The sequence below is a fragment of the Cannabis sativa genome, chromosome 7 (assembly GCF_029168945.1).
Source record: "Cannabis sativa cultivar Pink pepper isolate KNU-18-1 chromosome 7, ASM2916894v1, whole genome shotgun sequence".
Lineage (NCBI taxonomy): Eukaryota > Viridiplantae > Streptophyta > Magnoliopsida > Rosales > Cannabaceae > Cannabis > Cannabis sativa.
The window spans coordinates 5,295,963-5,368,051 of record NC_083607.1 but is presented as its reverse complement, the minus strand read 5'-3'; the positions used below and the strand labels follow the sequence as shown (position 1 = coordinate 5,368,051).

Below are 72,089 nucleotides of genomic sequence, written 5' to 3'. Positions count from 1 at the left end.
ATTAAATTTTTTATTCTTTAAAAAAAAATAGTTTACAAATACCAATAAAAAAATGACACGTGAATAATGACTTAATATTTACCTACAGAGTTTGTTGACAGTGAGAACTCGTCAACCAACTTGTGGCCAGAAAATCAACTTATGCTTCTAGATCGGAAATGAGATGAAGAAAAAGATGAAATGTAAACTCAAATTGCTATCTTGAAATGAAGAGAATGATCGAGAAATATCTATTGCTCTCAATATGGCGTTACAAGAAGTATGATTTTCTAACTCCCTCTTACATCTGAGATGGGAGATATTTATAGGCTTTAATGGCTTGTACAAAGTGGTCCCATGGGGACAAAACGTCGCTTTCCTGTTGCAAGTTGTAGGTGTTGGAGGTAGTTTGACTCCTCGTACTCTTGTCTGATGTCAAGTGGTCCCCAGTTGCAAGGGACTTGTCCCCGGTTGCATGTTGCAGGTTCCAGGAGAGTGGTTGCAGCGTACCCTTGGTTGGGTTCTCAGATCTTGTAGGTTCGTTATCGCCGCTACCCGTACTTCCTTGGTTGTAGAATTCTCACAAGGCGTGGTTGCATGCTTTCTCTATGCACGCTTTATCGTTGTAAGTTCACCTCTCACTTTATATCATAATCCTCGGAACACACTTACACAACACACATAACGACTCGCATGCAAAACCCCCCAATAAGCTCGTGTGTGAACCCCCAACACTCAACACACACACGTCTCACCCCCTTACACACACAGCTTGATGCGAGCCCCCATGCTCATACACACGTTTCCCCTTTCCCTACACACACGCGGCTGGCATGTGAGCCCCCCATGGGCTTGCATGTGAGCCCCCATGCACTCGCACCAACACACACACGACATCTCTTCCCCCCACACACACGGCTCGCATGCGAGCCCCCATGAACTTGCACCAACACACACACACACACACACACACACACACACACGTAGCACAACACTCACACACTCACGGCTCGCTTGCGAGCCCCATACTTACACTAACACACCCTCGCACATGGCGCTCATCCACACATGTACAACCTCTCCTTCTTACGCTCATGCTTTTGTCATTGGATCATTATGAGACCAATCATCGAATTGCACGGGTGCATCCCAAGAATTATGAGTATCGATGGCGGCATTGCAAAATACATACTGAGTAGGTAAGCTCACTGAATGTGCTTTTGTTAATCGCTTCGAGATTAGTTAACTAACCTCAGAAATTATCAGTGCTAATTTTTGGGGTTAACACTTGTCCCCCAGTTTCCATGAATTTCTAGAAAGTGTTCTTGTCGACTGAGTGAGTTGGAGAATCTGCCTTACCGAAGTGTGAGACCCTCTTGGTTTTCTTCGAGGAAATGCCCCCTTTGCATTGGAGGGTTCCTTTTTTTACTAAGTGACCTCATCCCCCATTCGTTCGAGCAACAATATTACTTGACTTTGGCTGAACAACTTTGAGGGTCACTCTTTGGCCTAACAACTTTCGTAACTGGCATTGGCCGAGCAACTCTAGATATCACTCTTTGGCCAAGCAATTTTTGGAATTGGCGTTGGTCGAGGGACTCTGAAGATCACTCTTTGGCCACGCCATTTTTGTAACTGCCGTTGGCCAAGAGACTCTGGGGGTCCCTCTTTAGCCAAGCCATTTTTCCACTGTGGTAAGCGGGCATCCATTTGAGGGAGTATGGCTCTTTGAGCAGTCTCAACCTCTTATCATTTCTTCATCCTTGTACTCGGATGGGAGTGGGCTTATTGTACTTGACTGTGTCCCCTCTTGATTTATAAGTGTTTACTTACGTTTGAGAGGCGTCCCTCTCGTTTTAGAATTATGCCATGAGAATCTTCCAAGAGCTCTTTGGGCTCGGCAACTTTTGTGAGGAGAGGTGTATTTCTTTCATCAAGCAAGGGTAGATAATCCTTACCGACATAATTTTTTTTTTGCCTTTCCAAGTACGTAGTGTGGCCCATGGTCCCGCACCCTTGGACTTTGTGTAACACACACATTTTTATTATGCACATACCTTCCTCGTTCATTGTTATCATTATCATTTAATGAAAGAGGAGGGATATTGCCTTTCCATTCTGCAACAAGATGTGGTTGACTAATCCTAATGTAATATTCCTTATCAACAATAGTATTTCTTCAAGTTTGTCACGTTCCATGCCCTCAATTTCATTGTGTCATCCATGCGGGCTAACTTGTAGGTCCCGGGTGGGATGACTGCCAATCTGATAGGTGCCTTCCCAATTGGCCCCCCAAACTCCTGCCCTCAGATCCCTAGTATTTGGGAAGACCTTACTTAGCATCAAGTCTTTGGTGATACACTGCTAATCTCATCTGGGCTGCATCCCTCCTTTCCTCCAAGAGATCCAAGTTTTTTTCCATTGCTTTTTGATTGGCCTCTTCGTTGATATTCTTTACACGAAATGAGTTAAGACTCATCTCGATGGGAAGTACAGCTTCACACTCGTACACCAAGGAGAAAGGAGTTTCGACCGTGGTGGAGCGTGGCGTAGTCCTATATGACCAAAGTACATTTGGAAGTTCTTCCACCCATCTTCCTTGAAGCTTTTCCAACTTTGTTTTGAGGCTCTTCTTAATTATCTTATTTGCTACCTCAAATTGCCCATTGGCCCGTAGGTGTACCACCGCCAAGAATTCCCTCTCAATGCGTCTCTTACCGCAGTAAGAACTCAATAAATCTCCTCAAATTGGGTCCCGTTAGTGGTGATCTTGTAAGGCACTCCAAATCACATAACAGGAATTTATTGATGAAGGACATCACTTGTTTAGCGGTGATGCTAACCAATGACACAACCTCTACCCATTTTGTGTAATAGTCTATTGCCACCACCGTGTATTTTACTCTAGCTTTACCTGTCGGTAAGGCCCCAATCAAGTCAATTCTCCACATGGAAAAAGGCCATGCGCTGGTCATGCTCGTGAGTTTGGCCAGAGGGCGCCTACTGTAGCTAACATGCCTTTGGCATTTATCACATTTTTTTACCAATGTCGTCGCATCTTTCTCCAAGCTAGGCTAGTAGTATCCCGGCTTCAACACCTTCCTTGACATCAAATAACCCCCTACATGGTTGTCGTATTCTCCTTCATGTATCTCGGATAACACTTGTTGCGCTTCACTTTCTCTTATACAACGCATGAGTGGGATGGAGTAACCTCTTTTGTACAGATATCCATCAATGAAGATATACCAAGAGGCCTTATACTGGATTCTTCGTGCCTCCTTCTTATCTATGGAAAACTTCCTTTCTCAGATGTACTCAATGTACGACGTCATCCAAGATGGTTCTTTCTCTTCCTCTTGTGACACTAGATCACACTCGATAGCTGGTTGGGCTAAGAACTCCACTGGTACAGACTCTAGGACATTGACCTCTCGGGTTGACGTAAGTTTAGCTAGGGTGTCCACATTGACGTTGCTCTCCCTTAGGATTTATTCAATCGTGAAATGTTGTAGCTGCTCCAGGGAACTCCTAACCTTGGCCAAGTATGCCACCATCCTTGGTCCTGTTGCTTGGTATTCTCCCCTCACTTGGGAAACCACCAACTGCAAGTCGCTGAAAATTTGCAGCCGCGTGACCTTTAATTCCTTTGCGAGTCTCAATCTGGCTAATATTGCTTCATAATCAACCTCGTTGGTGGAGGCCTTAAAGCCGAACTTTATTGCACAATGCATTTTGATTCCTTCAAGGGCTATCATTACAGCTGTAATGACTGTATGTTAGAATATGAATTAGTAAAGGCAATTATTGTTATGTATTGACATTTTTATAATTATTTACGATTTTATTATTTTATGGGTCCCATTATTAGAAATAGGCATTAGAGTTATAATTTCTCAATTCTGGAGATTTTATTAAACTCTAAGAGTACTATCTATGTTAAATATGAATTATGTAATTTTAATGATTTTTCCTCGGCGACGATGGAAAATACGATGGATGGTCGTTAGAGTCACATGGATAAGATTAGAACCTATTTCTTAGCAGGACAAACTTACGAGATATTTAGAATACCAAGTTTGGGCGGGATTATGACTTTTGACCATTTTACCCCTAGGCTTACAATTGCTTAACTTAGGAGGTTTAAGGGCAATTTAAGTATATTATATTTGATGATAGGGTGGCGTTCCCTAAGGGTGGTAACTGGCCACTTATTTTCTCAGTTGAAAGTAATGCTTTTTTTTAGGAATTAATTAATTAGAAAGAGATTTAGAAAAGAAAATCAAAATTTTAAGAAATTCATTCCCCTTTCTCTCTCTCTTTGCTCAACCCCTCAAACCAGCAGAAGCCAACTCTAATCTTCATCATTTTTCTAGAATTCAACAAAAAACCAAAGTTTTACCAAGTGGAGGTAAATCCTAGAACTTAATTTTTAGTTGTTCAAGCTTTATGTTTAGTTTGATTATGTGAATTTGAGGATTATTGGTCGTTAAGGTTAGAATGGTTTGTGAATGAACAAGTTTGAGTTTTCTAAGTTCTTTTTGAGTTAGAATTGAGTTCTTGCAGTAGGTTATGGTGGTTTGCGTGGTGAATGAACAAGTTTGAGTTTGAAAACTCAAACTTGGGTCATTAATGGCATGTTTAGATTTTGTGTATGTTTCTTGTTGTTATTGCTTGGGAAACATTGTTTGAGGTTGGTACAGGTGTTTTGGAAGGTTTGGCGTGGTTTGGACACGAATTGGACAAGTTTTGAACTTGTTTGGGTTACCTGGTGCAAACTGGTTGACTAGTTTTACAGATCATGTAAAACTGATTAACCGAATTAGGGGCAGGTTTCCCGGATTATTTGATTTGTCAACTCGTGTTTTATTCAGAGTCTTAATTGGTTATTTCTTTGATAATTAGGGTATTGTTATAACTATTACTAATAGTAGAACCCTTAGTAGGGAGTTTAGGTTTTCCAAATTAGGGTTTTGACGTGTCATTTACACGTTTATGTAAATGTGACTAGGGCATCCATCCAGCACGAGGTTTTCCGTTCAAGTCGGCCAACTCACTTGAATTGGGAAACGAGGTAAGACTAGCATAGAACGTATTATCTATGCATGTTGTGTATGTGATTTGTATATGTTTTGGGCTAATATCATAGCGACACAATCATTGTGTTAGTTCGGCAGTACAGGCACACTACTGGTTAAGAGTGATATTCAACCCCAAAAAGTATTAATTGGTGCTATCATAGTGGTACGAACATAGTACTGGTTCAACAGTACAGGCATAGTACTAATTAAGAGTGATATTATGGCTAATTGTCCTTTTGAGTACTATTGATGTTATCATAGCGGTACGAACATAGTGTCGGGCCCGCAATGCGATTATAGTGTTGGTAGTGGATGATATCATGGTCAATAGTACCAAATGTTAAGAACGTTCTTACCCATCTAATAAGCCTTTTGGATAGGTGTATGGGCACCTAAACACAAGTCAGTAATGTATTATTTGTGATATGCTTTTCTTACTGAGTTTATTGACTCACAGTTGCTACTTTCATGTGTAGGTAAAGAAAAGGCGAAGACTGAACAGGAGTGAGTTCCAAGTTTGGATGGTGATTGTACATGTCGGGACGGTACGACCTGGAGTGTTCGATCTCGGGATATCTTGGGCAGTATTTTGTAGTCGCTGTGCGACAAATTATAAAAGTATTTTGATAGTGTTGTAAAAGTTCAAATATGGGATTGCGGTTTATATAAATAAATATATATTTATAAAGTTTAATAATTTTAATTAAAGTTTTAATTTGACATGATTCTCGAGAAAAACTCTTTGATTATCAAATTCGCCAGGTTTGTCTACCAAAGATCGTCAAGACATGTATAATCATCGTCAGAGAAAAGCTCGACTCACGGTTCAGTAAGCCTTTATTTGTTTAGTAATTTATGTGATTAGAAAAGCATGTTAGGAAGCATAATAGTTTATAATTATTTATTTGAATGCGTTGCCTTAAAATCCATAAGCGCGGTATAGAGTGTATGTGATCATTGTCTAATCCACCTAACTTATGGGTTCGAGGCTAAGTCCTATTAAATGGACGCCCAACGAAATACAAGGAGTAAGGGTAACAGAGTTGAGATTGGAGGCGATCGGGGAGGTCAAAATCCCCTGAATCCCCATGGACACAGCAGAGGACGTGGAAGGTTTCAGTGTCATTTCTAGTGTCCTACTCATGTCCTATATTCCACTTTGGAATACCAGCAATTTAACTCATATTGTCATTTCTCTAATTTGTCTACCCCGTTAAATGGGTTACCACTAAATAACATACATGCACAGTCCATTTAGATTTCTTGATGTCTCTAACTGAATGTACAATGTTTAATATCAATATCAATTGAAACAATAATTGTAATATTTCCCATAAAATTCTAATTTGAGTCAGCTGAAGGACCGATACCCAAGTTCCCTTGAGTCATAATCAGCACTTAAGTAGGACTCGTACACTTTTCTCCTTTAACATCAGTCTTTCTTAACTACGGGTAGGTTCTTTTTAGATGACCCACCACCCCCACAATAAAACAAGATCTGGCTTTACATTGGTTCAAATGGTGTCTTTTTGCATCTTGAACATTCAAGATAAGGTCACCATTTCTTATTTTCATCTTGACCGCTATCTTAACCACCTTGGAACATTTTTGTCATGCCCCATAATCGGTGGTTCATTTAGTTTTCGCTTCTTGATCTACTAGTAAGTTGACTTCATATATTCCACCACATCTAGTGGTACAACAGGAAGTGTCAGTAGTATAAGAACAGACACAAGATGAGCCTATTGTTCTTTCAGATCTCGAATCTATTTTCCCTTGTTGTCAAATCATATCATGTATAACAAAATTTACATGTTTCCAGCATTATGGCAATAAAGAATTCTCTTCCATACCGTTTGCCCTAAGCCCAGATAGCTCGCTAATCAAACTATTTGATTGCCCTTACTGCATAGCTTATCACACATTTAGTCCACATCTTCTAACCATTTAAAACTCAGACGGATATCATATCAATATGCATATACCATACACATATTCTTTACAAAATTATCACTATGCTACTTATCCAACATACCTTATAATAGCCTAGGCAGGTTATCCAATAGCAAATAATATAAATACTTACTATACCATGAGTCGACCTATCCTCGCAGCACATGTACATATTCGACCAGTCTTCAGGCCCTTTAAAACCATGACTGTTGCTGATACCAAGTTGGAACACCCTAATCTATAGGGACAGCGCGTGTGTAATTTTATAAACTAGTTTAATATTAATAGATTAATTAATTATAAAAAAATCGTGATAATATTAAAAACTTGACTAAAATAAAACACTAAAAACGGACATTATAACAGCATAAAAAGTGTGTTCCAGGGATCCCTATTACAAAAAGTTTTGCTAAAGAAATATATACGACAACCATTTAAATACAAAATCAAAATACACAGCAGATACAACCAGCCTAAAATAACTACTGGCAACTCGGCATGCAGGGTGATGAGGTCAATATGTACATTGTTGGAGAAGACTGTCACCTCATGGTTGATCTAGTTTTTCTTTGCCTTTACCTGCAACACATAGCACCCGTAAGTCACAATACTCAACAAGAAAAGTAATAATAATAATCATATATTTTATTATTCGAATATTGTCATTTATACACAATAAAAATCAAACCATCACACATTATTCATAAGATGAAATCTAAATCACTGCTGGCATCTACCACGAATAAACATCAGTATACAGATATTTGATAATATAAAACTATTATACCAATAATAAAATTTATATTCATTATATCATATAAATTATTTATATGTTACCTCATAAAGTAACAATCTCATAACATCATGTTGCCTAATCAGGCAAGTCGATGCTTAAATAGGATAATCATGTATCGAAGTGCCTAATCAGGCAAGTCTGTGCCATAGCCTGGCACCCATATATTGTATAACTGCATCACCTAATCAAATGAGCCTGTGACAAAAACCTGCACTCGTATATCATATAATTGCATCACCTAATCAAGTGACCTCGTACCACAAATTGGCACCAATATATCGCATCGCCTAATCAGACGAGCCCGTACCTACACTCGGTACTTATCATATGTCACTAACGCCCGTATCTACACGTCACTAGGAGGAAACCCTACAATAGTTTCATTCTATGTCATAACCTGGCAATTTTCATATCACTGATGTCGTATCTACACGTCGCCAGGAGTAATCGCCTAATCAGACGAACTCGTACCTACGCCCGGTACTTATCATATGTCACTGACGCCCGTATCTACACGTCGCCAGGAGGAAACCCTACAACAGTTTCATTCTATGCCATAACCTGTCAATTTTCATATCATTGACGTCGTATCTACACGTCTGTAGAGGAAATCCTACAACAATTTCATTCTATGCCATAACCTAGCAATTTTCATATCATTGATGTCTGTACCTACGCCGCTAGGAGTATCGCATCACCTAATCAGGTGAGTTTGTACCTATGCTTGATACTCATATGTTACTGACGCCCGTACCTATGCTCGATATGTTGCTTATAAAATCACATCACCTAATTAGGTGAGCCCGTACTTACGCTCGGTATTCATCATATGTCACTCACGCCCGTACCTACGCCCAGTACGTCGCCAAGTAAAATTGCATCACCTAATCAGGTGAGCCCATATTTATATCCATAGTATCATCCCATTATCATTGCTTAACTAATCAATCTTGTCATTATATAACAATATTAAGTGTATTACCATACAATGTACTACACAATACAATATAATTTTCTTACCTTTAATCCAGGTTCATACATGTTAGCCAACCCAAGTGGGTACTATCGCTGATGGTCTAGGCCCTATGTCACAATAACGGTAAACCAATACGTATTTATCCCAAAACACTGCAGAATATTCACATAAGACAATCTAGGGTTCTCTACCAAATTCCGCAGTATAAATACACTAAAATAAAACTTATATTTTGGCTCTAAAACATACACCATATTGTAGAGCTCGTTGCAAGCTTCAAAACGGTATATAGAACATCCAAAACGGACACTCGAGTGAAAAGTTATGACAAAAATATGATTTCTGATCTCCTAAGAATTTTTTTAAAACTATGAAACACGAAAATTTCTATTTTCGCACTCACCAAAACACTACCAAAACTTATCCTAATCACTCCAAACTTCACAGGGAACATATATACCATAAATATTACCATCCTTACATAATAGAAATTAAAATCGAGCCCTTAATTGAAAAATACCATTAATATTCGAACAAAGCTTTAAAAAGTTCAAAACTCATTTCTAACCCAAAATCGCCTCAATTTCAGCAAGAAGACATCGAAACTAGTCCCATGACTACCCGAGAACAATCCTATAAGGTCAGAACCTTCATAACTATTCTAATTCACAAAATCCCTATACGAAACCAATTATTTTTAAACTTAAAATGAAATTAAAACATACATTAAGCTTTCCTACTTCAAGGATTTGCTATCCTGTACCGAAACTTAGATCACTAGATTTCAGGTTAAAAATCGAAGAAAATGAATCGAAGAGAATGAGAATTTTTGTTCGTTCGTTTCGCTTATGTTTACTGTAACTTATAATATATGTATTAACGATAACTTTTTATATGTATAATAATATTATAATAATAATAATTAATAATAATATTAATAAAAAATTTATTCTTAATAGTTATCTATTATTTCTTAGCCACTAGAAATCTCTAATTCTAGAGTATTTGGTCAACTTCGAGTACCCTAAAATACTCCAGTATTTCTAAAATCAACTTATCCTTTCAATATTTCTAACTAAAACCGTTGTGATATTTTTGGCCTCTAATCAGGTCTCCAGGGCGCCGAACTTGAAAATATTTTTATTTCATAAATACTCATATTTTATCCACATATTTTAAATAAATCTCCATAATTAACAAATTATGCTTATTTATCTACTTATCGGATCTTCAAGATCGCCGAACCTGAAAATATTTTATTCTACATATAGCTCATATTACATTCACACATGCTATATAAATCTCCGTAATATATAAATTACGTTTATTTGCTCACTTATAGCAATTTAAATTTTAAGCTGAAATAGACTAGTAGAACCAAATCCTACTTATTATCTTATTAACCCATAATATAAATATAAACCCTAATTATTTATCATTAGGCTTATCAAAATATTACAGTGTGGTTCGGCTGGGTCACGAAGAAGTAGGAGCTGCCTCCGCGATTTTTGTTAGCACTGTATTTTTGAAAATAGAAAATATTATTTTTTTTTTGTTTTTTTTTAATGAAATATCAACTTCATTTAATTAAGGCATTCAGAAAACAAGATATCCCTCAAATCGGGCCAGATATATTGCTCTAAGATGCAACCACAAGGAATAAATAGAGAGTGCCTTGCAATAGCATGGGCAACTCGATTTGCTGATTGTTTTACAAAGCGTAACTTAACATCCTTTAAAAAAGATAATAACAAACGACAATCCTCTATAACAATACCAAAAGTAGAAGACCTCTTTTGGTTGCTTCTTATTGCTTGCACAGATAAAAGACTGTCAAACTCAAGCTCAATATTATTCCATGCCTTGTTCTTTATCCAACTGAGGGCTTCCTTGATCCCCAAAGTTTCAACCACTTTAGCAGGATAAGTACCATTTCAGTGGCATGTTTTGGCCTCTAAGAACTTGCCAAAATGATCCCTCTCCACTAAGCCATAGCCATAAGAGTTGTCTTGTTGATAGAGCGCCGCATCTACATTAATCTTGAGGTTGTTTGTTGCAGGTGGTGTCCATAGCTCAGCCCCTTCATCACTATTGTTGAATGATAGTGTTAAAAGAGCGCTTTTATCTTGAGCTTTCCTCCAATGTTCAAGAGTAATTGAAGAAGTGGCCAAAACTTCTTTGACAGTAGAATTATATTTATTCCAGACAACTTTATTTCGTGCTTTCCACAGAGCCCAGCAGAGAGTTGTAGCACGACAAATAAAATCAATGTCACTGGTATTCTGTAGCAGCTCAAACTAGTAACTAAACGTGAAAGAGGTGTCAACCATAACAGCCCGACCAAAACCAGCCCAACAAGCTTTAACAAAGTCGCAAGTCAGCAGAGCATGAGCGGTTGTTTCTGATGTAGTATGGCAGATGGGACAATGTGAAGAAATTGGTACATGTTTCGTGACAAGGTTCACACAGGTTGCGAGAGAACCTGCTATAGCATGCCACAAAAAATTCAAGACTTTGGGAGGTATCTTCAAATGCCAAAACTTACGCCAAAAACCAGAATTGCTTGGCCGTGGCCCGACTGGTTTTTGGTTCTACGGAAGGTGATAAGCACTGTTCAAAGTAAAGTTCCCATTGTGATCTGCTGTCCAAGACCAACAGTCGAGTCTAGCAGTAGAACTATGTGGGATGTCAAGAATTACATCTGCTTCTTGGGGAGAAAACAGATCACGGACTACTTCAGTATCCCAACATAACATGTTTGGTTTAAATATGGAGCTTACAGTATGAGTATTAAGACCAGGATGAGGAGATAAGACATATTTATTACTTGTTGATGGTAGCCAAGGAGAACCCAGAATTTTAGTATTAGTACCATCACCAATAACCCAAGTAGCCCCAAGCCGAACCAAGTCCTTAGCACCCCAGATACTACGCCACACAAAGCTTGGATTATGTCCAAGATCGGATGAAATGAAATCAGAATTAGGGAAATACTTTGCTTTGTAGACTCTACCAGCAAGAGATTCAAGCTTACACAATAATCTCCAACCTTGTTTGGCAAGCATGGCAAGATTAAAGTCATGGAGATGCCTAAAACCCATTCCACCTTCTTCTTTTGGAGTTGCTAAACGATCCCACGACATCCAGATAATACCTCACCCTTTATTGGAGTTTGTCTTCCACCAGAAACTAGCCATCAATTTTTCAATCTCATTACAAGTTCCAATCGAGAGAAGATAGACACTCATAGCATATGTGGGCAAAGATTGTATGACTGTTTTGAGTAAAATTTCCTTCCCAACACGAGACAGGAACTTACCATCCCAGCTGTTGATTCGAGAAATGACTTTATTTTTAAGAAAGCCAAGCACAGCATTCTTGTTGCGACCTATAATATTCGGAAGGCCTAGATAAAGACTGCCTTCAAGAGCTTCAGACATGTGGAGTGAGGAACAAACCTGATTACGAATGGTAGTATCAGTATTGGGACTGAAGAAGATCGAAGACTTTGAGTAATTGACTTTCAGGCCAGATGCATTTTCAAAGAGATGCATGAGATTGGAAATGCTATCAGCAGCACCTCGTGTGGCTTGACAAAACAAGTAGCTGTCGTCCGCAAAGAACATATGTGTTATAGAAGGTGCACGTTGAGCAACACGACATCCTTGAATAAGTCTATTGGCTTCAAATTTCTAGATAAAAGCTAAGAGGCCTTCGACACATATAATGAAGAGATAAGTAGAAAGTGGATCTCCTTGATGTATGCCTCTGGATGGGGAAATAGAATCAAGCACATGCCCATTATGAACAACTTTGTAGCGAACCGTAGAGACACAGCCCATAATGAGGTCAATCCATTTGCTAGCAAAGCCCATACGATTCATAACCGCTCTAAGAAAGCTCCATTCAACCCGATCGTAGGCTTTGCTCATGTCGAGTTTAAGAGCCATGAAGCCTTTTTTACCTCTTCTTTTCCGTTTCAAGTAGTACATGACTTCAAAAGCTACCATAACATTGTCTGAGATAAGACGGCCAAGAATAAAAGTACTTTAGGTTTCAGAGATAACACAGCCAATCAGATCCCTCATGCGGTTCGCCAAAACTTTCGAGATGATCTTATAGAGAACATTACACGATGATATTGGCCTAAGATCACCCATAACAGCAAAGTTTTTCTTCTTTGGGATCAATACAAGATTGGTGTCATTAAGTCCATCAGGCATAACTTAATAAACCCTTTTGTCAATGTAAAAACTTAATGACATTAATCTTGTATTGACTACGTGAAAATATTTACCTTAGAAAGGAAAAATATAGAAAAAATCCTTAATTGGCCTAAGATCACCTTAATTGCCTATTATAGGAAAATTCTTATGTTTATGTCATGAAACAAGTTGAAGTTGCTTATATGGGAAATTAATTTCAACGGGATTAATCTAAGTAGAGATAATAATTTTTTAAATGAGAAAGTTTTGTTTATGTATTTATTTATTTAGTAATAAGCAACAAAAAATACTTTTTGAGCACTAATTATTAAAAAAATAAATAAAGAATTCATACTTAGGGCAACTTTACTGATATTTTCACGTAGTCTTTTTTTATATTTTTGATAAAATATTTATTATCCTATTATTAAGAGAGACTCACCCCTTAAAACTGGCGTTTAGTAATACCTTTGTTTTTAATTTTTTAATCACAAAATAAAAATAAAATTTTTGTTTTTGAAAACAAAAATACGTTCTGTAACCACTTTTGTTTTTTAATTTTAAAAACAAAAAATAAAAGTCATGTGCTCTGTAAAGTTCATTTTTATTTTTATTTTTATTTTTTATGATTTTATTTAAGTTGCGTCTGGGTTCGGGGTCGGATTCGAGTTCGGGTCAGAGATTGAGTTCAGCGCCAAGGTCGTAGGGGGGATTTGGGTCCGGGTCTGGTCGGAGTTCAATATATTAATTGAGAAAAAAAAAAAACTACTTAAAAAAATATTGAAAGTGACTTTTTTTGTTTTCAAAATTTTGATTCTCAATTAAAAAATTGAAAATTGAAAACAGTTTTATAGAACATGTTTTTTAAAAATACTTTTACTTTTCTAATTTTAAAAATATAATACTGATTAAAAAAGTGTTACGCCATTTAAATTTTTCCCCTTCTATGTTTTCAAATTAAAATAAAAGTACAAAATAAAAAATAAAAGAGTGAGGACAATACCCTAATATTCTTTTTTCTTGGAATCGACTAAAAATTTTAGTTAAAAGATATGTGTATTGATCATATAAATTTACCTAAAAACGACTAAAGGAAATAAATTAATTTAAATATTATTATTATTATTATTATTTTTGATCAATCAATCATGTACTTCATTACTCCAAAAACTCATTTACAACCTATTGGCCCCTTCAAAGGAAGACCCAAATTTTATCTATACAATACAATGTGATTACAACTCTTCCTTGTGTATTATATATTACATTCACAGCTGCAACTATATAAAAAAAATCAGTCAGCTTCAGCTTCTATAGAACCAGTCGGCCTCAAACTAAACCAGACGGCAGCAGCTGAAAAAGAAAAGAAATCAGCTGCTATAGGAGAGCAAACCAGTCGGCATCAGCTGTTTTGTGCTTCTTTGGCCAATTACACAACACTCTATTCTTTACATCTTCCTTTATAGCATGGACTACAACATCTTGTGCTATTCTCCTTGAATTCCATAGCAAATCATTGCGATTTTTTCAAACATGGTACACCAGAGCAGCCACTGCAGTAGTGATTACTGCCTTTCGAAACCTGCTCATTTTCGCTCTTTCCAGCCACCTGCACAATCTGCTCAAGTCTATTGTTTCAACTCTCCATCCTAGCCAAGCTTTAACTTAAGAGAGACAAATAGTAGAGAAAGGACAAGAGAAGAAAAGGTGCGATGATCCATACAGAACAAGAAATAGTCTTCTCCAATGATGTTATGTTTGAACAACCTTTCTCTAGTTTTAAGTCTATCTTGGATTGTAATCCACAAGCAAAAGCTATGCCTAGGGATGTTGAGTCTATTCCATACCTCATGACTCCAATTCACTTTACTTTGTGAGGGGCAAAGAGATTTGTAGCCATTTGATATACTGTATTTGGTGCTTATGAATTGCTGAATGTCCATAACACCTTTGATTTGTGTTTTAATCGAGTTCAATTTCCTCCAATACCAGCTAGCCTGAGGTGGAGCTTGATAAGTCCACCAATCCTCTCCTTTAATGTATACACAGTGTATCCATTTAATCCACATGTTATCTTCTTTGTTTGCAAATGCCCATACATATTTTGTCATTGCAGTAATGTTCCATTCTGCTATTCTTTTCAAACCGATCCCTCCAGCTGCTTTTGGTTGGCACACATGGTCCCAAGCAATTGGACCCGACCCTTGTGAAACCTGATTTCCTTTCCATAAGTATGCTCGACAGATGGCTTCAATATCCCTTATAGTTCGCTTTGGAAGCACTATAACTTGGCTCCAATATGAATGAATTGACATGAGAACTGAGTTAACCAGAACTACTCTCCCTGCCAAAGACAAGTTTCTAGTACTCCATATTTTAATTCTGGTTGTCATCTTATCTACTAGAACCTTACATTCCTTTCCTGAAATTCGTTTCGCACAAATAGGATACCTAAGTATTTGAAAGGTACCTCTTTTTTGGTGAAACCCGAGCAATCAAGAATGTGTTGCATTTCAGAGTCCTCCATGCCACAGCAGTATATTGCAGATTTATTAGGATTCGAATGCAGCCCAGATGAACATGAAAACAATTTAAGCCCCTGTAACATATAGTAAATACTCTTATAATCGCCAAGACAAAATAGTATAACATCATCTGCAAACATCAGGTGATTCAGTTTGAGTTCAGCACATCTATCATGGAACTTGAACTCTTGTTTAGCTCCAATCTTCATCATTATTCTTGAAAGATATTCCATACCAAGAACAAAAAGCAGAGGTGACATTGGATCTCCATGTCTTAATCCCCGTTTCCCTTCAAAATATCCATGTAAAGAACCATTGAACATAAGTAAAAACCTGGGAGTTCGAACACATATCATGATCAGCTTGATAAATTTCGCAGGGAACTGAAATGCATAAAGAATTTCTTCCAAAAAGTCCCAATCAAGAGTATCATACGCCTTCTGAAGATCAAGTTTAATCATACAGCTAGCCTTGGCATTTGTCCTTCCATAGTGTCTGATCAAATCCTGGCAAATCATGATGTTATGGGCAATAAACCTCCCAAAAATGAATCCACCTTGGTTTTGCGCAATCAGATCAGAAAGTATTGCTTTCAACCTTGAACAAATAAGTTTAGTGGCGGTTTTATAAATGACATTACAGCATGCAATAAGACAGAAGTCACTTACTGTATTAGGGCACTTACATTTAGGAATAAGTGTTAAAACAATAGTATTTTATATCACATATTTTATACCACTTACTGTATTATTATTATTATTATTATTATTATTATTATTATTATTATTATTATTATTATTATTATTATTATTATTATTTTATTATTTTATATCACATATTTTTGGTGTGTTATTTAATTTAAAACATAATATATAAGACAATATATTAAATTTTAAATTTTAAGACATGGTGACTATCTATATCAATTTGTTTTACAAATTATCTAGGCTCTTTAATCCTCTTAAAATGGTGACTATCTATATTTTATATACTAATTTAATTTAGATGGTTTAATCACAAATAATTTCTTTTTCTTTTTTTTTTTTTTTTTGTTCACTACCTTCATATTAGAAATAACTCTTTCATCTATATATTTTGTATTAGTCTTGAATTTGAATTGGATACTCATTATAAGAGTTTCTTAAATTTACTTTTGATACTATGTTGAAATGTGAAACCGTAATTTAAAAAGAATAATAAAAAATATAGTGAAAAATATAAGTTTCCATCTCATACTAGTTAATTAAAATGAAATAGTTCATATAACTTTAAAGATAATGTACAATTTCCAAACATAAAAACACAAATAAATAAAAGATAGGCCTATATATAAATAATATATATATAGGGTAAGATTATGGTAGGACCTAGCAAAAGTTTCCTACCGATAGGGTATTTTTTTTAACCATTATTTTTAGATCATGTGATTATTATGATATCAGATGTATACTTTTACGATAAGACTGCTTGTATACAATTAAAACTTTATACATTATAATAATATATATATATATAATGATATATTTATTTTAAAAAATAAAATAATATTAATAATTTATGAAAAATTATTAATTTTTAATTTAAATGTTATTATTTTTTTAAAATTTAGTTTAATTTTTTTATATAGGTATATATTTTCAAAAAATAATTTTAGTTACTAACTTTGCTATTAATATAATATTTATCAATATAAAATATCAAACTTTATTTTTCTCTCCTAATTGAAGGCTATGCTCAATTTTTATTCTCCCTTTCTCTCTCTTCTATTGTCTCTTAATCTCTCTCTTTCTCTCTCTAAGGCAACAATTACTTTACACCATATTTTAAAAAATTAAGTAAAGTGGATTGAAACCCCGTGAAGACAATAAAAATAAGTAAGTTTAAATCTTTTCAAACTCCATTTAATTATTTTAATTTTGTTATTTGAGTTTTTAGAATTTATTTACTGAATGTGTATCACATTATTATAGTTATTTAAGACATTCTGCAAAATTTTAAGAAATTTAGAAAAGTTTAATACACCGAAAACATGGTTTAAATAGTGTGTTGCGCGAGTGACTATTTTATTTTATACGCGTATAAAAGAGACTGTTTGAATATTACGTACCTTTTATATTGTAAATTATTCTGAATTTCTCAAAATTTTGTAAGATATCTTAAATAGTTATACATACACGAATATGAAAAAAAGTTAGACTAAATTATTCTGGATACCGAAACAAGAAGAGGGTATATCAATACATCTATTTTAAGGGAGTGCATTGTAGAATCACCCAATATCATATATTTCTAGAGTTTAATTCAAGATTATAATTAGCAATTACAAATATAAAATACCAATGTAAAATAGATAAATGGATTATTTTCGTATAATATTTTATATTAGACTTTAATTTAATTATTTGTGACATAAATATTGAAAATTTAATTATGGGTTACACATTATTTTTGATAGTAATAATAGTAGTTAAGTTATATTTCTAAACTTCTGTTGGTACTTGGCTATAAAATGTTAAATCATTATCCACATGTCATTTTTTTATTAGTATATTTAAATTAATTTTTAAATGAAAAATATAAATTTAATAACTTGAACTAATCAAGGACTGTGACGTGGCTATTAACTTGACACTTAATGGTCAGGTATTTATAGAAATTTTAGAAATATAACTTAAGTATTATTATTATTAAAATTAAACTTAAATATTTATGCAACAAATTACTCATTTTATAAATGGTAAAAGTATAACGATTTTACGGAATTTTAAATATTTTTACAATTTTTTTAATTTTATTTACAGAAAATACGATTTTTTTTTATGTTATATACGTAAAAAAATATAATTTTGTTTATAAAAAATAGCGTGTTATATACTTATTAAGAGAAGCTAAAATTCAAATATCAACCCCACTTGTACAGTTCCTGCGCCAATGTCTAAGGCGTATGCTTGCTGAGTCCTTAAGTGACTCAATCAATTAAACAATATATAAAGATTGATTTCAGCGGAAAAAAAAAATGTATAAAGTTTCAAATAAATAATCCTCTACACTTTTTCAACAAAAGTTATATACATCTTTTTTTTTCTAATTACAGATTAGTTAAAAAAACTACTTTATAGCATAAGTACAATATACTATGTCCTACGCTAGAAATACACTATATATTAATGTGTAAGTATTTTTCATGTGGTTGAATTAAAACCAATGCCATGGACTTGAAATTAAGTGGTGTACACGTATACTATGACTACTTTCCAATGAAAAATAAAAAAGAAAAAAAAAATATAGACTATATATATAGTTAAATGAATTAGAGCATGAAGAAAAATAATTGTAATAATGATTCGATCAGTTTGTGTGGTCCATTTGGCAGACAATTGTAGGAACAGAACACAGAGATGACCATTTTGTGAGCACATTTTTCCATCTTATGCTTCACTTCCAACCTTTATTTTCCACACTTTAATTATATTATATCAATTAGCTAACTAGGTGGATATATGTGTTACGGAACCTTATAGTTTTTGATATATATATATTGAAAATTCTAAAGTCTATAGTTTTTTAATATTGAAATATATACATAATATACATATATATACTTGCAGATAACGATCAAAATATGATATAACTAAGTTGAAAAACAATAATTTGGCATGACATGGATTGTGACAAAATAGGTATATATATATATATCGTATGATTTGGTAAAAGATTTTGGCAGTATATACGTACATACATATGTCATGTTTGACATGCACAATATAAATAGACATATACTGGCCTCTTCTTCTTGTGTCATGGTAAAAATTGTCTTTATTAACATCCAACCTATTACAATCTCTTCAACGGATTAAAAAAGGTTTGATCCTTTAAAAGTTAGTTATTGTAAGTAGTGTCTATCTATGTGATAAGGTTTTTAGGGTGGTTATTGATTACCTAAGTAAAAGAGATTAAGATATCAAATTTCTATAACTGACACCTAATTTCTGATAAAGATGAATCCAAAAAATAAATCAAAATGAGATTAAGTTTGTAGAATTATTAATAAAAAGAAATTATACTTTTTAAAAAGTATATGCATATAATTTATAGAGGAGTTACTTTAATTTTATCTAATTAATTGTAGATAAATAATTTTAGATCTTTAATTTATTTTTTAGAAATTACTGATTAAATTATTTTAAATTTTTTGTTAAATAACAAATAAAATCCGATTAAAATAGAACATAATAATACAATAAAATGGAGGTATTATAATCAAATTGGTTATATTTTTTGCACACATTTATGTTAGAAAATGACTTTAAGTTAGTTATATTTAGTCATATTTAGAAAATTTTGATTGATTGTGCTCAAAAATATAAAAGACCCAATTAGTAAATTTTACAAATGTAGAGTTTAAAATAATATTTACTCATATTATTATTACATTTTATAGTAGTTTCTTTTTGTATTTTTTATAAAAATGCATATAGTAACTCACATAGTAAAGCAAGTAACGGAGTAACTTAAATTACAACCAAAATTCATATAACAACTCACATAAAAATTATTAGAGCAATTCAAACCGTAAATTTAAAACAAAAAGTTAAAAAATAGTATATAAAATAATTTTTCTATAATTAAAACAGTTATAGTAAACAATAAATATAAAATTAATGTATAATATAAATTATTGTATATAAGTTATAAATATTTATATATGTTGTATAAATATATATATATGAGTGGGGAAGGAGAATAGTTGACGTGAGGCAGTTGCCTCACCATGGCTAAAGTAGCTCCATCAATGGTCCGGAGATCATCAAAAGGACGGAAAGAATAAGGAAGAAATTTGTACCAAGTGATTTTTCTTATTTAAAGAAAAAAATAAAAAATAAACACAAATAAATATATATAAATAATACTATTATTTATAGATTGTGAGTTGCAATTGCATGATATTTATATATACGAACTTGATAAGTGCTGTAGCTCTAGCTGCGCCTAACAAAACAATAATATATGGATCAGTCGACATTAAAATTTATTATGTTAATAACTTAATTTATACTAATTTAGCACATTAATTATATAATATTTGTTATAACTCAAATTTGTGATTATTATTGGTGTCGTGATCAGTTAGTCTATTCGTAATAATGTAATTATTTAATTAATACAGTTGCGTTGTTTGTAGTGGTAAGGACACTTGAAATATTAGATATATAGCTACCTAGCTAGCTAGGTTGCACGAATGTTAATTCTAACTGGTTAATCAATTAAGTTTGATCCTTATATATATATATATATATATATATATATATATATATAAATATATCACGCAGATGCACAATATATATTTATGAGCATTACTATTAGGCACTAGTGGTACCTAACACTTTCTCGATATGTTATGTTGCGATTGGCTAGCGGTACTGTCTAAAAGCTATTATATTAAATTATATAAGACTCGATACTTAGTTGGACCAATAGCGATATTGACACATAAGAGGGTACTATACATCACTGGTACCTTTTAGCATTTCTCTATATTTATATAGCTTTGTAAAGGACCACTATTAATATTGAGATGACATTAACAAAAGATTGAGCTACTTTCGAACCACACAGATATGATATTATATGCGTATATTTAGTAATAGAACTACTCAATTAATGGACAACACTATCTTTTAAACGTAAAATATAGTATTGTAAGAACTACTACTAACATCTATTATCATTAAATTAACATTGAAAATAAAAGAATTAAAAATTTGCGTTTGAACTAGAATTACAAATCCAAAACCCACAACCACTTTAGAGTCACTTTAGATATTGGAGATGAACCAAATATTTGAGCATAGGTCAACTCTATATCCTCATAGTCAAAAGTTCTGTCACATTGACATTAAACTCACCCATAACTCCCACATCCCAAGAGATACAAACCACTCCTTCACCATTACAAATAACCCTTCCCCAAGTCCCACAAATCTCCTTCCCGCCACCACTGATGCGTTAGTCAACATGGAAAACCCACCCACACCACCGATAGCGTCCACCTACCCGTCTGTCCCAAATCCCCATTGTGCCCACCGCACTTCAATACTACCCTTCTATGCTCCAACAACTCTTTTAGATGGTTTTCAGCTAGCTTTGAAATAATATCAAGTCTTGATTGTACACCACCGAACAAGACAAAGTTCCTATAAAACCATAACCACCAAAGCACCATACTAACCTTTTCGAAAATCTCCTAGGAGAGCTCCTTAAACAAAAGAATTGATACAACAGAAATTCGAATAAATCCACTTAGTAATCACAACAAAAAATTAAAAATAAAACCACTCAGGCCCTAACGGGATTCCTCGCCTAAAACTTGCAATAAATCGATTCTCAATTCTCATACAAGAGAAATTAAAACAAACTAAAGCTAAGTTGTCACTTACCCCTAAGCTCATCAGCTCAAGCCAAAGTTTATAAAAGGGGGTTCCAAACTTTTTCCAAGAAAATTGAATCGTTCTGAGCCAGAGTTGTAGAGTGTAGAGATAGAAGCAGTGTTTCAGAGGTAGGTCGTAGCATGCCTCCCTAATGCATATGGTTACATTTTTTGGAGATGTCCCCAACTACCCCCAAGTGACTGAAGGGTGTAGGTCTTGAGTCACTTGTTGTGTTTTCTCAAGCTAAGTTAACACCTTATATGCATGTAATGTTATCAGCTTATTACCTTGTCAAAAAATATTACCTTGGTCAAATGACCTACAAGTCTTTTCCAAAATACTAAAGATGAAATTAAATGCTGAACTCCTAACTATTGATAGTATTTTCAGAGGTGATCAACATTCCAAGCTCTTGGGATTTGGAATCTGGGATCCATCCATTTGATTGAGGCAATAAGTTCTGACGCATACTTCATCTTAAATTTCGTAAGGTCCCTCCTAGTTGGGGCCCAACACCCCCACTCTGGGATCTTGTGATGCGGGGAAGACTCGTCTTAGTACCGAGTCTCCAACCATGAACTTTCTGTCAATCACCTTTGAGTTGAAGTATTTAATTGGCCACCTTCCTCAATTTGGTACGATGTTAGGCGCATTTGAGACTCTTCCCTAAGTTCTTCGATAAAGTCAAGAGACTCTTGAAGAAAGGATTAGTTGGTGGTCAGATCATAAGTGGTCCTTCTGTGAGTTGCATAATGTGTTCCACTGGGAGCATGACCTCGCATCCGTAAACCATTGAGAAGGGTGAATGTCTTGTAGATGTCCATGTCGTAGTTAAATGGGCCCACAATACTCATGGAAATTCCTCTTGCCAACTGTTCTTGCAAACATGTAATTTCTTCTTGAGAGTAGTCTTGAGGATTTTTATTACAACCTCTACTTGTCCATAGGCCCGAGGTCTTGCCACGGCAGAAAAACTAAGAAATCCCATGCTTTTCGCAAAACTCCGTAAAGTAATCAGTATCGAACTATTTCTCGTTATTCGAGACTATTTTGTGGGGCAATTTGTACCGGCAAATGATATTCTTAATCACAAAGTCTAAGGCCTTATTTGCAGTGATTGAGTTCATTGGCTCAGCCTCTTTCCACTAAGTGAAATAGTCTACAGCTACTATGGCATACTTGACCCCACCTTTCCCAGTTGGAAGGGATCCGATAAGGTCAATCCCACACACTACAAATTGCCACAGACTAGTCATCAAAGTGATTTTCATTTGGTGGAGATCTAGGGATATTTATAAATCTCTGGCAGGCATCGCACTTCTAGACATAATCTGGGCATTCCATTTCCATAGTGGGCCAAAAATATCCGTGTCTTAGTATCTTTTTAGATAAGTTGTTACCCCCAGTGTGGTCTCCACAAAATCCTTCATGAATACCTTGCATTATTGCTTGGGCTTCAGCTTCAGCCACACACCAGAGGTAAGACATGGATAATCCTCTATGATATAACCTGTCGCTAATCATAACATATCGCGGGACTTGATACTACAACTTTTTGGAAGCAGCTATATCATGTGGTAGCTCTCCGAATGTTAAATACTTGACCAAGGGATCCATCCAATTTGGTCCTTGATTGATCGTCTGGACGTCTGGCTTGGCCGTGATACTAGGCTCCAAGAGATAGTCGAAGGGGACTACCCCTAGTTCTTTCATTTCTTTGTCGGATGCCAGCTTGGCCAAGCAGCCAACTTGGGCATTCGTTTCCCTTAGTATCTGTTCAATTTTACACCCCTTGAATTCTTGGAATAGTTCCCAAACAGTTGAGACATAGGAAGCCATACGTTCTCCGCGAGCCTGATATTCACCTTTTACTTGATTGACTATCAGCTTGGAGTTGCTGAATATTTCAATGTGTGTGGCGCCCAGCACCTCGGAAAGTCTCAACCTAGCTAGTAAGGCTTCATACTCTACTTCATTGTTAGACGCGTTGAGCATGAACTGTAATGCACTTTAGAGCCTTAAGCCTTTTGGGGATATCAGTATGACTCCGGCTGACCCGTTCTCATTGGCAGCACCATCCACGTATACTTTCCAAACAGGCAAGGTTACTTTTACAGCGATAGAATCCTCATTAGTCTCGTTGCATTCCATAATAAAGATTGTTATGGCTTGTCCTTTGATTGAGACGTGAGGAACATAATGAATGTTAAACTGAGTTAACTCCATGGCCCATTTGAGGAGTCAATCAGAGGATTCAGGGTTCTGAAGTACTTACCAGAGTGGGTGGTTAGTGTACACTTTGATGCCATAAGCTTGGGAGTATGGTCCCAACTTTTGAGAGGCAATGAGTAGGCAGTAATCCAATTTATCAATTTGTGGGTATCATATCTCGGCTCCCACCATCCTTTTGTTGATGTAGTAAACATGGTGTTAGAATTTTTCTTCCTCCCGAACCAAGGCTGCGTTTATTGTGTGTTTTGAAACTGTCAAGTACAAATATAAATCTTCACCCTCGACTAACTTAGATAAATTTAGAGCTTTAGACATGTGCTCTTTAAGGCTTATAAATGTAGTTTCACATTCATCTGTCCATTCAAATTTTTGACACTTTCTTAGATTGTTGAAAAACGGGACGCACTTTTTGGCTGACTTGGATATGAAGTGACTCAGGGTTGTCACTTTCCCCGTGAGGCTTTGTACATCTTTGTGCTTCGTTGGAGATGGTATACCCAGCAAAGCTTGTATCTTTTTAGAATTGGCCTCTATCCCTCGCTGACTGACAATGAATCCCAAAAACTTTTTAGATTTCACCCTAAAAGTACACTTTTCGGGTTCAGCTTCATCCCGTATTTTTGCACTACTGTAAAACACTCCTTGAGGTTAGTTTCATGATTCTTGGCGGTCTTGGATTCAACCAACATGTTGTCTACATAGACCTCCATGTTGTGACCCAGAAAGTTTCGAAACATTTAGTTTACTACTCGTTGGTATGTTGCTCCAGCATTCTTTAGATCAAATGGCATGACCAAGTAGCAATATACCCTTTTGTCAATGTAAAAACTTATGTATTCCTCTACGATATGCATTTTGATCTGGTTGTACCCAGAATAGGCATCCATGACAGATAACAACTTGTGGTTAGATGTCGCATCAACCATCTGGTTAATTCTAGGTAGAGGGATGCAATTCTTAGGACACGCTTTGTTCAAACCAGTGAAGTCTATGAAAATTCTCCAGGTCCTATTGGGCTTTAGGACAAGGACTGGGTTTTCTAACCATGTCGAGTAATATACATCCTAGATGAAAATGTTTGCTAACATCTTCACCACTCCTTTCTTTGAAGCTTCTACCTTTAAGGGGTCTAAGGAACGTCTTTTCTGTTGCACGGTTGGCATTTCTGGATTCATATGCAATACATGAAAATTTTCATTTGGGTCAATGCCTATCATATCCTCGTGAAACCAGGTAAAGATGTCCAGAGATTCCCTGAGAGTGCCTCCGATCTCCTCCCTAACTTTGGTGTCAAGGTTTCTTCCTATGTGAATGACTTTGGTTGGATACTGATTGGAAATTTTAATTTCTTCTGTTTCTTCCATGGGCTCCGATACCTTCTTTGTCCCCACAGGCGGATCCAGCTTATCCTCTTCATATTGTTGGTCACCATCCTTTCCATAATCGAATACCAAAACTGATAGATTTGTAGCTACAATGTAGCACTTTTTGGCATCGGCTTGGTTTCCACAGACAGTTCTCACTCCTTCGGACTGGGTTGGAAACTTGAGACATAAGGGTCAGATCGAGGTCACGACCCAAATTTCACCAAGTTCAATCGTCCCAAGATGGCATTATATGAGTTGGGCAATCAATAACGATGAAAGTACAATACTTGAAGGTGCTTTGTAGGGTGTCTGGACACAACGTGATGAGTAATCGAATTTTCCCCATTAGGATCAAGGAATCTTTGTTGAATCCCGTAAGTCGTGAACCACTGGGGGACATGTCCTAATTTGTGAGGTCTATGGCTAGGAATGCATCTTTGAATAGTATGTTTGTTAAACTCCCATTATTTATCAAGATGTGGGCCACTATTTTGTTTGTCGTGGGCACTTCAATGACCAGAGGATCGTGATGGGAAGTGCACTCATTTGGCGTCTTCTTAGGTAAAGGTGATGGGTTGATCCATGAGCCTTGGCCTTTGGGCAAGTAGTTGGGTAACTTTCCATACTTCTTCACAATTATCCAACTCTTGTGCAAGCCATGTCAACTCATTACGGGTCGTTCCTTCGACGTGGGGTCCTCTGGATATTTTTGCCACTCTCCCATTAGGTCGAGGGGGATGTCTGGGTGGTACGCCTAGTTGCACCGGGGTTTTGTGCTGGCAAGGGTATTTGAGCTCTAAGAGCTTAAGGTATACCTCTCTGAGGTATTTGACCCCCAGTGTGTCTTTCTTGCATACGTGGAAACTGTTGGGATTTATGCCCTAAAAGCAAGTAATTAATTGAAAATATTTTAGAGAATATATGGCATACAATTATAAGAGTATAATTATAAAATATCAAAAAATTCCTTATTCATATGGGGAAGGTATAATCTTGTAAGGATATACAAGAGAATTAAAATTATACGATATGAATAGAATAAGTTGGTAGTGTATTAAAGTAATGGGAATATTTAATATGGAATTGCTAAGTACAGTTTTCTATACACTATACTTCTAGTGTGTGTGATCATGACTCGGATCACATATGTAGATGGACATGTAGTAAAGGTACTGTGTATAATTTGATTATGCGTGACTAGACCAATGTGTAATAAACATCTTTCATTAATATGTCGTTTAACATGAAAGAGTTATTCATATCACAGTGATGATCATTAGTAGATCAGCCTGAATTCTGAGTATACATGAGCTTTTATTTGTGCTCATTGAGTTCTTTGATTCACTTGTTAAAGTTGCTCAGAGAAGATGATTCTTTCAACATCTATTTTGGGAACTTAATAACATGAGTGGCTGTGAACATGTTATACAATAGTGGAACCAAGCTTTCCTAACGGATCGAATATTAGTTTTCTTATAGTGTTAATTCTGGAAGTACTAACAGTTGGATCTAAATCTATAATAAGTTATAGATTAACTGTTCAAATTGAACTAATGGTACATAAGAAAGGAAGAGATAATTAGAAGGGTAAAATAGTTTTTTGGTCAACTTTAATAATGAACTAATGATTGGAGGGCAAATTGCTTATACTGATTATATCAATAGACTACAATTAAGAATTATGTAAATATAATTCTATATTGTCCAAGAGTGTATTTCTATATTTATAGTAGAGTAAATTATAGAATGAATAAACCGGATTATTTTATTAATGAGATTGATAATAATCAAGGATTATTGGAGCTTCGAAATATAGGTCCATGGTCCCCGAGTCACCTTTATACAACACTGTACTGTGGAAAGTTTTATTTAATAAATGAATTACAAGTGAAAATTAATTTCTATGTCAAATAAATTTTTAAGGGCAAGATACTAATTTGTGAAATTATTATTTTGATTAATTATGACAATTGTGAATTGTATAACTAATAGTATTTAATTATTTAGTTTTATTAGATAAAATTATATTAATTAGTCAAATATAATATTATTATTAAATAATATTAAAGAGAGAAATATATTATTTTAGAGAAAATAATATTTATTTTAATTCTTGTAAAATAAGAAATTAATGATAATTAATCAATTAATATTTCTTGGCAGAATAAATAACAAATCTTAAATATGGCAAAATTGAGAAAACTAAGCTAGTCATAAAACACAAAAAATTGTCAAAACAATCCAAAAAGAGACCAATCAGGAATGTTCCAATTAAATTGTCCACAATTAAAAAAAATGTTGCTTAGAGAGTGTAGGGAGCATTGCTATTAGACACCAGTGGTGCCTAGCATCTCTTGACATGTCTTGCGATTAGCTAGCGATACTCTCTAAAAGTTATTACATTAAATTATATGAGACCTGATACTTAATTGGACCAATAGCGATATTGACACATAGAAGGTTGTAGGCACCACTGGTACCTTTTAGCATTTCTCGGCGGGTCAGAAAGATGCTTAGCCAAGGCATACTTGAATTCAGCTAGCCCCACTTAAGTCTGCTAGGGGCCAGATCACTCCCTCAAGTCATGATAAGCACAATTTCTGATAGGCTAATTTGGATTTTTACCCCCTGAACTTTGACATGTACTAAATTATGTCCCCTGAACTTTTTAGGCCGTTAAAAATTCCCCTGAACTATTATAATTGTTAGATTTAAGGACTTTTGTCTAATTTTACTAAAGAAAGTCTGACATGGATGAAAATTTAGGGGCACAATTTGGTACATCTTAAAGTTCAGAGGGTATGATATAGTCAATATTAAAGTTCGGGAGGCATAATTTAGTACATGGACAATTGCCACATTAGCAAAATTGAATAAAAATGAACATAAATTTTTAAATCTAACAATTTCAATAGTTCAGAGAGATTTTTAACGACTTGAAAAGTTCAGGGGGCATGATTTAGTACATGTCAAAGTTCAGAGAGCAAAAATCATAATTGGTCTTTCTGATATTCCAACACTATAGTATAGCAGAGAAAGCATGCATACTAACATAAAAGACTCAACAACAACATCATTATCCTCAAGAAAATCTAAATTTAGGATCCTCTCAACCAACCAATTCACAACCAAGGGCCTCCAAACCGAACTTGTCTAACCAAAGAGCATTGGAAAAAGAGTTCTCATTAGCTTTGCAAATGCTGGCTTCTAAATTTATATATCAATATGATGTATAAACATGTAACTGATATACTTATGCAAAGCAAGTCAACACACCTAGAAAAATTTTTCTCTCTCTGGAACTTTCTAGTGGGTTGTATCCCGTTGCAGTTTCTCCTGGTTCCCTTCCAGCTTGATCTCTCCCTCGTGGTGTTTTACCTGTTTTGCTTAATCTTCTCTTTTGTAATTTCTTTCTCTTCCTTCATTTATTGTGATTTAACTTCTTCTTTAAGCTTTTCTGTCCATTAGCCCTCTAATTAATTACTCTGCAGTCATCCTTTCGCATCCCTTCTTCTCTCTTCATTTACTTTCAAATGAAAATCTTCAGGGAATCATATTCCAGGAGTTTTTCTCCTTGGATTTTCTACTCTCTCTCTTCTCATATCCCATCTCCATTAATAGAAGTCGTCATTTTGGCTCTTTCAAGGAGGAGGACGATGATTGCACCTAAGGATCTTGGATTTGGTCTAGGATTTCTGCAGAATAGGATGATGATCACTGAAGTTTTCTTCTCTCATAAGACTTCAACATGCATGTATTTCTCCCATTCTAGCTATTTAAGGGTGTGGGTTCTTTGGCGTTCTTTACTCCTCTACTTGATTTTATTTTCTTTGTCTGAGTATTATTAGGAACTTTACTTGTCTTTCTTCTTCTGGGAAATGGAGGGTATTACTGAAAATATGGCTCATGTGTTATCTCTTACTGAAAAAGAAGTTGTGGTTCATGAGCACTTGGATGATGTGGGAGGGGATGTACAAATTGGGAAAACTTTCTGTCTTGTCTTTCGAGTCTTTACTACCCGAACCATTAAAATCGAGTGGTTTGAAGAGGCTACGAGAAATGCTTGGATCACTCGTGCTCCCATTACTTTCTCTAAATATGGTAATGGGATGTTTATGGTTGAGTTTGGTTGTGAAGGTGATATGAGGAGAGTGATTAAAGGCCAGCCGTGGAATTTTGACCATTGTTTGGTCACTAGTGCTAACCCTGCTGGCCTTGACACTCTTCTCCCTAACCAGCTCAGGTACTCTCCATTTTGGATTCAAGTTCACTCCATTCCTTTTGGCATGAAGTCTTATAAGCTTGCCAAAATGATTGGGGATGAAGTTGGGGATTTCCTTGAGGTTGATAAAATCACAATTCTCAAAGTTTCTGGTTTGTTCCTTCATGTCCGAGTCTTGCTTGACGTTTCTAAACCCATCCTTAGAGGTATTCTAGTTGATTTTAGGAATATCCACAAGGAAAAATGGCTAAACTTCAAGTATGAAAATCTGCCTAATATTTACTTTCACTGTGGTATGTTTGATCACACTCTTACTAAATGTGTCTCGTATCTTAAAAAGTGTGATGAGTATGCTTATCCACCTCCACTGCACTATAAATTCCTCTAAAAGCCCCTGTTAAATCAAATTTTAAGCGCAATTTGTTTGATCTTTCTAACTCTTTCCCTCTGGAGGAGCTGCCACTTTCTCATGGTCAAGTCGACCAAAGTCTTACTGCTGCTGTTAGTCAATTCCTTACCACTCAGGACGTGGGTGCTGGATCATCCTCTTCTCGTGCTGCTTTTAGGAGGGATGAGGCTATTTCTCATGGATTCATTGCTAATAGCCCCATCTCTTCTCCTAAGCTCTCTGCTTTTGAGAGAACTATTTCTACTCCTGCCTTTAACTCTGGCCTTAGTTGTGATATTCCTGTTGGTGTCTGCTGTGATGCCACTCAAGTTGCTTCTCCAACTACTGCTACTGCTGTGCACACAACTGCTGACATTAGTCCTGAAAATGTTCAGAGCATTGCCAGGACTACTGAGAAATCTAAAGGTAAAGCCATTGTTGGTGCGAAGCGCTCTGCCTTTATTCCTCACTCTGTCATGGTGGGGGATTCTCTCAGAAACATTCTCAAGAGAGCTCGTGCTAGTCCTATTATCAATGATGCCTCAACTGCTGCTGATTCCTCCTTTGAACAGGCGGGTGTTGCGGAGCAACCCCGCCCAGAAAAATGATACTTATGAGTTGGAATGCTCGTGGGTTAGGGAGTTCCCGGGCATTCCGTAATCTCTCCCTTGTTGTAAATAATCATAAGCCTAGTTTTCTTTTTGTTATGGAGTCTAAGTTGTTAGCTGGACATTGTGATATTTTTAGAACTAAACTCTCTTTTGATAATGCTTTTGAAGTACCTAGGAATGGTCTTGGTGGTGGTCTTTTGTTGTTTTGGAAAAAAGATGTTAATGTTACTATTTTGAACTACTCCTCTAATCATATTGATTGTATTGTCACCTTTGAGGATAATATAACTAATCATATTTCATGTTACTATGGCTCACCTTATGTTCATGATAAACTTCATACTTGGGTACTTTTGGATAGGCTTTTTGATAATGCTCCTCAACTTCCCTGGCTTGTTCTAGGGGATTTTAATGATTATCTTTCCATTAATGATAGAAGTAGTAGTTCTTCCTTACCTCATTATGCTATGGTTAACTTCCAAGCTTTTGTTAATAAGTATTCTTTAGCACCGGTTCACTTTGTTGGTAATAAATTTACTTGGAAGTATGGTTCCACTTATGAACGTTTGGATTGGGGAATTGCTAATGATAAGTGGTTTCATCATTATCCCCAGGCCATTCTTCATCACCTCAATTTTTATGGCTCGGATCATAGGGTGTTAAAATTAGTCCTTTCTGATGATAGTATGCATAAAGTGAAAAATAAGAGGTTTCTTTTTGAAAATCATTGGCTTACTGAACCCACCTTTTTTACTACTGTTAATAATTCCTGGAGTTGTTCAAACTCTGGCTCTAATAATCATCCTTTGTCAAATTTTCTTAGTAAGCAGAGCAGTTGTATCCAGGCTATCCGAACTTGGAATCAATCTTTTAATAGTTTAGCTAATAGGATTAATAAAATTGATAGGCAACTTTGTTGGGAATTATTTTACCAGGATCTTAGATCTACTCACAAGTATGTTGTTTAAACACCCTAAATATGAACTTTCTAAAACGATAAATTAAACACATATAAAGTTAAGAAAACCTTACATTGATGCAGCGGAATTAATGTCTCCTTCCACTCAGATCTCTAACCCTTGAATCCTTTCTGTAGCAGAGTATAATCAAGATCTGAGCCCGAATGCCCTTCTTCTTCAAGTTTTGATCCTTCACAGTCTTCCAATCTATGATTGAGTTACTGCTTGTTGTGTGTGGGCACTTACTCTTTCACTAGGGTCGAAAAAGATGAAGGAGAAAAGAGGAGAGAGGATTTCGGCCAAGGAATAGAAAGTGGGGAAGGCTCAGTTTTCTGAAGAGAGAAATTTCTGTCAGAAAGATGATCTGAAAACTTGTGTTTTGACTGAGCCATCACTTTCTATTTATAGGCAACTACTAGGTCTAGGTTTAGAATTATTTGGCATTAAAATAATGAAAATATTAATTTGAAAAACTTCATCTAAGTGGCCGGCCATATGGTGTTTAATGGGCCTCACTTGATTTTGCAGTTTTATCAAATTTTATCTCTATTTTCTCAAAAATGCCAATTTTCCAATTCTAACCTTTTAAATGCCAAAACTAATTATTTAATAACTAAAATAGATTATTAAATAATATTGTCATTTAATTTAATTATTAATTAGACATATAAAGTCTATTAATAAATAAATAAACCTAGAAACTCTTTTCTTTACAATTTCACCCCTGCTTAGTGAAAATTCATAAAATTAGACATAGTCTAACTTTAGAATTATAATTGATCAATCACGAATCAATTAATGAGTCTTACAAGCAGAATGTTCTCAACTAGAATGGGGACCATGGATCTATATGCTGAGCTTCCAATAAGTGAACCAAATTTACCAAGTAAATTCCTACTTATTAATTCTTCGTTGAATCCACTCTTAGAACTTAGAATTGCACTCTCAGACTTATATAGAGCATATTGTATGTTTCACGATATCAATATACTATCTCATTTAACCATTGTTATAATCTTATTGTGATTTAAAGATCCTCTATATAGATGATTTACATCGAGATGGGATTTCTTTACCGTTCTCACCCCTCAATGTATTTTGCCCCTTAAAACACTTAGCTACCTGTAAGTGGTGTTTAGTGATCTAATAATTAGTCAGTTAAACAAGAGCTCATCCATTTACTTCTATTTGCTAAGCTCGAAGGGAATCATCACTTGACTTCTATACACCAGTAGAAGCTATAGATTCCATATTTATGTTCAGCACTCCCACTCAATCATACTATCATGTTCCCAAAATATACGTATCACCCTGACCCAAAAGTAGGCTTAACTAATAAATCTAAGAACATGAATAGCACTCCTGAGTTGAGCCTAAGCATATCAGGATTTAGATTCTTTTAATCGTAAGATCAACTACTGATATTGACTTGGAAAGATATGTATAACGGTAAGTTTGTAATATCTTAACTTAGTTGCAATATCGGTCCAGTCCAATGTATACTCCATACATTCGAAACTAGTATACTTTACTAATGTCCTGGAAAGAACATAACACTTACTCCAAGTGTAAGTACACATCATCGCTGATTATCACATTAGTGTAAATCCAATAACACTGATGAAACAGGGACCAAAACTTTTGATTCATATGATCACAATCACATTCCACTGTGTTGATGATACTGTAATTGTGAATAAACATATGATCTGGATTTAACTGATTTTGTGTGTATGAATGTAATAAACATATTTAACATATTAAACCATTAGCATGTAAAATTCATGCAAACATCAATCACTTCAAATTTCTTATATTGATAACTAATCAAATTGTAAAGAGTTTTATTTAGGGCATAAAATCCAACAAGCTTAATGACATCTTTTCTTCCCTTCCTACTTCTAATGAGAACCTGTCCGAGGCTTCTAAACTTCAGTCGCAGCTTGATAGCCTTCTTTATAAACAAGAGATCTTTTGGAAGCAAAGATCTAAAGTCCATTGGCTTCGGGCTGGTGACAAAAACACCAAATTTTTTCATCACAAAGCCTCATCTCGGAAAAGAACCAATTTCATTAGAAAGCTCACTCTTGATGATGGTAGTACTATTTCTAATCAAGCTGCCATTGAAACTGAAATCTGTCGTTTTTTCTCAACCCTTTTCCATTCTCAGGGCAGTAGCAGGGATGCTACTAATTTACTTTTATCTGCTATTAATTCTCGGCTAACTGCTCATCAGTTCACCCTGCTTGATGCTCCTTTCACTGCTGAGGAAGTCAAGTTGGCTTTATTTCATCTTTCTAGAGATAAAGCACCTGGTTCTGATGGACTTAATGCCTACTTTTACCAAAAAAAAACTGGAATACTTTAGGAGAGGATTTGTGCACAGCGATTCTCGACATTCTTAATAATAATGCCAGTATGGCTTCTATTAATAAGACTCTCATTGTACTTATCCCCAAAAAATCTAATGCTTCCTCCCTTAAAGATTTCAGACCTATTAGTCTTTGCACAACTTTGTATAAAATTGTTGTGAAGACTATTGCTAATAGGATTAAGCCCATTATAGAGGATATTATTTCTCCTACTCAGAGTGCGTTTTTATCTGACCGCCTCATTTTTGACAACATTCTTATTGCTCAGGAAATTAGTCATGCCATTAACCATAGGAAGTCGGGTAAAATTGGGTGGGTGGGCCTTAAATTGGACATGGAAAAAGCCTTTGACCGTGTGGAGTGGGGTTTTCTCATGGCTATTCTTAAACATCTCAATTTTCCCAATAAAATTATTAGCTTTATTCACCAATGTCTTTCTTCTGTTTCTACTCGGTTTAGTGTTAATGGCAACATTTCTAATGAAATCTTTCCTTCTCGTGGTCTGAGGCAAGGAGATTCCCTTTCTCCCTATCTATTTCTTTTGTGTTCTGAAGGGCTTGCTGCTGCTCTTTGCATCCAGGAGCAACTTGGGAGTTTTAATGGTATTTCTATAGCCAGATCTGCTCCTGCAATTTTGCATTTACTCTTTGCTGATGATACTCTTCTTTTTGCTAAAGCTACTCAATCATCTTGCAATGCTCTTCAAGCTGCTCTTCAACTCTACAACCAGGCTACTAGACAACGTGTTAACTTTGGTAAATCATCTATCTTGTTTTCCCCAAATACCCCCTCTCATGTCTCGGATTATTTTTACAGTAATCTTGGGCTTGCTAATAGACCTTTCATATCTAAGTATTTTGGGGTCCCTCAATGTTTTAGTAGGTCTAAGAAAGGCAGCTTTAACTTCATTCTTGATTGTGTCAGTTCTAATTTAAAGGTTTGGAGCCATAAATTTTTTTCTAAAGCAGGGAAAGAAGTCCTTTTAAAGGCTGTTATTCAGGCAATACCTTCCTATGTCATGTCCTGTTATAAACTTCCTACTTCTATTTGTCAAAAAATTGAGAAACTTATGGCTCAGTTTTGGTGGGGTTCTTTTGGGAAAAACTCAAAACTCATTGGAAATCCTGGTCTACGCTTTGCAACTCAAAATTTTTTGGGGGGTTGGGTTTTCCTTCCTTAATTCATCATAACCAGGCTTTGTCGGCTAAACAAGCTTGGAGAGTTTTTACCACACCTGATTCCCTTGCTTCTCAAATCCTTAAAGCTAGATATTTTCGACATTCTTCTTTTTTAGAAGCAAGTAAAAGTCATTCCCCCTCTTTTTCTTGGAATAGTTTGCTCTGGGACAGGGATCTTCTTAAGATGGGCTCATTTGGAAAGTTGGGAGTGGTCACTCTATCCGTACCATTCAGGATTCTTGGGTTCCAAATCTTAGGATCCTTAGGTATAAGGTTAATTGTCTTCCTCCTTCTGATAAAGTTAGTTTTTTCATGAGTTCTAATGGTACATGGGATATAAATAAGTTATCAAATTACTTTGATAATGACACTATGGCTAATATTCTCCAAGTCCCTATTGGAGGTCATGATAAAGCTGACTGTCTTATTTGGAAAGGAGATCCTTCTGGCCTTCTTACTGTCAAATCTGCATATCACTTTGTAAATACTTCTTCTTTGCCTCCTTGCTCTTCTAATACTAGTTTCTATAATAGCTGGTGGAAATTTTTCTAGAATCTATGTATTCCTCCCAAAATTAAAAACTTTGGTTGGAGAACTTTTTATCACATTTTGCCTACAGCCTATAATCTTCAAAGAAAGAAAATTGTTCCTTCCCCTTCTTGCTCTTCTTGTAGTTGTCCTATAGAAACTGTAACTCACGCTCTACTAGACTGTTCCAGGGCGAGACAGGTTTGGAAACTTTCCCCTTTATATCATTTTTACCTTATGCATATATGTTATCTGGATATACTGATCTAAATAATGATGATTTTTCTTTATTGTTGTGTACTTTATGGTCTATTTGGGAACCTAAAAATAAAAAGCTTTTCAGAAATATTCATTCAGATGCTGCAGATTTAGTGCAATGGGCCAGTAGCTATTTGCTTCAATACAGGGATGCACAGGCTAGGAAAATTGATGATGTACCAGCTTTCCACTTGCGCACGACCACAGCGGTAACTCAAGCCAAGGAAGGATCTTACCAATTGTACACAGATGCAGCAGCCATTAATGACAAGAACAGTAAGATTGGGCTTGGAGCAGTGGATATGGATTGGAATGGACAGGTGATAGCTGGAGTTTCTTTGCCTTTGTCAGCTAAGGTTCCACCCATCATGGCTGAGGCTATGGCTCTGAGATCGGGTCTAAGCTGGTGCTGCAGTGTAAGATTCCTACTTTCTACTATTTTTACATATTCTCAGCAGCTGGCCAACAAGATTCATAGTCACAAGAAGGAACTTTCTGCACTTGCGAATGTCATAGTGGATATTAAGAATTCCTTGTCACATTTCCCCGATGTTTTTTTTGCTATACTGCAAGAGATAACAATACCCATGCACATCATATGGCAAAGGAAGCTTTAGGGCTTGATGAGGAATTAGTTTGGAAAGATTTTTGTCCAAACTTAAACATTGTAACTTGATCTTCTTTCATATTTGTTGAGTTACAATCGTCAAAAAAAAAAAAATAAATAAATAAAATGTAGCTGATATTTTTAAATGTTATTTACAAATCTAGTAAAAGTTTATTTCACAAAAACTTTCCAAATTTCGTAATTTGCATTTCAAGTTTTATGCATTTTTAAAACTTTCCCTCTCTTTAACGGTCTGGGCCAGCACCAACGGCCCATATTTAGACCAAAAGCCCAAATCTGGCGACAGTTGCACCACCAACACTTTAGCAAGACTTGGCATAGTAATGTTTATTTATTTGCAAAATCAATTTCAAAATTTTCATAATATATATATTTATAACATGTTAAAGTCCTCTTCTGTCTTACCATGAAAATACAAGAACATGTATCTAAGCTAAAAATAGATATTAGCTATGACTTAATTAGGACAAAGTGCAGCCCTGCCTGACCTAAAAAATTTCCAAGAGAAATGGGAATAAAAATACAAACCTTACTTACTTCTCCATTGAGATGGGAAAGGACATAATTGTAATTCTGACTTGTGGCCAATAACATGCACACTACAAAGAAAGACCCTTCATATTTCTTTTACAACAGTATGCTACAGCACTTTCAACTCCACATTGTCAACCAAAAACAAATCACATAAAGGTTGAAATGGCAAAAAGAGGACACAGAGAGAATCATACATGTCGCGCAGTAGGCTACAAGGTCCGTTGTTTTTTTTACACAAATCAACATTTTTTTTTCTTTGCCTGGGACAAATAATTGTACTCAGACCCCTCCATATCATATGATCCTTCTAAGGCACCAAGCAAAGGTAGGCCCATTTTTATCTATGGGACACTATCAAAAAAATCACAAAAGAAAGCAAGTACCAGATGGGCAGAAAATGATACAGCACCTCTTTTGTATCCATTTCCATACATTGAACACCCAACCGCATCGGTGTGTGCTTCATTCACTACTAACTACCCCAAATTTAAAGAACCATCCTTCATCAGCTTCATGCTAAGACTGTTGAATCTTCCTCTTGAGTAATGCCGAGAAGCCTTTCTCCAATCTGTTCCAGTTTTCATCATTGCCACAAACTCATCGTAGCTGATACGCCCATCCTGTATCCATTAAATAAAACCATCAGTCGTTTTATTCTGATCATAAATGTTTCAGAGGTTAGCTGTTGGATTCGAGACACACCTTGTCTGTGTCCACTTCCAGGAAAATGTCATTGGCTACATCTGTACAATCCTCTGCTCCATCTTCCATCAATGCATCTCTGAGCTCATCTGGCTCGATGTAATTGTTCCCATCCCTGTCGAAGTAGGAAAAGGCCTTGCGAAGATGCTCGTCATTGGCCATTCTTTGTAGGTGCAAGAAAACAGCAACGAATTCACCACAGTCCAGCGTTCCCTTCCCATTAGCATCAACCTGTATCACAAAATAAATGCCTATCAAAATGAGAACCAAAAAGACTAAGCATATCGCATATACAAGCCAGGTACGAGCACATAGCATTATTCCTACAACTAATTACATGAATATGTGAAACAATAGCAACTCAACATATCCATACGTATGATTACTCAGTATGATTACACACAAGAAAAACACAAGTGGCTCCATTAACTCCCAACAGTCAAAAGTATCCATTAATAATTCAGAACATACATACGGCATTGTCTAAAATGTGTCTGCTTGCCTCAGATGTCCATCGAACTTAACAAAACAACAAACTAGAGAACTAATCCTCAGGAGAAAGAAATTAGCTACTGGACAATATCCATAGTTAATTAATTATATATTTCAACTACAGTTCTTGTAAATCTAGGGGATGGAAAGATTTCGCCTACTAGAAAATAAATAGCACCATATGTAATAATGTGAATGGTCCCGATTGCATAACAATAAGTGCAGCATATAAGATATGAAGTGAGAGTCAACAGAACATGAATGAAAGACACTCACAGCTTCAATAAGCGTCTGAACTTCAGATTCTGCAAGCTGGGATCCAAAATTTTTAAGTCCAGATTTCAATTCTTCAATTGAAACAATACCATCATTGTCAGTGTCCATCTTTCTAAACAGTTCCTTTACATCTTCAACTTCTTCAGTGGATAGGAATTCTGCTATAACCTGTTTAAGGGACAAAATGAATTATCTTTCGATAATCTAACAGAAAAATAAAAGTAACTTCATAGAAATAGGCAACCAACCCTCAAGGCCTTTCTCTTGAATCTGTTCATCATTGAAAATTGTTTTAGCCTTGATTTGACAACATCTCCGAGTGGGACATTTGGAGCTTTCTTAGCATTTTGGAGCCACGGATGCTCTGCATACAGACATGTATCAGATAAAACACAACCCCTAATCTATTGAAATTGAAAATTCAAGGGAAAAACTACTGTCAGTCATAAATTCTACATTATATCCAATGCTGGTCAAAGAAAAGCTGCAGTTTAGCATCCATTATGAGAATACTTTGATCCCTAAAATTGTAGAGCATGGACAATTTAATAAAATTCGGAATTCCATAAGGCATCCTACATCCTCCATATGCAAATTACTGTCTCAAAATTAAAATGAACCTTGGTAACTGAAAATTATAACGGATCAGTGATCTGAGTAAGCCTGTTCATTTAAATACCAATTTCTATCCCAATGTATATCTGGGCTTTATTGACACTAAACTTCCATTAATGCATCTACAAGAGATACAGTATTACCATTTACAACATGAACTTGTAGCAGCATAAATCAATATGTGTAAGCATCCCTTCTAAGAGCCCTTGCCACCAACTAAAAAATGCAACCTGTGTCTACTTAAATATGTAAATGCACAAGATTTCACAGTATTGGGATTGGATTTCATTTAGCAATGCCAGATCTACATTCGTACTCGAGTTCATTTTAGTATATGGAACTTAAACTTTTATCTTACTTTTCTAATCTGTAGGATGATTGTACCAGAGTATAATGGAAATAAATGATACAGATACCTAAAATGGAGCCAAAAAAAAAAACATTTTAACAAAATTAAAAAAACATTTTAACAAAATATGGCCTATAAGCCAGTATAAGACACATTCCCCTGCCCCTATCAAATATATGATAATGATACAGAATAAATAATAACAGCCTATTTCATAAGAGATTGTTTAACACAGTAAGGCAGATGATCATGAGATAAGAGAGACAATACCAAGAACTTGTTTTGCAGTTAGTCTTGCCTTAGGGTCTGGCTCCAACATCTGCCTGACTAAACTCTTGGCACTTTCTGAGATATTGGGCCACGGATCACGTTTAAAATCTATTAGGCCACGAAGAATTGCCTGTGCAACACCTTGTTCAGACTCTGCATTAGGAGCACAATTAAGTCATGGAAACACCCATCTACAGTAACAGAAAAAAAATAAAATAAATTTGGACTAAGAAAACATACTGAGTAAAATTAAGATATCAAGCTAACAAATGCTAAAGTTTTCAAACAGACAAACAACCAAGATTAAAAACCAACTGGGGGGATAAATTTACCAGCCCAAAAAGGAGGAACACCACATAACAAAATATAGAGGATAACTCCTGCACTCCATATATCAATTTCTGGTCCATAATTCCGCTTCAGCACCTCTGGAGCCATATAATATGGACTGCCAACAATCTCAGAGAACTTCTCACCTAGAAACTTGAAAAAGTTAGTGCCTTACCCTTAAGAATTACAATAAAAGAGCATCGCAAAACAAGTCACAAAAAGCACAATAAAGCAATAGTTTTGAGGAAAAGTAATTCACTAAATGATTTCACACCAAAGGTCATTTAAACAGCACTCCCTTGTGAACTGATTTTTTTTTTTTTGTCACTTAAAGTTGAAAAGATTCAAACATAAGATAAGCGAAAGGAGAAAGGAAAGATAAAGATGAAGCTGGTATTCCAAAAAAAAAATTGAAGTGTGTAGATAAACTAAGTCACATGGAATTATTCATTTCCATTATGCATGTTCCAAAGGGAAATTAAATTAGCAGGGAATAGAAGAAGTCAAAATACAGAACATGACCAGTGAGGATATCAAGTTATACAATTATGATCTGAATATTCATGACAGGGAAAAATGAAACAAGATTCTAAGATGATGAGAGAAGTTGATAAGAAATGAATGAAACAAGCACCTGTATAGAGTACTGCGTATCAAAACAATAAATTACACAACAACGACTTTCCCCCTAGCAGGTAAAGAAAACCTAAACTCTTTTACTAAGAAATGGGACATGCATTGTTTCACTAACAAATAATGACAACATTAATTTTAATCACATATTTATTTCACAAAATATGGAACCAAATAGCTTGTTTCAATTTAATGAATATAAATCTGATCTGAAGCCACTGAACAAAGAAATTAAACAAAAAATGCAGAGGCCAAAGATGTGGAAAATCATATGTTGACGCAGTTTAAACAACTGATCAATGAGACTGTATTACATTTATGTATGCTAACAAGAGTTTAAGTAATGCAACTAGAAACATTAGTGGCAACTGGATTACAGTTAATGAACATACAGAGATATTAAAGCATACAACAAACCATAATAAAACGATTAAAAGTAGGCCATAAGCATTAAGCTCAACCTCAAATAAATCCCTCTTGTCCCTTCTCTCAATTTTCTAAATTTAGCAACACTTGAAACTTATTTCAATACTCATATGTAGTTACTAGTTACCGAAATTAGTAAAGTACGACAACTAAGCATAAACATTGAGATCAAAGTTCATATTTTTCAGAATAATAATAGAAAAAGAAGTGTTTTATTACCTGGTTTGAAAAATATGGACAACCCAAAATCAATAGCCTTCAAAGGAGAATTCTCCTTCTTGTTCGCGAACAAAAAGTTCTCTGGCTTCAAGTCCCTATGGATCACCCCATGTTTATGACAGAGCTGAACAACCTCCACAATCGTCCTTGTCACCGCCGCAGCCGCTCGCTCCGTATAATGGCCCCTAGCGACAATCCGATCGAAAAGCTCGCCACCCTCACACAACTCCATAACCAAATGAACCGCATTATCGTCTTCACAAGCCTCCTTCAAGGTCACAATACTAGAATTCTTCGGCAAATGCTTCATTATAGCAACTTCCCTCCTCACATCGTCAATGTCCACCGCAGTCCTCAACTTCCGCTTCGAAATACTCTTACAAGCAAGTAACTCCCTCGTCTGTCGTTCAATACAGAGATAAGTAACCCCAAACTCACCACGACCAAGCTCCCGATCCACCAAATACTTCTCCTCAATATTCTCCTTCGGAACCCCAGTCAACACAGTAACAGGCGCCTTCTTCACAGCATTCGAGTCCCTCCGTCCATGATCTTGACCGGAAAAACTCGATTTCACATCTTCTCTGGCAACGGCCGCCGGAGATCTGCAACAATTCCCCATTGCCCTCCCCCTTCTTTCCCCTTACTCCAGATCTTACAAAAACCCTAACCCAACCAAACCCCCACCCCGGCTAGGGTTTCACATCATAATGCGGAAACCCTAACCCTCAGAGAACACTACACAGAACTCCACAAAGCTCCCAAACCCAAATCTGAGCGATAAATAACCCAAAAATATATTTTTTTAACAAAAAAGAGAAGAAGAAAATGAAGCTGAAGAAGAGAAGAAAGAACCGTAGGAAAACAGTGAAGTGTACGGTAACGGCTCTGATACTCTGTATAGAGATTAGTAGAAAGAGAGAGAGAGAGAGAGAGAGAGAGAGAGAGAGAGAGAGAGAGAGAAGGAGTGTTATGGTCTTTGAAGGATTTATTTAATTTTTATTTAATTAATTAAATATATGAAAGGGAGAATATTTAGGGGTTTAAATAATAATTTAATTTTGGAAATAAATAATTAAATAATTAAATTAAATAGATAATATTATAATTGAATGTTCTTCTTTTGGTTCTGTGAGCTTTGTCGGCTAATCGAGGATGGTTTGAACGGTCGGAACGGGACGGTGACAATAGGAAGACACTCTTCTTTACTCTTTCAAAAAAAGGAGATGAGAATTTAAATTACTCATATTAATATTATTATTATTATTATTATTATGGTTGAAGTAATAAATAATAATCCAATAAAGCTAGTCAAATTTTTTATTGAAATGCAATAAGTTAATTTTTAGATTAAAAGTAATTATTCTGATTTTAATTCGGTTTGGGTTAGTAAATATTTTGTATAGTGGATAGAGTAAAAAAGGAAAATGAATAACCATGGTCAAAATGAAAATAGTTGGGTGTAAAAGATTGTGAATTAATAAATAACCATTCAAGGGACAGAATGATAAGTGCTTATTAACTAATTGACTTTGCAGATCCACCCCTACACTTTTGAAAATTTTAAATTAAGCCTTTTTAAAAGAGAAATTTGACTTTGCATGCTTAAGAAGCTACCACAAAACAAAAAAATTTCCAAACTTAAATTCATTATCAAATAATGCTATTGGTTCCCACTATACCCAAATACCTTTCTCATTTATTTTCAAACAATCTCTTTCTTTCTTTCTTTCTCGGTTTCCTTCTCTATCTCTTTCTCGCCTTTTTATGTTGTATACGAATGGTAAACTTATTGGGATTTTATGCTCTAAATAAAACTCATTTTAATATGATTTTATTTGTTATCAATAGAAGATTAAAAGTCATTTAAGTTAACATGTGATTTTAATGATTATGGTTTAATATACATTTTTTTATAAATCTAAAACATATTGTTATTCACAATTACAGTAATGTCATCACTGTGGAAAGTAATTGTGATTATATATTATTCAAATACTTTTACTTTTCTCAACGAAAGAATTTGGCTTTTTTTTTTTTTTTTGATGAAAAACAAAGCTTTATTAAAAAACAAAGGCCTAACAGCCAAGGTTCATAGTGGCAACAAAGGGTGCCACTTCCCTTGAAGAAAACAGCTTGTAACTGCTATTAGAAGCAGCCCAAGCAGCAAGGTTATGCACTCCGGAATTCAACCGACGGGGGATCCTATGGAAATGACACCTCGGAAGCAGATTGAGGAGGTTACGGGTGGCATCAAACAGTCCCCGAGCTTTCCACTCCGGCGAGAAACCAGCAGCCAAGCCCTTCACCACCGACTGGCAGTCAAAGAAAATAGAGACATTCCTCCACTCCGACTGCAAAATTCTGCAGCAGCCCCAATGAAAAGCTTCCAGTTCAGCCACAGACGGAGAGGACACCTTCCTCTTAGCAGTAGCAGCCTCAATCACAGCACCCGATCGATCCAACACCAAGACAGCAACAATGCCAAACTCCCCACGGATCGCCGCATCCACAAAAACATTAACATCACTCCAAAGACCACCCCAAGAGTCTTCCTCCCCAACGAGAATGGACCCCTGCTGATCAAAAGAAGGAGTCGCGACAACGGAGCAATCGGCCACCAATAAAGAGATCTCATGCTGAATTTTTGGCACCACCGGGTGATGCCCCTCATGGAAGGAAGAGTTTCTAGCCCTCCACAACACAAAACAAAGAGAAATCGCATAGGTAGAGAACCGAGCAATATCCCTCTCACCCAGGGGGTACCACTAGGATGCAATAACCACTTGACCAATTCCAAATTGTTAGAAAAAACCATGGAATCCGAACAAAAGCCCCACGGGCCCGATCTCCAAACCTGGACAGCAACATCACAGTGAAAGAAAAGATGGAGAGGAGAGTCCTCTCCAGAATTACAAAGCACACAGTGAGAACTATTACCGAAAATATGTTGGAGCCTACTTCCAAACGGGAGTATATCTCTAGCAAGCCTCCATAAGAAAATCTTAATCCTCTCAGGTCCCGTTACCTTCCAAAGAGAACTCCATAGGGTCTCATGAAGACCCCGATCACGTATACGAGCCAAGAACGCCCTTTTAACTAAAAAGAAACCATCCGGGGCAAATTTCCAAAAAAGCTCGTCCTTCGCCACAAACGAAAGCCGAGGGACCTCTAGGACATCTTTAACCACTCCAGGGATAAATTAAGAATCAAGAGCCTCCCAGTTCCAATCACCACTTCCTGGGGTGAGTAAGGAACTAATCTGTACCCCTTTTTCACAAATTCTTGGATTGAAGGAAGCTACGTACCTCTCCCACTCATAGCCGGGTAGCCACGGGGAATGCTAAATATCCACCAACGCACCATTCCCAATCACGAAACAAGACTCATCCCGGATGAACTCTCTAGTGGACATGATACTTCTAGCTCCATAAGACCAGGAGTTAGACTTGGGAGCAATCCAAAAGGAACTAGATCTTCTAAAATACTTATCCTTGAAAAATTGGCACCACAAAGCATTACTCTCAGCAGCAAGGTGCCAACCGAGTTTAGCCACAAGAGCGAAGTTAAGATCCTCGAACTTCTTAAAGCCAAACCACCCCACCGTTTAGCGACACAAATCGAGTCCCAATTTTGATCTTTTTCTTGATCTGTTGATTTAACTTAAATGTTCTTAATGAGCCCATGAGTTCTTCAACCTTCATTTTGCCAAAAATTTTGGCCTCTTCCATTGCTAGCAATTTTGTGTCAAACCTGTCAAGGAGCACACGAACAATTTTTTGAACCAAGACAGATTCGTCTAATTTTTCTTCCAAGGCAAAAAACTTATTAGAAATATCAGATAATCTTTCATAAAATTTAGACAAAGTTTCAGTTTTTGACATTCTCAATTCATCAAATCTAGTTTGCAACATGGTAAAACGTGATATTTATACATTAGCGATACCCTCAAATTGAGTTTGAAGGATTTCCCATGCGTCATTTACAGATTCACAAGATGAAATTAATTTAATAAAGCCTTCACCAACATCATAAAAATTGCATGTAAAACCTTATTGTTATAACCATATAATTTTTCATCTTCAGTAGTCCAATTGAGTTTAGGTTTTACCTTAGTATTACCTTTATCGTCATTTTCAGTAGGTTGCAACCAGCATATAAGTATAGCTCTCCAAGCCTTCTCATCTTGTGACTTAATGATGCTCTCATCCCGACCTTTCAATATGGATAATTTGAATCATTCAACAGAGGTGGTCAAGTAATGGAGCTTCCTCCTACAAACAAAGACATCTCACACAAAACAAATTAAACGGAATAATCTCAAGATCTCACTAAGATTTTACTAACCCACTCTGATACAAATTGAAATTCCGTATTTTAATATTCTGACTTTATTATTTAATTAAATAATTAATTAAATGCAGAATAATAAACTGGTACTGAGACAGATTTTCTGTAGCTACAAATGACAACTCTATAACTTTAGAATAAACCAAAAAAAACAAACAGTGTAGACAAGTAAAAACACACAAGGTTTTTGTATGTGATTTCAACAATCTTTTCAGATTGTTACTAGTCCATGGGTCAAGCCCAGAGATAAGATTCATTAGATAGATCTAAAAAATACAAAATAATTGACTTATGCATAAATAGATTCTCTCTTATTGTATGTCGCAAGCTTGATGTATTCTATCTTCTAATCGAATCTTGTTGAAACTTCAAGTGCTCAAACTCCCTTTGATCTCCTTGAAGAGTGCTTGCTTCCTGTCGAGGCAAGACTTGAAAAGTAATCTCTCGAAAGCTTAGTAAAACCTTCTCCCGAAGGTAGCAATGGTATTCTTCTTCTTTGTAGGCTTGAATACAGACTCAAGACAATACCAAAATACAAATAAACAGAGTAAGAGTCAAACACACTTTTTTTTTTATAAAATAAAGACTCTCTTTTCTAAAGATATGAGCGAAATACAAATATATAAAAGAGGTACATGACCTAGCTGCTATAAGGTATATTTATAATCAATATACACCTTATTGACAGCTCACACACGGTTTGAACAAGACCACAGTCCACTAAAAAATTCCTTAAAATAGATCTTCAATCAGCCTACGAATTTCTATTTTTGTACCTACAGAATCGTGAGCAGTAAGTGCGACTTTCTTTTATAAAAAAAGGAAAGTTTTGCTCCCATTTTCTCCTCAAGAAATCAAATCAAACAAAATAGAAAACTCACACAAGATTAAAATATCACAGCTGGATAGATGGAAAAGAATTGAGTTACCAAACTTACCATTTTTACCTTATTTTCTATAAATAGAAAAGCTAAACAACTTTCCTTCTAAAAATAAATTGATTAATATAAAAGTCAAATACAAAATATAGAAACCAATGTAATTACTCCAACCGAATTTAAACAATAAATAATAAAATATTGAGACTTTTTTATTTTTACACTTCAAAACAATTTTTTTTTTGCATTTGCATTTGCATTTTTACGAAATTCTACATAGAAACCTCTATTGCAACTAGCGCTGCAACCTAAATTACAAAAAAAAAAAAAAATCGTATAGAAACCCCTACTGCAACTAGCGCTGCAACCACTTTAGAAATCCAAACCGTAAATTTGAAAAAAAAAAAAAAATAAAAGTGAAAAAAATAGTATATGGGGTAATTCTCCTAAAATATTTTTGTCACATTAAAGATGCCAAAATTAAAATTAACATATTTTGTGGATTAATGTGATTGTTCAATTTCTTCTTCTTTTTTGAATTCAATTCCATACAATCTATTTTAATTTTATAATTATTTATTGGACACTATAATTGTTATCTATGAATTTAAATCAAAATTTTAGAAGGTGAGATTGAATATGATATGATTTTTATGGATGTAAAGTAATTTAGGACGAAATTATCTTAATTACTTGTATGATTTTATAAGTTATTTTGCTTAATGCTTTCTTTGTGATTAAACTTTACTATAGAAATATAAGAAGTTTTCACATAGATTAGGTTTATAAGTCTTAACCAGATTATAATATACTTAATTCAACTTGTCAATTGAATAGGAAGAAGAAAAAATATGTAATTGCATTAGAAAGTAATATAGATAGTTGGGGATCTTAATAATCATTGTCTTGTTTTATTTAACTTTTCTCCAATAATTTTTATTAATCAAATAAAACTAAAAAATTAATTGATTGGTAATTGATAATCAGTTCTCGTGGGAACGATACTCTATTTATCATTATATTACTTGATTCGATTACGTATACTTGAGTATCAATTTTATCGAACAATATCAACTGTTAGGAATCTTCGAACACCATGTATCTCCACTTTGATATGATCCTCACATATTTGTTCTTGGGTACTTTCCCAAAAGACCTCATACCAACGAAGATATTGTCCATTATTATATACCCATGATATTTCTCATTTCTAGCCAATGTGGGACTTTGGTTGCACACACAACAATCATCTCTTCAAACAAATGACCATCTTGCCTCCCCTTAAATGATCTTCCATTCATCCACTCTCCACCAACTAGTGTATACTTCCATCCAATGTGTTGGACCACACCCCTTACATGGAGCACCACCACTACCTCAAGAGTTCTTGCTCTTTCTCATGCCAACTCATCTATCCAGAACGACTGTCTGTGTAAAGACCGCTTAGGTTTAATATGGAAATTAGCAGATAATTAGGACTTAAATATTAAATTGGATTATTAATTATAATTTATGAATTTATGGTGATTTATTTGAATTCTAGGTGTGTTATTTATGCTATGTATGAAATTCTATATTTTTCATGTTCTATGTCCGGCAATATAGGAATGCAGCGTTTGGCCAATAGAATCACATTTTAGTATTTTAGTATTAGCAGGGTGACTTAGTTAGACATTGGGAATGTCGGAAATATTACAAGTTTTTGAATGACCAAAATACCCTTAGGTGGTAATGTTACCTTTTGGCTTAGGCAAGGACAAAATGATCTTTTTGCCTTTTATCTCTTTTGTCTTTTAGTAAGACTATATTAAGTAGTGTGTGCTGATTAGAAAAAATTAATTTATTTTATTCAAAATTAGGAAAAATTAAAAGAAAACACATAAACACTTTCTTCTTCTTCTTCTTCTTCTTCTTCTTCTTCTTCTTCTTCTTCTTCTTCTTCTTCTTCTTCTCTCTCTCTCTCTCTCTCTCTCTCTCTCTCTCTCTCTCTCTCTCTCTCTCTCTCTCTCTCTCTCTCTCTCTCTCTCTCTCTCTCGCTCTCTAGCATCCAGCTAAGGTTAGGGTTTTTTTCAACACAATTTAGAGCATTTTAAGCACAATTATTGAGGTTCCAATCCTATGTAAGCTCCCAAGCTCATCCCTTCGTGATTCCTTAAGTTTCAAGTTAGCTTTCCTTGCATATTTTTGCAATTAGGGTTCTGTGATACTAGATAGTTTTCGGTTTTGTATTTTGAAGTTAAATTGAAGTTAGTTATGTTGATTAGAGCTGGGTTTGTGGACTATTATGGTGTTTGAGCAAGGTTTGAGTTTAAGAACTCAAGCTTTGCTCTTTAATGGTGTTTTTGGTTTCTGAGTTAGTTGCTGTGATTTATTGCTTGGTTTCAGTTTATTATGGTATAAATAGGTGTTTTGGAAGTTCTTGTGAAGTTTGGGGTCGAATTGGGGACCTGTAGGAACTAGAATTCCAGTTGGTCCTTAGGAAACCCCACAAAATCGGTCTTTCGGCTGGGAAATCAGTCTGCCGGTTGGGGCATTTTAAGGAATCCTAATTTTTCTTATTATTGCAATATTTAGGGTATTGTCACATTATTCATCGATAGGGAAACTTTTAGTTTCGATTTTAAGTCCCCGAAAAGTGATTTAGCGTGTCACTCATCAATTTTACGAATAATGTGATTTAGGGGTCTATAAATCGTCGAGCAGCAGTTCCACTCAGGTTGGCCGGCACACCTGAATTTAGAAGTGAGGTAAGATTAGTATAATGATATGCATATGTATTTACATGTTTAGCATATATATTTATGGAGCCTGTTAGATTACATTGATAGCAGTATTGGCATACATAGAGTTGTACTGGATACCGATAGATGTATGTTTGGCTCAAGTATGAGATCGATGCTATCACATCGGTACGACTAGAGTATGACTAGAGTACCGAGTATAGGCTGATATTATGGTCGATAGTACTGTCATAGGAATGTTCTACACTCAGTACCGTATTGGACACGGAGATAGGGTTATAGTTGGGTGTATGGGCACCTGATTATAATATGGGTTATATTTATGATATTCATTATGTTTTTCTTACTGAGTCTGTTGACTCACAAATATTGTTTGCATGTGTAAGTAAGGGCAAGACTAAGGTTGAGCAGCTGTGAGTAGGGGTGTTCATAAAAACCGAAAAACCGAAACCGACCATCAAACCGACCAGACCGTAACCGAATTTTCGGTTCCACGTCATCACCGAATTTGGCGGTCGGTTTCGGTTTCGGTTTTTTTGACACGGCGGTCGGTTTCGGTTCTTGAAATAGAAAAATAGTTTAACCAAAAAACCGTCAAAACCGCCAAAAACCGCCCAAAACCGCCCAAAACCGCCAAAAACCGCCTAAAACCGCCAAAAACCGCCTAAAACCGCCAAACCGAAAACCGCCAAAAACCGTACGGTCGGTTTTATACGGTTATAATTTCTAAACGGTCGGTTACGGTTTTCGTAAAATAAAAACCGTAACCGACCGGTCGGTTATAAAATTTTAAAAACCGACCATAACCGACCGATTTTCACCCCTAGCTGTGAGAGAGAGCGGATGAAGATTGTACATGTCGGGACAGGTAGACCTGGAGCGTACGATCTTTGGGACAGCTGATTGTATTTTGTTTAGTTACTGAGGGACAACATTTGTATTACATATTTTGTAACAGTTGCAAATATTTTATACTAGGGATTTCAGTTATATATGTGTTATTATTTTGATATTTACCAGCATTTAACCAAAAGTTTTAATTACTCATAATTTTCAATAAACTCTTTGATTAGTAGCGAGCTACACAATTAATACAAAATCACGATAACACGCCTAAACTAGTAGGGTGTTACAGTCTTACTGAGCACATCCATGGATCCTATCATCATGAGATTATTAAGGCTCATCTCCTTTGTTTGGCATTGTAAGGATTCATTCACATGGCTAATTTTGGGATTCAGCACTAATATTACATGTTAGAAATTTATATGAATCATATAAAATATATGAACGATTATAGAAAATACAGAATAAATCGAACATATATGCAATACGAAGAAGGAATCGAAATACCTCCAGTCATTGATTTTTTGAGATTTGATCCCATGCAAGCTTTGAATCTATAAAAGAAAGAAAATTTAGTTAGTGTGGGTATTCGAGCTTTCAAGCTCTCTCTAACTCTCTTAGATGAATTTATTATTTTTACAAAATGAGTAGTGAGCTTGTGGACCGGTACCCTATATACAGGTGAGATACTCTATCTGAATCTGTACCACAATTAATTGTCAGAATATTTTGACAATTAATTAAAAAAAATTAAATTAAGTAATTGAATGTTTAGTAAATCAAAATTTGATCATAACTAAAATATTTCAAATTAATTACCAAATAATTGGTTATATATATTATAATGTGAATCAAATCAAATATTTGAAAACTAATTCAAATATTTGACTTACCAATTATAAAATATTCTAATAGCAAACACATATTCTATCACTATCGCCGACCAATGTCGATCCTCTAGCCACTTCCTTCAACTTATTTGTCATTTCGCGACTACCAAACAATTCACACCACCAAACGACGACATAACGACCAAACTAAGGCATTTCACCACACCACCACCAAACCAAAACAACACCAAGGTAAAGGAGTGTGTACAAGCTAGGAGGTCAATGAAGAAAGAAGAAAATATAATGATTCTTGAGTGAATAGAATACCAAATTATAAATATTAGAACACTTGTTTACAATTATTAAAAAAAATGCAAAATATGAATACTTATTGAAGTAAATTGTTCATATACGTAAATGAAATTATTATAATTACAAAATAACCTACCTTTTATGATTTTACTAAGTTAGTTTAATAGATTTTATTTTAAATTTCATACCTACAAAATGTATTGAATAAGAATATTACCTAACATTCTAAGATTTATTTCTAATATAGGCCTCTAACAAATGAGATAAATTTTACAATTCTTAAAAAACAAACCTAATAAAAAAAACACTATATTTGATTACATTTTTGCATAATTGCTTAACTCATTATCACAATCACAATATTGCTATGTTGACAAGCTAGTGTGGTGACAATTGTAATAAATGAAGTTTATAGGGGTTTAAGTTAGATTAAGATGAAGACAAAGTCAAAGAGTCAAACACACACACACAAAAAGTATAAGGTGTGGAATAAGAAGAGGAAATTTTGCTTGTTGTCTCTTATAGTTGCACCCAAATAAGACCAAAGGGGGTCCTCTATTGTCTCTCTTTCTAATTGTTCATTAGTTATAAAGACTAAGTGGGTCTGAGTTTGGCATTCTAACAACCACCTTTGTTTCCTGATTTTTTTTTTTTTTACTTTATGGAGTTTGCTTTTTTTTTTTTCCCTAACAAAAACATCATTGCATATTTGAACCTTGACATATAGATATAAACACATTAAGTTTAGTGCATGTATGCAGTATTTGAAGTTTAGTGAAATTTTGGAACTTTATAAACATTTATTAATAATATGATCTATGTGTCCAAAAATCTATTCCAATTATGTATCTGTCATATATGAGATATAGCATAGCATATATATGTGCATAAATGTTATAATTTCTTCAAATTGTAATGGAGAAATACACTTTTTTTAGTTAATGATTTGGGGAAATGGGTTTTGTTTTGTATTGTAGTGGGTCCAATAAATTAATGTGTAGCTTACTTTTTTATTACATATTCTTCTCTTGTTTTTTTTAATAAGAGAAATAGAGATCATTGCTAGAGGTATCTTAAAAGTATGAACAATGCTTTTTAGGTTAACTAGGGAAGAGGGACAATGAAACACTATCCTTATTCATCAATAGAGTTTTTCAGGTTTCAATGATTTGAGATTTTCATCTTTTACATACTTTTTTAATAAACATGGGCCAATATATGCAAATATGTTTCTCAACACAATGATTTCACCTTTGAAATATGCTTATAATGCTACTAAAATCTTTGCCACAATATTACATTATTTCTTGTCAAATGACAAGAAACCTATGTTTCTCTCCACTCAACACCATACTAAATTATTAACAAATTCATGTTTATGGCTCTTCTATAAATTTTGGATTCGATCAACTTTTCAATTTTTTTTTTTCTTTTAGATCTCTTTGTTTGGTAACACTTCAATTTCTTTATCTTTTTTTTTCTTAATAAAGTTAGAATGTTGTCTAGTTTTTGTTTTTCAATTGAAATTATAGAATCTTTTCCATACAAAGAAAAAGGTCTTATTTAAGTATAGGTCCCCATGGGATTACATATATGGAGCAACTAAAATTGTAGTTTTCACTTTTGAGTATTGTGAATTTCATATAAGACTAACCAAAAAAAAAAAAAAAACCATAATGGTTATTGTTATTTTTTGTCCATTTTCTAATATTAATACTTATTAAAAGTTCACCCATTTTAAAATATAGTGTGTTGCATATTAATTTCTATTGTTTGTTTGACAAACAAGTTACAATAATAACATAACCTTGCCCTCCCCCTAAAAAAATAATTATATAAAAATAATATTATTTGGTAATTAATATTTTACATCCAATATTTTTTAGTAATTATACAATATAATTACACTAACTTCACAATAATTTCTCAATTTTGGTCACACAATTTTTTTTACAAATCACCCAACCCAATTAAACTATTCAAATCAAATCGAAAAAATCAACAAAAAAATACAATATAAATAACCATACAAAAATTTAAACCGCTCAATATAACTCGATTAAATTGAAAACCGATTTATAATTTTTTCCAAAAATATTTGTATAATATATTATATAAATTAGGTTTGTTATACCCAATTTTTCGTAAAAAAAATAAAATAAAATGACTACTCTTGCACAAGGTCCCACAAGCCAAGAGTACTTTGAAGACAAGAAAGTCAATCCTGCGACTTTGGCCAAGACTTACAAATGCCAAATAAGTTAAGACATCCTAGGGGCGAACCCACATATAAGCAAGGTGGGGTAGTCGCCCCTGAAAAAAATTAAAAAAATATATATATGTATAATAGTTAGTTACAATAGATATTTGTAATAAAAGATGATATTTATAAGTAGAATATTAACTTTGGTATAATGGTCAAGCTACTTAGCATATAAGTTAAAGGGCAAGGGTTTTAATCCAACCAAAAGAATTTTTTTTTTCTTTTAAAGTTTACTTTTGCCCCCCTCACTTACCAAAAAAAAAAAAAAAAATTACGCCCCCTCACTTTAAATCTTAGGTCTGCCACTGATCTTACTTAAGGGCCCCATGACACCTCTAAGAAACTCATAAAAATACTAACTGACCATTTGGTGTCAAGATCCACATACCTAAGTGTACCCCACCTAGGATTTATGGGCTCGTACGAGCATTTTCATTCTAGAGACCTCAATCTACCAATGAAACAAAGTAATTTTTGACTTATTTAGGCATAAAATGATTGAAACTTTAACTAAAACTTAAATTAGTCAAGATGGCACTAGAAGGTCATCTCACGATTCATAGTCGACCTGTGCCGGTCTCTACTCTCAAAATACCAAAGAAGACTTGTCAAAATGTGGTCCCTCAATACCAAGAAGTACAACACAAGTGAAAGAAGCCATTTTTCACCTAAGAATCAAGCTAAATAATAATAAAAAAAATACCTAAATATAATCTTGGGTATTTTTGCTGCCGTTTACACTTACACTTATCACCTATGTGAGAGTGTGTACTCACGGGAACTATGAAGGGTCAAATAATGGACTTATCCCCCTCCAAACAAAAAAAAAAATCCATATAAAAATATATACGTATACAAAAATTATAAATATATATATATATACAAGACTTTTTTACTGTGGGGAATTTTCTAAATGCCCTATTTGTAGGAAATTAAATAGCTTGTTCTAATTGGATAGGTGCATTGTGTAATATCATGGTCTTGAATACAATATATTAAAATTAAGATTAATTAAAACATTTTTTTATTCTTTTGAAAAAAAAATATTTTTTATTCAGATCTATTTTCTAACATTTGCTATTTGATTAGGAGAAAAACTTTGCATCATCTTCCATACCAACATATGGTTGTATAATTCCTTCAAAAAAAAAAAAAAAACATATGGTTGTATAATTGATCGGATTATATCAAATTCCATACCAACCTTCATATTGATAACCATTCTTAATTACTTGACATAAAATTTGTTTTTTTTTTTTTAAGAAATCACCTAACATATTAATCAATGGCTATCTTTGTTTGTGTGTTCTTCCAAACTCAAAAATCTATAATTAATTAATGGCTTCATTTTCTAACCTTTTTCAAATTTTTGTATGTAAATGCTACTTAGTTTTTCAAATATTTTATACAGTAAGTTTTTTTTAAACTGATTTTATACAGTAAGGTGGCGTTTGGTAACACTTTTTTAATCAGTTTTCTGTTTTTAAAAGTAGAAAAGTGAAAATATTTTTCAAAAACATGTTCTATAAAACTGTTTTTACTTTTCAATTTTATAATTAGAAATCAAAATTTTAAAAACAAAAAAAATCACTTTCAATATTTTTTTAAACATTTTTTTTCTTAATCAATCTTTTAGATTACGACCAGACCCGGACCCAAATCCCCTCCCCACGGCCCTGGCGCTGAACCCGTCTTCTGACTTGAACCCAAATCCGACCCCGGACTTAGACCCGACTTAAATAAAATCAAAAAATAAAAATAAAAATGAACTTTACTACACTTTTGTTTTCTATTTTTAAAATTGAAAAAATAAAAGTGGTTATAGAACGCATTTTTGTTTTTCAAAAATAAATTTTTTAAAAACAAAAATTTTACTTTCATTTTGTGATTAAAAAATTAAAAAACAAAAGTGTTACCAAACGGCACCTAAGTAATGCTAAAAGTAATGCTATTGTTACGTTTTCAAAATAGGGAAGTCCATTTTCCATTGATAACTTTTTCTTCATGTCCTCTCTTTACTAATTGTGGTTATTATTAAGCATATTTTAATTTCTTTTATTTCAGTTTTAAGTTTACAAAAACCAATCAATTAATTTCTTTAATTCTAAAAATTGTATTAATTAAATATTTATATTTATTATAATTTGTAACCTTAGTGGAGACGATTTACTTGTCACACTTTATTACTATTGTTACTATATGTACTTACACATTAATTTTTACAGCAAGGACCAAACTATCATTGTTCCAAATTCTCTTTCACCAAACATTTATAATATTTTGTACACTGTAATTCTTTAACCCTTGAAGAAACATAATACAATAATGTCTAATGAATGAAGAAAAAAAAATTCAAAATTGAAAGAAGCATTGAATGGAGATGTTTTGTTGGTTTGATGAGATAATAGAGATCAAACAAGCTTCTTGATGTGGTTTTTTTTTAACGAATCTAAAAAAATTGTAAAACGCATATTGAACACAGAATTATCAAATTTCGAGTAAACAATATTTATAGTGGTTCACCATCTTTTCACGGTAATAGGTTAATCCACTTCGTAGTTTTATTATTCTCAATACTTAAGAAAAGTTCTCCAGAGTTATGTTCTACAAAAGTGTCTCTTCCCAAGTGATTTTTTAGTCTTTGTTACTAATGATTGTGCACACTATTTATATTCCCATAGCACCGCTTACACTCCCTTGAATATGAAAGATATTTACAATTCAAATAAACTTTCTGTTAACCTAGAAATTGACCCCGGTGACGTGGACATCAATATTTGGCACGTGGGAAGAAAAAAAAAATATCCCAGAGTTGAGAAGTCTCGAGTCATAGCAGTCGACCTGGGAGAGGTCCCTAGCTCCCACGCCCAGGTTGACTTTGGGAACTCCGAATGGATGTTTGGGTCCCGCCAAGTTGTTTCTAACTCACTATCTTTCAGTATTCTATACCATGAAGACATGAAACATCCACGTCCAAGGCCCGAGAGCTGAAATTACACGAAACAATACATCAAAAGTCAACTCGAGCACCTACGGTTTCACCTAACGCCCAAGTTGACAACCAACATAGGGTTTCAGTTTTCGGGACCGTCTTAGTGAAGATGGATCAAACTTTGTAATGAGATATGAATTAGACATGTCACAAACATATTTGAGGTATCAGAATCATATTCGGAGCATTTTCATTTTCGAGCAGCTAGAGCACCAGGTGCCCCATGTCAACTTGGGGCACTTCCGAGCATCAAACTAAAGAACTGTCCTTAGAATTTTCTTTGTCTTCATCAAAAACGAGAAAACAAGTGCTTTTGGGGAAGAAACAACCTAACCTAGACTCCAGAATGAGGACCCAGCGCCCAGATTGACACTTGGTGCTAGGTGAGCACCCAAGTTGACATTTTGCCAATTTGGGCCATTTCCAAGGAGTTTTTCCAAGAAGCTTCCAGATATATTATCTGTTTTTATCAAAGATTAAGATACAAGTATTTATGGAAATCAAATGGCACCACTTGGTGGCCTGAAACTGGACCCAACGCCCAAGTTGACACCTAGTGTTGGGCCCAACGCGTAGGTTGATATTTTGTCCTGGGTTGTTTCCAATCAATTTCCCAAAAAAGTGTTCCGGGTATTTTTTTTCTGTCATTAGAAATAATGAAGATACAAGTAAACTTGGAGAGAAAACGAGAATCCCAAGGGCATGAAAGTTGAGCCAAGTTCCCAAGTTGACAATCAACTTGGTGCGTTGGTTTCGATCACTCAAATGCAAATTCTGCTCTAAGCATTCTTTCTAGCATGGTAAAAAATTGGGTAGGAGACCTCATCCTTAATTTCAAGAACCTTGGAAGTATTAAAAAAACATATTGGAAGCTCCAGAAAGAGCACCCAACACCCAGGTTGACATGTGACCTGGTGCGCTGGTATTTACTTATCTAATTCTGATTTTGCCTCGAGTGTTCGTCTAGTTTTCCATAGTAAACGAGAGCTATGAAGTCAGACAAGTCAAGTTCACAACTTCATATTTTCACTTTTTCGGCAAAGTGACTTACTCGTAAATTGAGTAGTTTTGAGTCTCCCGATTCCGTGAAACAGTAACATCTCCGATAACTGGTGAACGACTTCACCAAAACATAAAAATTAACTAAGTGATGTCAAAATATCACTTAAGCATCAAAAAATACATCCCCATCACGTTTTCCCACTCACCCAGCGTACAGGTTGGCATCATATGTCAACTTAGGCGTTGGATGTCAACCTGGGCGTTGGTATCATAGTAGCCTTTAGTAAAACAGCCATACGTCACTCAATATTGATCTGATTGACGCGATTTAACTTATTTTTTGAAGCTATTTCAATGCCCTATCAAGTCAGGATTCACGCTCCAATTGCAATTCTAAGAATATCAAGTCCAAAAATTTCCCTTAAGAGAGTTACAAATTTAAGCTACAACTTACCTGAAGCGGGTCCCGTAGATTCGACTTGTTAGAATATTAGCTGTATATTAGTTGTAAAAAATTAGGGTAACTTGTATTTAGTAGTTTCCTATTTTATAATTAGTAGTTTTCCATTTAGTCTCCTAGCTTTGTATATAAATATGTACTATTCTATGAAATACAGACACAATTCGATTCATTATTTTCTACATGGTATCAGAGCTTTGTGATTCGAAATTTGAAATTTGGGTTCATAGAAAAAAGAGAGATTAGGGTTTGAGTTTAGGGTTCTTTTTTGAAAATCCTATTTGGAGTGCGAATTTATTCTCACCGCCCACTCGCCCACTCAGGAGTGTTGCCCAGCCGCCGATCTACCAAACCCTGAAGTCTGGTCGCTAGATTCCTCGCGCGTGGGGCTCACGTGCCGCCTGAAGTTTCTACGCATTTTCCCACGCGTTGGCGCGTGGAGGCACGTGTGACAGCGTCTTCGACGACGTTCTTTTGTCAGTTTTTTACTTTGTTCTTCTAAGCCCACTTGCATCTGTTTAAGGTTGTAATTTGGTTTTTTTTTTTGCCTTCTTCGTGTTTGGGTGTTCATTCTTTGGTGTTTTTTTTGTTCCTTTTCTCTGTCAATTGTTTTTGCTTTTGAGATTATGGCAGAGATAAAATCAGATTCAAAATCAGTCGTTGATTCTAATGTGGTTCCCGTGATGTCTAAAATCACGGACTATAAATTGATTGGTTCGAATTATTTGGAATGGAGTAAAACAATTCGACTGTATTTGAGGAGTATTGACAAAGATGATCACTTGACTGACGATCCTCCCAAAGAAAAACACGATTCAAGGAAAATATGGCTTCGTGAGGATGCTCGCTCGTTCCTTCAAATTCAAAATTCTATCGATAATGAGGTAACTAGTTTAATTAATCATTGTGAATTGGTTAAGGAACTAATGGATTACTTGGAGTTTTTGTATTCTGGCAAAAACAACATATCTCACATATATGATGTTTGCAAAGTCTTTTATCGTGCGGAGAAACAAGATTAGTCTCTTATGAATTATTTTATGGCTTTCAAGAAAATGTATGAAGAACTTAATGTGCTATTACCATTTAGTCCTGATGTAAAAGTTTAATAGCGCCAACGAGAGCAGATGGTGTTGGGAATTATTTTACCAGGATCTTAGATCTACTCACAAGTATGTTTATTAACATCCTAAATATGAACTTTCTAAAACGATAAAATAAACACATATAAAGTTAAGAAAACCTTACATTGATGCAGCGGAATAAATGTCTCCTTCCACTCAGATCTCTAACCCTTGGTTCCTTTCTGTAGCAGAGTATAATCAAGATCTGAGCCTGAATCTCCTTCTTCTTCAAGCTTTGATCCTTCACAGTCTTCCAATCTATGATTGAGTTACTGCTTGCTGTGTGTGGGCACTTACTCTTTCACTAGGGTCACGAAAAAGATGAAGGGAAAAGAGAGAGAGAGATTTCGGCCATGGTAGAGAGTGAGGAAGGCTCAATTTTCTGAAGAGAGAAATTTCTGTCAGAAAGCTAATGAAAGCATGTGTTGTGAATGAGCCATCACTTTCTATTTATAGGCAACTACTAGGTTTAGGTTTAGAATTATTTGGCATTAAAATAATGAAAATATTAATTTGAAAAAGCTAATTAAGTGGCCGGCCTAGGTGTTGTAATGGGCCTCACTTAATTTTGCAATTCTATCAAATTTTATCTCTATTTTCTCAAAAACGCCAATTTTCCAATTCTAACCTTTTAAATGCCAAAACTAATTATTTAATAACTAAAATAGATTATTAAATAATATTGTCATTTAATTTAATTATTAATTAGACATATAAAGTCTATTAATAAATAAATAAACCTAGAAAACTCTTTTCCTTACAATTTCACCCCTGCTTAGTGAAAATTCATAAAATTAGACATAGTCTAACTTTAGAATTATAATTGATCAATCACGAATCAATTAATGAGTCTTACAAGCAGAATGTTCTCAACTAGAATGGGGACCATGGATCTATATGCTGAGCTTCCAATAAGTGAACCAAATTTACCAAGTAAATTCCTACTTATTAATTCTTCGTTGAATCCACTCTTAGAACTTAGAATTGCACTCTCAGACTTATATAGAGCATATTGTATGTTTCACGATACCAATATACTATCTCATTTAACCATTGTTATAATCTTATTGTGATTTAAAGATCCTCTATATAGATGATTTACATCGAGATGGGATCTTTACCGTTCTCACCCCTCAATGTATTTTGCCCCTTAAAACACTTAGCTACCTGTAAATGGTGTTTAGTGATCTAATAATTAGTCAGTTAAACAAGAGCTCATCCATTTACTTCTATTTGCTAAGCTCGAAGGGAATCATCACTTAACTTCTATACACCAGTAGAAGCTATAGATTCCATATTTATGTTCAGCACTCCCACTCAATCATACTATCATGTTCCCAAAATATACGTATCACCCTGACCCAAAGGTAGGCTTAACTAATAAATCTAAGAACATGAATAACACTCCTGAGTTGAGCCCAAGCATATCAGGATTTAGATTCTTTTTTAATCTTAAGATCAACTACTGATATTGACTTGGAAAGATATGTATAACGGTAAGTTTGTAATATCTTAACTTAGTTGCAATATCGGTCCAGTCCAATGTATACTCCATACATTCGAAACTAGTATACTTTACTAATGTCCTGGAAAGAACATAACACTTACTCCAAGTGTAAGTACACATCATAGCTGATTATCACATTAGTGTAAATCCAATAACACTGATGAAACAGGGACCAAAACTTTTGATTCATATGATCACAATCACATTCCACTGTGTTGACGATACTGTAATTGTGAATAAACATATGATCTGGATTTAACTGATTTTGTGTGTATGAATGTAATAAACATATTAAACCATTAGCATGTAAAATTCATGCAAACATCAATCACTTCAAATTTCTTATATTGATAACTAATCAGATTGTAAAGAGTTTTATTTAGGGCATAAAACCCAACAGATGGCTATTATGAGTTTTCTTGTAGGACTCTCATCTGAATTTGACTCTACAAAGTCACAAGTTCTCTCTGGTTCTGATGTCTCCTCTTTACAAGATGTGTTTACTCGTGTTCGTCGCCCAGAAACTACCTCTTGAACTCCTCTTAATAGCGCTTTGGTGAGTCGTAATAATTCTGCACCGAAAAAAACTCTACTCCAAGTGGATTCAAAGGAGGTAATTCACAAGGACTTGATAATCGAACACCAAATTCTGGGAGCATCATGTGCAATTATTGTAAGAAACCAGGCCACACCAAGTTTGAGTGTAGGAAGTTACAGATTAAGAATCGACAATAACACTCTGCTAATATTGCAAGCACTAGTGATGCATCTGACAAATCGGTCCTTATTTCTGCTGATGAATTTGCCAAGTTCTCAAGGTATCAGGAAACACTTAAGTCTTCATCTTCTTCTGACACTGCAATTGTTGATTCAGGTTACTCTAATGCATGTCTTCTTTCCAAATCCTCAAAATGGGTCATTGATCCTGGTGCGATAGATCATATGACAAGTAATTCAAGTCTCTTTTCCACTTTTCAGCCTCATAGTCCCACTTCTATTGTTACTTTAGCTGATAGATCAACAACTTTCCTTTTTTGGATCTGGCACTATTGTTCCTACACCTATGCTCACTTTGTCATCAGTGTTACATTTACCCAATTTGTCTTTTAATTTGCTTTCTGTTAGTCAACTCACTCGTAATTTAAATTGTTGCATCTCATTCTTTCTTGATCATTGTTTGTTTCAGAATCTTACGACGAAGAAGAATATTGGTAAAGGACATGAATTTGGTGGCTTGTATGTTCATGACCCACTTCCACCAACCTTTATTGCTCGTTCGAGTGTTGCTTTCGCTTTTGAGGCTCATTGTTGTTTGGGTCATCCATCCCTTCCTTTGCTCAAGAAACTTTGTCCCCAATATAGTAAGCTATCTTCATTAGATTGTGAGTCATGTCAATTTGCCAAACATCATCGTGTTAGTTTGAGTCTTCGAGTCAATAAACGTTCTAGTGTTCCTTTTGAGTTAGTTCATTATGATGCTTGGGGTCCTTCTCCTACTTTGTCTCAACTTGGATTCAGGTATTTTATTACTTTTGTGGATGATTATTCTCATGTAACTTGGTTATATTTAATGAAAAATCGTTCCGAGTTGTTTTCTATATTCTCTGCTTTTTGTGCTGAGATTCAAAATCAATTTATTGTATCTGTTCGTACTTTGAGAAGTGATAATGCCAAAGAGTACACATCTGCTCAATTTCAATCTTCCTCTTCAGCATCCGAGAAGTTTGATTGGTTCTATTCCAAGGATAGAATCCATTGATTTTGTTTTTCGAACATCTGAGCTCGAATTAGAGCCTTTCTTCTTCAAAATTTTGCATGAATTCAACTTCCATGCCCTTTTGGATCTTGTTTTTGCCATAGCTCCAACTCAAGAGCTGCAAGAAATAGAGAGAGAAAAAGCTTGTATTTTTTTTTAACAAAATACAATTATTATTAGAAATACATCTTCCCATAAATTTTTGGCGAAAATAATCTCATTAATATCTATTTCTAACTAAGAAAAAAGAAAGGCTAAATGTGTGCGCGCCCACACACACATATAGAATATATTTTAATGGGTATTACTTATTGATGGTTACTAAATAAATTTAATTATAAATATTAATTTTAAAAAATATTAATCATTAGATTTTGATCCAATAACGAATAATAAAAGAGATATTCTATGTTTAATTTAGCTACTTAATTGAATAAAAAATATAAAAAAATATTATTTCTACACTTTATCAAAAGTATGTTTATATATAGAAAATATTTAAGTCAAACTCAACTTTTTTTTTTTGCCGATTGAACAACTCTAGCCTATATAATATTAAAATATTTTTTTTTTCTAATTAGCTTAAAAATTAATTGTAAAAACTCAAATTTTTCTAATATACCCATTTATTAGTGATGCCAAAGTAAATATATAATATATATTTGAAAATTGTAACTTTCAATAAGATCAAAACAATTCAGTAAAAGTTGAGCATAATTTAGTGGACAATACATGCACATATTTCTTTTACAAAGTGTTGGTATACAAAATTTACACACTTTGTAGGCTTTCATAAAATTTATGTAAAAATAAGATTTTCTTTTTAAAAAAGAAAAATTATTTATGGAAAAAAGTAAAAAAAGAAAAAGAAAAAGAAAAATATTAAGCCATATATTTGCACATTTTAGGGTAATCACTTAAAAAATTTGAGAAAAATAATATAAGGTAACGGGTTATTCTAACAAGGTAACTAGTTACCTTTTTGGTTATCCTAAATTATTCTTTTTTTCATACTTTGAACCTTTTTTTAACGCATTTAATTTTTTTTTAAATGTTTCCCGTAAAATATTTTTCTTTTTCCGAAAGAAAATTATAGAAATGAAAATTTCTCATAGAGATGTATGTTGTATTTTTGTTTTTTACAATTATTTCAAGAGGAAATTACACTTAGTATGGGATTTTAAAAGTTCTTATGATAAATATGACACATTTAAGTTTGGCCAATTTATATGGTATTTTTTTATTTTTAGGTTTTTTTATGGTATTTGATATGCCATATATATGTAATTAGGTTTCTAAATCCCATATTTAATGTTTTTATTTGTTTAGGAATTTTTATTTGTCATTGATGCCGGAAAAGTCACCGGAGTTTGCTGCCGGTGCCGGAAAAGTCACCGGAGTAGCGGTCGGTGCCGGAAAATTCGTCGGAGTTGCTGCCGGCGCCGGAAAATTCGTTGGAGTTGGCATTTTTGCCGGAAAAATCACTGAAAAATCACCAAGAAACCGGTTTCTTGAAGTCGAAGAAACCGGTTTCTTAGTGATTTTTCCGTTGACAATGCCAATTCTGACGACTTTTCTGACGCTAGCAGCTACTTCGGCGACTTTTCCGGCAGCGACAGTAAACTTCAGAAAAGTCATCAGAATTGGCATAGTCGCTGGAAAAATTACCAAGAAACTGGTTTCTGGTTTCTTGATGAAGAAACCAGTTTTTTGGTAATTTTTCCGGTAATTTTTCTGACGACAATGGCAATTATGACGAATTTTCTAGCATTGGTAGCAACTCTGACGACTAATAGACCGACATCTACTCCGGTGACTTTTTCAGTACCGACAGTAAACTCTGAGAAATTCGTCAAAATTGGCATTGTCACCGGAAAAATTATCGGACTAATCACCAAGAAACTGGTTTTTTTTTCGGTTTCTTGGTAATTTTTTTTTGTATTTTTTTTTCTCTATTTGGTTGATTGATGAAACTGGTTTCAATTATTTTTCAGTGTATATCATTTTTGTTTTGTTTTCATAATCTTTATTATTGTTGTGTAACAAAATTAGTTCCTTGATGAAGAAACCACTTTCTTGGTGAAGAAACCAGTTTCTTGATAAAAAAACCACTTTCTTGGTGATTTTTCTAATGATTTTGCTGGCGACAATGCCAATTCTGACGACTTTTTTTACGCCGGCAATAACTCTGGCGATTTTTCCAACACCAGGAACTACTCCGGCAACTTTTTCGGCACCGACATCAAACTCCAGAATAGTCGTCGGACTTGGCATTGTCACCGGTAAAATTACCAGAAAAATCACCAAGAAACCGGTTTCTAACATCAAGAAACTAGTTTCTTGGTGATTTTTCCAGCGACAATGCTAATTCTGATGACTTTTTCGGCGCCGGCAGCAACTCCGGCGACTTTTCCGGCACCGACGGCTACTCCGGCGACTTTCCGGTGTCGGCAGTAAACTCCGATGAATTTTCCAGCACAAGTGACAACTTCGGCAATCACTATAGTATTATTTGTTTTATTTTTTTAAAAAAATAAATATGAAGAGAATTTTAATATTTTTTAAGGTAATTTAATTAAGTTTTTATTTTTTATGAATTTTAAATTCAGATTTCTTTTTAATGTCTTATATGGTTTTTTTTAGAAAAAAACCCATATTTTTAGTTTGATTGGTTAGATAATGCCATATTTAGTGGCATTTACTTTTTATGCCATATTTATCATAACCTTAATAATTTTTCCCATATTTTTGAAAATAGCCCTTATTTCAAATCTCAGTAGAAGTTGTATTTTTGGGCCCATTATTTTTTTGTTTCCTTAAAATATAGAAGTTTTTATAAAATATTGAATTTTGGGCAAAAATATAATTTTACTATTACACGGAATTTTTTACAAAAATATTATCTTTTTATAAAACAACAAAACAAAACATTAAAACAATAGTGGAACAACTAAAAAACAACCCTAAAACATTCGTGAAAACTTAAGACAATACAAAGTATAAAACTTACACAGTATTTTTTAAAAAAATTCTGCCTTGCAGTAAAAAATAATAAAAAAGTTAAAAATTTCAGTATATAGTGTAAAAACCCCTAAAATATATTTCTACCTTCATCCTTGACCACAACAAGTAACCAAGCAGAACAAAAGGATATATTGAAAGCTTTTCCCATGCAATTACAATTTACAACTAAGAAAAATAAAATAAAATCGTGATGAATGTAGTAACGAATGAGTTTATACAACTTCTTCTTCTTTTTTTTTTTAAATAAAATAAAATTATATACAACTTTATCAATGATATATAGAGAAAATTACATTGTATACCCACTTTATTTTACATATTTTAATTTTTACCTTTATTTTTATATTCTTTGAGATATACTCACTTTTATAGATGATGTTCTCATTATACCTCTTAAGTTAATGAAAATTAGGTGCTACACTTAAGTGAAGGTTGAGGGTGTATTAGGCAACACACTCACAAAAGTGGGTACATTTTAATGAAATATAATATGAGGATATTTTTAATTAATGGATACAAAAAAGAGGTATTAACTTATTCCTTTTTTAAAGGAAATTTACAAAAATACTGAAATTTGGGTTAACTTTTACAAAAATACTGTCACACGAATTTTTTTTCAAAAATACTGTGTTTTTATAAAACACCAGTAAAATACAAAACAAAACAACTCAAAAAAAACAGTAGAACACTAGTAAAACACCAGTAGAATACCAGTGAAAACTTGACACAGTATACTGCAGTATGAAACTTATAAAAAAAAACACAGTAAAAAAATAAAAAATACCGCCTGACAGTATTTTTGTAAAAAGCAAAAGTTAATATACGATGTAAATTTCTCCTTTTTTTAAAGTCCTCATTGTAGATGCTAATTTAAAACTCCCTCTTAAATGTATCACTTTGTAAATTAGTATGCAAAGAAAGTCATTTTGTAAAGTGAAATTAAAAAAAAAAATGCAATAGTCATTTATATTATTAGTGTTGATGAAGTTTTGTGTTAACTAATTTCAAAATTACTCATGGGTTTTATTTATAAATTTTGTGCAAAAACCATAGTTTTTTTTTTTTCAAAAAAGTTATATTATGGAGAAATTAAAAATAAAATAATATAAAAGTAACTGGTGACCCTAAGGAGGTAACTAGTTAGGGAAATTTTTATTTTTATGGCTTTTAAGACACAAGTTTTAAAATATACTTTTTTTTTTTTTAAAAAAAATATTATTTTATGAATTCTTTTTTTTAAAAAAAAAAATTAAAAAATATAGGAAAAAAAGTATAAGATAACTGAGTAATTGGTTACCCATTATGAGGTGTTTGGTACGAGGATTTTGGTTCTTAATGAGAATCAATACCAAGTGAAACTCTTACACCAAATACTGAGGTTTCATATATTTTTTTTTTTTAAAAAAAAATCCATTATATAACTCTTTTGATAAAAAAAATCATATTTTATGGCATTTTTCTAAGTTTTGATTATATTATATTATATGATGATACTACTGCGCAAACAATAAAACTAAAGTATACTTTTTCTATTTAAATATATTGCTTTCAAAATAAATAAATAATTGTGAGAAATTTCAAACGATATACTAAATTTTTATGGTATTTCTAAGTTTTTTTGTATGAAGCATTTTTGAAAAGTTTAATAACCAAAAATACGAGACTAGTTACATACTAAATTATAGAATATTCAGGAACAATTATATCATTTGGATAAGTTTTTGTATCCATTAATAAAAAATATTCTCATATTATATTTCATTAAAATGTACCCACTTTTGTGAGTGTGTTACCTAATATACTTTCATCCTTCACTTAAGTCTAGCACCTAATTTCCATTAACTTAAGAGGTATGATGGGAATATCATCTATAAAAGTGGGTATATCTCAAAAAATATAAAAATAAAGGTAAAAATTAAATCATGTAAAGTAAAATGAGTATACAATGTAATTTTCTCTATAAAATGTGTATATTTTAGCCCATTTAAAAAAGGAGAAATTTACATCATTTACTAACTTTTCCAATAATCTTACAATTATACTGTGACACGCTCAATATCACATTTTTACTGATTTTTTTTTTTTTTTTTAATTTCGGTAGTATACTGCCTTGATTCAAAAATATGGACATTAGTTATAAGTTTTTATATATTATGTGGTTCATAGGTGTCTTTATGAGGTTTAACCTCTTCATTTTTTTAAAAAATAGTGCTTTTAAAAAGGGATGATTTGACAACTTTATTATTACTTAAATTTGAAATTGAAGACAACTCACCCACCACCCACGTGATTCCCATTTCCAAGCTTATAAATGTATTTTGTTTCTCTCTCTATCTCTTTTTGTGGGTTGATGTTTATAGAAAAATTCTTGAGATTGGTGTCAAGATAAAGACCATCAACCAAGAACTTTACATAAAATCCTTCTCTCCATTCTTCACTATTTCAAAAACTTACAAAGCTCATTCCTTTCATTCATTTTTTCACTTGAGTTTTGAGAGAGAAAATAAAGATATATATAGAGAGAAATTTTTTGCGGGTGTGCTGAGAGAAAAAACTTGAAACGATGATGGAGTGTGGAGGCTCTCTTGGTGAAGAGAGCATATCTCAGTAAGAATATCTTCAAGAAGAACAATACAGAGGAAGAAGAAGAACACCAAACAACTCAAACTTTCTAAGTAAAAAAAATCTCTTTTTTTCTTTATTTATTTTTTCTAAAACGACATAAATTTTATTGGGTTTTTGTTGTTTTTACTAATTATGTTTTTTTTTTCTTTTTTGGGGTTATAGTTAGCTCTAGTTTTGTGAGTGGTGGTATTGTATCTTTTGAAGGCTCTTATGGCATATTTTGTTATTGTATTTTATGCTTGTTTTTTATATTCTTTATTTTTTTTGTGTTGTTTTAGTTTTGTTTTAGTAGTGTTTTCTTATGTTTTTTTTTATAGGATTGGGAATCCAAGTACACCCGATCGGAATACTACCATTCCAGAGTTTTTTAATGCTTGTTTTTATGTTCTTTATTTTTTTTTTTTTTGTGTTGTTTTAGTAGTGTTTTTTTATGTTTTTTATAGGATTGAAAATCTAAGTACACCCGATCGGAATACTACCATTCCAGAGTTATAAACTCTGGTTATTACTCTGTTATTGAAGATATTAAAAAATTTCTTACTGAATCCCAATTAAATATGTTTTCAAAAACTGTATTGGAGGTTGTTTTTGATTGCGTTGAAGCTATAAACTTTCTTCAGTGTTTCCTTGTCTTTGTATGCCTGACCTTTTTCAACTTCTGGTTGGTGTTTGTCTGTTATTAGCTTCGCATTGTTGATGTCGATTTATGGATCTAGTTTTTTACTGTTGTTTTCAAGTTTTTCTACCATTTTTTTAGCAACCAGCTTCGCATAGTCAACTATGTTGAATTTGTCGTTTTCAAATTCTCTTGTTTTTGACTCTCCTCCTACTTCTAATTGGTGTTCCAATGTGTATGAGTCTGTTGTTGGTGTGTTATTTTCAAGTGTTGTTGTGTTGTTTTCGAGCATTGTCACATTCTCTTGAAATAATTATGTTCTTTTTCCCATTGTCCATTGCTCTTTATGAGAACTAGTATAGATTCCATGTCCTGTCATTTTTCATAATATTTCATTTACGTGGTATTTTTCTTTTCATATTAAAACAACAGTAAAATAACACTACAAAACAGTAATTTGTTGTTGATTTAGTAATTTTTTCTCTTTGCCAGATTTTATAGTTTTTTCCTGGTGTTTCTATAATTCTGGTATTGATTTGTTCGTCCCCAACCACGAAGGAGAGGTGCTGTTTGTGTTTTGTTACTGTTTACAGTATAAAAGTAAATATATTGGGCCTGGGCAGTATTAAAGAAATAAAAATGGGCTTGGACAGTAAAAATGTAAAGTTTGCCGTGTCCCAGTATTTTTGAAAATATTTGGTAAAAAAACAGTATTTTTGTAAGTTTTCCTTAAAAAAATGAAGCTCCAATAGTAGCGTAAAAGGTATACTAAATTTGACACATCACAAAATATAATATGGATTAAATTTACATCACATTTAATGTTAATTACATTTTTTATTTACTCATTTGACACTAATTAAAAGCTTTTTTAATATTTTATTTATTCATTTTAATAATTTTTTATATACTTTTAATAAAAAATTAATGACTATGTTGACTTTGGGGTAATATACACCTTGTGTATTGGGGTATAATTGTAAAAATTGAATCAAATATAATATTGAACCATGTTATAAGCTAAATTTGCTATAAAATTTGTACCATGCATTAGAGATGGTCAAACATAAAGATATTACATTGAGTGAAAAAACTATTTCCTTAAGGGCTATAAAATATACTATTATTATTGTTAATATTACGAAAAAACAAATTCCAAACGTCTGTAAAGAATGTTTCTTGGATTCAGAGATATTGGTACTTGTGGAACACTTGTGCTATTGACAAGTATGTGTGGGCTATTGCCATGAAAGAAAATAAGTTGTAGGTAAAGGAGTACATAATGTATACTTACGAGAAGATGATTGGTGGAGTTCCAAAGCTCCAACAAGTAGTTGGTATTGAACTAAGATAGTTCAAACCAAGGAAGAATTAAAGGCTCCTTATTCCAACAATGACCATCAATCGCAAAGGTACAGTATTAACAAAATGTAAGTATTTGATGAAGAATAATGAAGGAAGCTAGAAATACTCTTACCATGGCTAGCTCTTAAAAAACACTTACAAACTAGAATAGACATATTCACTTTGGTATTAATTCTGACCCTCTTTGCTTGTTATGTGGTCAAATTACTGAGCCTCATAAACACATATTTTTTCAATGCCAATTCAATAAGATGTGTATGCATGCATATTCTGAGTTGGTTGGGTATTGGTTCCAGCTTATGGGTATTGTTTCAGCTTATGGGTATTGTTTCAGCTTATGGGTATTGGGAATCGGGTGAGGAAGATGTAAGAATTCTGGATGCCAAAGTGTTAGAAGTTGGGATAAGATGAATGAAGTTCCATTTTAAAATCAATTGACAATAGGAGGAGTAGCTCATTCATCTTATATATAATAATTTATTTCCACACATAAGCAACGTGGAACAAACTCTAATACACTCTCCTCATGTTTGAGCTTAGAAAGTGTGAGTATAACGAATGACCTTTAAAAGACCACAAGGCAGAACGTGACATTTAAAAGAATCCCACAAGGCCAAATATCAAGAAATTGTGGGTGTACACATTGAAAAATTTGTGAATTTTGAAACAGGTCAAAGACCATAATACTGAAAATTGGCACATATTGGCTGAAATGTCCCAAATAGAGGTTAAAGGGGAGAGAGCGGAAGTATCTTTTTGGACCAGCATCACTTTGGTTCACAACAGATCACAAACGAATTTTTAGAAAGGTAGCACTTTGGGCTCACAATGGATCACAAGTGGCTCTGATACCATGTTAGAATTTGGGATAAGATGAATGAGGTTCCATCTTAAAATCAATTGACAATAAGAAGAGTTGTTCATTCATCTTATATATATGACAATTTATTTCCACACATAAGTAATGTAGGACTAACTCTAATACAATTTATTTGTGCGAGTGTGTATTATATTTGGAAAGTTAAAAATGAGAATTTTTTAAATGTAAAGAAACCAATAGTTTCTAATGTTATGGAGAATATATATATAAAAAAAGATATTTGTAATAGGATAAGTCTTTTGTTGTCAAGGAAGGTCTGTAGGTCTGTATGTCAGAGGGATTTAGATTGGTTGAAAAATTTACAAATGTAATTAATAATGATTAGTGTTTCTAAATAGTTTGGACATAATACAAAGAAAGATTTGATTTACCAAAAAAAAAACATATATATCAACATTTTAGTTTTAAAAATAGTTTTAAAAATTGGTTGTCTCAAGGTGGGGCGGGGAGAAAATATATTTGAGGCTACGCCTTAGCTACTACCATTAAGGTGTATGTCTCACACTAATGAGGCGAACTTGAGGCGCACACCTTTAAGGCACACGCCTCACCAATGGCCTTTTTTTTCTTTCTTGTTTTGTGTGTTAGGGCTATTTTTTTAAGCTGATCTTGGCCATTTTTTATTTTCACACTTTTAAATGAAACTAGTTTAGAATATTTTAATTTAACAGATTTTTAATAGAAATGATAGGAAAATATAGCCCTAAAAATTCAAATCCTCTCCTATGGAATCTCTCATCTCTCTCCTTCTCAGCCTAATCCCTCCCTTCTCACTCAATCCTCATCAACCTCGCGCATATATTTCTAGCTTCTTTATATATGTTCAGAACCATAGCCGGTCATAATGGAGTTCAATGTGGACTACTGTACAGGGCCAAAAAAAAAAAAATAAAGGGCACAATATATTTATTTTTAATGCCTAATATTTTTTTAATGAACCTAACTTTTGAGGGGACTAATAATTTGTCATTAGTCACTTCCATCCC

At 34.1% G+C, this 72,089-nt stretch overlaps 4 protein-coding genes across 4 annotated transcripts; all 4 read right to left on the bottom strand.

Moving 5' to 3' along the window:
• Nucleotides 1-2,311: 2,311 nt before the first annotated feature.
• LOC115696294 (uncharacterized) lies at nt 2,312-2,954 on the bottom strand. The gene is made up of 2 exons (XM_030623202.1): nt 2,823-2,954; nt 2,312-2,692 (listed from the first exon to the last, which is right to left on the bottom strand). The coding sequence occupies exons 1-2, from the start codon at nt 2,952-2,954 to the stop codon at nt 2,312-2,314; spliced, it is 513 nt and encodes a 170-aa protein (XP_030479062.1).
• An 8,986-nt stretch (nt 2,955-11,940) lies between these two features.
• Nucleotides 11,941-12,795, bottom strand: LOC115696295 (uncharacterized). Its single transcript, XM_030623203.1, has 2 exons — nt 12,552-12,795; nt 11,941-12,449 (listed from the first exon to the last, which is right to left on the bottom strand). The coding sequence occupies exons 1-2, from the start codon at nt 12,793-12,795 to the stop codon at nt 11,941-11,943; spliced, it is 753 nt and encodes a 250-aa protein (XP_030479063.1).
• A 1,489-nt stretch (nt 12,796-14,284) lies between these two features.
• LOC115696296 (uncharacterized) lies at nt 14,285-16,033 on the bottom strand. Its single transcript, XM_030623204.1, has 4 exons — nt 15,442-16,033; nt 14,838-15,334; nt 14,524-14,599; nt 14,285-14,343 (listed from the first exon to the last, which is right to left on the bottom strand). The coding sequence occupies exons 1-4, from the start codon at nt 16,031-16,033 to the stop codon at nt 14,285-14,287; spliced, it is 1,224 nt and encodes a 407-aa protein (XP_030479064.1).
• Nucleotides 16,034-37,201: 21,168 nt separating this feature from the next.
• On the bottom strand, nt 37,202-42,822 carry LOC115697100 (calcium-dependent protein kinase 13). The gene is made up of 7 exons (XM_030624006.2): nt 41,533-42,822; nt 40,257-40,400; nt 39,925-40,077; nt 38,939-39,054; nt 38,691-38,858; nt 37,923-38,153; nt 37,202-37,840 (listed from the first exon to the last, which is right to left on the bottom strand). The coding sequence occupies exons 1-7, from the start codon at nt 42,152-42,154 to the stop codon at nt 37,697-37,699; spliced, it is 1,578 nt and encodes a 525-aa protein (XP_030479866.1). The 5' UTR covers nt 42,155-42,822; the 3' UTR covers nt 37,202-37,696.
• Nucleotides 42,823-72,089: the final 29,267 nt, after the last annotated feature.

Bases quoted from the DNA above. Each gene is read 5' to 3' on its own strand.
- LOC115696294 (XM_030623202.1), bottom strand. From the start codon at position 2,954: ATGACCAGCGCATGGCCTTTTTCCATGTGGAGAATTGACTTGATTGGG. The intron at 2,693-2,822 runs GTTAGCATCACC...TACTGCGGTAAG, and splicing joins GGGTAGAGGTTGTGTCATTG to AGACGCATTGAGAGGGAATT.
- LOC115696295 (XM_030623203.1), bottom strand. From the start codon at position 12,795: ATGGTAGCTTTTGAAGTCATGTACTACTTGAAACGGAAAAGAAGAGGT. The intron at 12,450-12,551 runs GCATACATCAAG...GACTTATTCAAG, and splicing joins TTCTATTTCCCCATCCAGAG to GATGTCGTGTTGCTCAACGT.
- LOC115696296 (XM_030623204.1), bottom strand. From the start codon at position 16,033: ATGATTTGCCAGGATTTGATCAGACACTATGGAAGGACAAATGCCAAG. The intron at 15,335-15,441 runs GTATCCTATTTG...TGTCTTTGGCAG, and splicing joins GGTACCTTTCAAATACTTAG to GGAGAGTAGTTCTGGTTAAC. The intron at 14,600-14,837 runs GTATGGAATAGA...CAGATTGTGCAG, and splicing joins AAGTGAATTGGAGTCATGAG to GTGGCTGGAAAGAGCGAAAA.
- LOC115697100 (XM_030624006.2), bottom strand. From the start codon at position 42,154: ATGGGGAATTGTTGCAGATCTCCGGCGGCCGTTGCCAGAGAAGATGTG. The intron at 39,055-39,924 runs GTATTGTCTCTC...GTCTGTATGCAG, and splicing joins AACTGCAAAACAAGTTCTTG to AGCATCCGTGGCTCCAAAAT. The intron at 38,859-38,938 runs GTTGGTTGCCTA...TCCCTTAAACAG, and splicing joins TCAAGAGAAAGGCCTTGAGG to GTTATAGCAGAATTCCTATC.